At 50.3% G+C, this 62855-nt stretch overlaps 1 protein-coding gene across 1 annotated transcript; it reads left to right on the top strand.

The window, feature by feature from the left end:
• The first annotated feature begins 25542 nt into the window (after positions 1-25542).
• LOC147113249 (glutathione S-transferase omega-1-like) lies at positions 25543-47407 on the top strand. The gene is made up of 6 exons (XM_085994136.1): positions 25543-25765; positions 28456-28564; positions 30444-30666; positions 37274-37375; positions 38773-38879; positions 41970-47407. The coding sequence occupies exons 1-6, from the start codon at positions 25741-25743 to the stop codon at positions 42121-42123; spliced, it is 720 nt and encodes a 239-aa protein (XP_085850262.1). The 5' UTR covers positions 25543-25740; the 3' UTR covers positions 42124-47407.
• The last annotated feature ends 15448 nt before the right edge of the window (positions 47408-62855 follow it).

Raw genomic sequence — 62855 nt, forward strand, 5'->3', positions numbered from 1 at the left:
GCGTAGGCTAGCGAAATACTGCCAGTTCGGAGGGAATCTGACAGAAGCGCTGCGGGACAAGTTCGTATGCGGATTGTCCAAAGAAGGGACGCAGAAGCGACTACTGGAAGAGAATGACCTCACACTGGACAGGGCTGTCCTTATAGCTGCATCGCACGAAGCTGCAGCGAAAGGAACGGCGGAAATGCAACTAAAGGCGGCGGCACTCGGGGTGGACCAAATTACTTCAAGCACAACAAAATGCTACCATTGTGGGAAGACAACGCATGACCAGAATCAATGCTGGTTTAAGAACCAAGAGTGTAGGAAATGTGGCAAACTGGGTCACATCGCGAAGGTATGCCGGTCCGGGAAAAAGATCAATAATCAAAGGAAGCCACCACCAGAAAAGTACAACAAGGTACACAAGGTGGCTGAGAAGAGTTCAGACGAACAGAATTCAGACTCAGACCCAAACAATCAGGAGCTGGGTAGTCTGAGAATCCACAATGTGGGTAAAGAAACGGATCTACAGGCCATCTGGGTCATACTAAAAATAGCTGGAGTCCAAATAAGAATGGAGCTGGACACTGGATCAGCTCTATCAGTCATCAACCGAAGGGACTACCACCGGCTATTCTCTCACATACCTTTAAGAAATACCAAGTTCGTATTACAGACATACACGGGGCATAACGTATACCCCGTGGGGAAAATAAGAGTCAAGGTGAGAGATAGGGGTAAAGAACACCCAAGAATGAGCTTGTACGTATTACCTGAGGGAGGACCACCACTTCTAGGACGGGAGTGGATTAAGAAAATAGACATGGAATGGCATTACCTAAAAGCCATAATGAGGGAGGACTCGGTGCAAGCTATTAGCTCAGATTCTGAAATGGATGATGATAAGACCAAGTCGAAAACGAAGACAGGCAGAAGGACTTATGGTACCAAGAAGAATAAAGCTGCAGAGCAGAACTCCAGGTTGACAGAGAATTCTGAGCCTGTTCAAGCAAAGGATTCATCCATAACGGAAGAACACCGAGCTCGGATGCAAACTTATGTCAAAGTACGACAACAATTAGAACAGTTGAGTGATCGTCTCGTACAGGAGATGAAAAATATGGAAAAGTTCTGGGACACCGAATGGGGAAACCTGGAAAGACTACAGAGACAGCTAGCTCAAGCAGAGAGCGACCATAGAGCCATCATGGTCAAATACCAATCACATTCCCCTGATGCTGTTCAGGAACTAGAATATTTACAGAATGAACCAAAGGAAGAGGAATCTTCAGGGAGCCAGGATTTTATTCCAGTTCTTCTCTACGACTCCTTACAAGCAGAGTGTGAGAAGTTGAAAGAACAGTATGAACAGGCCCAGGCTACAATTCAGAAGGGGGTTAACTCGGCAGCCTCCGAAAATCTAGTTTCAGTAGAAGCATATGAACAACTAAAGGTTGAACATGAGCAAGAAGTCCAAAGGCTGCAGGAAATTCTTGATGAGCTCAAGGCCAAGACAGACTCATCGATAGAAGCTCCATCCATAGATGAGCAATTAGAGGTGAAAATCATGGCAGAGCATGAAAGACAGGATGTCCAAGAACTTATAAAAACATTGAAGGACACCCAAGACAAATATGAGGCGGCAATGACCGAGGTTCAACAACTTGAAGAACAGATTCAACTGGGAACCCTTGCAGTGGAAGAACAGGACACTGTAAGAATGGTCCCTGAACATGAACTAGAGAGCATCAGGGCGCAACTTTTCCGAGCGCTGAAAGCCAAAGTTCAAGAGGAACGTAAGGTGGAAGTATTGGAGAAAGAGGTGGATGAAATGGAGAAGACTCTGATCCACCGTGTTCCCAGGGAAGAGTTATCGGTCGGCCAACTCCTTCATATGCTGAAGGACAAGACTCTACAAGGGGAACAATCTGAACACGAGCTTCAATCTTCAGGGGGAACGAGTTCGGAGCTCTCAAAAGTCACGGAGATAGCTGAGGTGACAACACAAATTTTACAAGGATGCCAAAAGTACGTTGAATCACGTCAAGGTGAACAGGAGAAGGTGGAAACCGTTACTTCAGTAGAAGGGTTAAATAGCCTGATAACGCAATTACCGGTGGAAAGGAAGGTATTGAACTCACAAATGAGGTCCGTCGTGAAGGAATGGCAGATAACCCAGGAAGAGCGGGATGAATATGAATGCATGAAGAAGGCTTTTCAAGAAAGATGTTTAGGGAAGGAACCACCGTCAGCTAACGTCCAGACGGGTGAGGAGGAAGAAGAAGTCTCTCTCGCTGGCCTAACTCAGGACGAACCTGAATATTACCATGACCTGTTGAGTGACACTGAATATTATGAGGATGTGGTCTGCCCAGCTTGTGATGAAAACTCTCAAAGTGCTGAAATCCGGATGAAGCACTTAAGGTCTAAGGAACATAGAGAGTTGGTGGCGCTACAGCTGGCAGCCGAGAAAGGAGCTCCGAGAGTTTCAAAAAGGCAGAAAAGAAAAAGAAGAAGCAGAAGATAATAACTGTCTAAAATATTAGCACTTCTACCATTCCAGGCGGGACATTACGAAAGGAGCTAAATTAGTTGAAAAACTGGTAAATGTCAAGACAGCCAGTTGGTTGTCAAAGTCCGCACTGCTGGTTCAACAGGACGAAAGTTCAAGCTGCTACGTCAAGAAAAAGGCTATGGAGGAGTCACGCTAGCCAGGTGAACCGGCTACCCCAAAGAAATGTTGTTCGGAACGAGTCAAGATCAGAGACTGACTCTATGAGCTGTTTCCGCAGAGACGGAACCTGTGAACTGTTTCCACCGAGATTATATTTGTAAATTGTTTTATATGACATTGACTCCACCGAGATTATAGCTGTAATTTGTTTTATAGGAAGTTGAAGATATGTATGTTTAACGGGGACTCTGTAAGTAATAAGCTAAAAAGGGAGGATTGTAGTGTATGTACCCGTTTACCTTTAAGGGAACTATTGAATGTAACCGTTCACCTTTAAGGGAACTACTTTAGGTGTGGCACTATTTGTTTGGCTTCTGTATACTGTAATACCGATAGTGACCACACCAGTATATAAGTGTTGTAGCAGGATTTCTGGGGCAGATTCGCCCGGACCTTTGAATAGTAAAGACCTGTTTGTTTGTTACTTCTGAAGTCTGTGTATTTATTAACTGCACAACCCACAGACTTTACAAGTGTTTTATAAAGGTTCATCATAACTTCCTTGCTTTTGTACTTTATACTCTATTTATGAAGCCCAGGATCCCGTAAGCCTTTTTAAACTGCTTTCTCAACTTGCTCTGCCAACTTCAATGATTTGTGCACACATACCCCCAGGTCTCTCTGTTCATGCGCCCCCTTTAGGATTGTACCCTTTAGTTTATATTGCCTTCCCTCGTTCTTCCTACCAAAATGTATCACTTCGCAAAATGTACACAAGTGGTTTAGTTCCTAGTAAATCCAGTCCGGTTCACTTGCAATTTCTTTGATAATTGTAAATGGGTAAATCTATATTAATTATTGATTACCCCCCATCCCTGTCGTTTCAAAGAAAGAAAATAATATTACAAATTGGTTGAAGCCAGTGCAATTAAACATACAGGAAACTTTCTGGTATCCGGCACGGACAGGACCAAGCTGATGCCGGTCTATCAACAATGCCGGAGAATCGAGCGCTATAGTTAAAACATACGGAGCTCCTGAGCTCCGTATCTAGCAACAAACCCTGTTGCTTAGCAACCGCTTCAAAACAATCAGCACAGCTTGCAAGCGTCTCTGTAGCTTAGCAACAGCTTCAGTTAGACGCTTGCACAGCCAGAAATTAGTAAAAAAAAGTAACTAAAAGTAAAAAAAGTTATCTGAACCGACTCCTGAATTTTGCCGGTTAACCAACATTTCTGGTTATTTAGTGGCCGGTTAATCGAAAGTTTCCGGTAATTGGAACAATAGCAAAATACTGCGGACACTGGAAATCTGAAATAACAACAGAAAATGCTGGAAGCACTCAGCAGGCCAGGCAGCATCCGTGGAGAGAGAAACAGAATTAACAGTTCATGTTTGAGACCCTTCATCAGAACTGGAAAAGGTTGGAGATGTAACGGATTTTAAACAGGTGCAGAGACAGGGAAGGGGGGGAGGGGAGGAAGGAATTAAAGTAATTGGAGTTGGGTGTAAACAGAGAGAGAGAGAAATAAACAGAGAGAGAGAGAGAGAGAGAGAAATAAACAGAGAGAACATAAGAATTAGGAGCAGGAATCGGCCATTCAGCCCCTCGAGCCTGCTCCGTCATTCAATAAGATCATGGCTGATCATCGACCTCAACTCCACTTTCACCATATCCCTTGATTCCCCTCGAGTCCGACGGGGAGAAATTGGAAGGCTTAGCATTGGCCGCTACTGCCATGAAATGGCGAAGAGATGGCGGACGGTGCTCTTCTGCCAGCTGGCAAGCCATTTTTGAGTTGCCGGTAAACATGAGCTTCAGGGGGATTTAAATGACAGTGATCGTGACGTCAGTGAATGTGTAACACTCACTTGACGCCCAATACCGAACATTGGATTTAGTCACTTACCTCACAGTCAGTGCAGAACGACGACAGGGGGCGCTGCCGTCTCCCAGCAGGAAGCAGGTTGCAGCAGCGATATTTAAAAGCACCCTCCCCAATCAGCTGCACCTGACGAGGTTCAGCCGTTTGAGCGCCTGTTTGCTACTTCCTGCAACTCCAACAGCTTTCTTTAGTTATTTTTTGGTAACAAGGAGTGTTGTTTCAAGTGCTGAAGCCCCTCATTATTTTTTAAAGGCTTCTGCTCACAACACTTGCTCACAGTCATGGGGGCTGTACTGGCAGTCGACCTCGCCCTGCAGGATCTATGCCAGAGGGAGCGGGGGCAGCGAGGAAGACAAGAGGTGTGCACAGAGGAAGGCGGAGAAGGACCAGGAGGGCTTTCAACAGGAGGCCTTGCCCACCTAGCGAGAGACGTAAAAACAAACTGTAAAAGCTTCTATAGGTAGGTAAAAGGGAAAAGATGAGCGAAAGTAAATGTGGGTCCCTTACAGGCTTTTTAAAAAAATTCGTTCATGGGATGTGGGCGTCGCTGGCAAGGCCAGCATTTATTGCCCATCCCTAGTTGCCCTTGAGAAGGTGGTGGTGAGCTGCCTTCTTGAACCGCTGCAGTCCGTGTGGCGAAGGTACTCCCACAGTGCTAGGTATGACTCCAGCCAGTGGAGAGTTTCCCCCTGATTCCCATTGACTTCAGTTTTACTAGGGCTCCTTGATGCCACATTCGGTAAAATGTTGCCTTGATGCCAAGGGCAGTCACTCGCACCTCAACTCTGGAATTCAGTTGTTTTGTCCATGTTTGGACCAAGGCTGTAATGGGGTCGGGAGCCAAGTGGTCCTGGCAGATCCCAAACTGGGCATCGGTGAACAGGCTATTGGTGAGTAAGTACCACTTGATAGCACTGTCGACGACACCTTCCATCACTTTGCTGATGATTGAGAGTAGACTGATGGGGCGGTAATTGGCTGGATTGGATTTGTCCTGCTTTTTGTGGACAGGACATACCTGGGCAGTTTTCCACATTGTCGGGTAGATGCCAGTGTTGTAGCTGTACTGGAACAGCTTGGCTAGAGGCACGGCTAGTTCTGGAGCACAAGTCTTCAGCATGACAGCCGGGATGTTGTCGGGGCCCACAGCCTTTGCTGTATCCAGTGCGCTCAGCCCTTTCTTGATATCATGTGGAGTGAATCAAATTTGCTGAAGACTGGCTTCTGTGGTGGTGGGGACCTCAGGAGGAGGCCGATATGGATCATCCACTCGGCACTTCTAGCTAATGATGGTTCAAACGCTTCAGCCTTGTCTTTTGCACTCACATGCTGGGCTCTACCATCATTGAGGATGGGAATATTCATGGAGCCTCCTCCTCCTCCTCCCGTTAGTGTTTAATGGTGCACCACATTTCATGACTGGATGTGGCAGGTCTGCAGAGCTTTGATCTGATCCATTCATTGTTGAGCACACCATTGGGACTACTGAAGCAACAGTTCCGCTGCCTTGACTGCTCGGGAGGAGCCCTCCAATACACACCGGCACGGTTGTCCCATTTCATGGTGGTCTGCTGCATCCTCTACAACTTGGCCATCATGGGGGCGCAGCCCTTGCCAGCAGGGATTGCACCATCACCTCAGGAGGAGGATGAGGGAGAGGACGAGGAGCAAGAGGATGTGGCGGGAGGGAGGAGGGAGGCACCCATTTGACCTTCCGAACAGGCTGTCTGTGAATGGCTCATCAAACTCCGATTCGAATGAATGAAACCCCAGATCCCCGTTGCACACCACATCCCCATCATACCATCCCTGTGTCATGGAATATCAGATTGCTCTCCTGGGCACAAAGATGTAATGAGACACCCCACAAAATATTCCAAACAAAATTAAAACATTTATCAATAATCACAAGACACATATTTACAATTATACTATTAACTACTCACCCTGCTGCAATCCCTTAGTGCCTGCCTTTCGTGTGGCTTTTCCTATTCTAGTGCTCCTACGAAGTGCTCCCCCAGTGGCTGCAGCAGGGCTGGAGGAAAGCTGCTAACTTTCAGTGAGGAAGACTGGAGATGGCCTTGCAGGACGACCTCGAGCAGCTCTGGGCCTGGAAGGGCCGGCTGTAGACTGTACCACCTCGGCATGGGCGGTAGCAGTCTGGGCTGGCTGGCTAACAGGCAGCGGCAAGGGCAATGGCAGAGTGGCAGCGGTGAGAACAGGAATACAGTCATCCTGAGAGAGGACAGCAGGATCCTGCTCCACTGACCCACTGTCACTCCTCCGGGGCAGAGCCTCAGCACTCCCAGCAGCCTGTTGCAGCACAGATTGTGGCCTGCTGTGACACCCTGCAAGCCCTGGTCGACGGTGGGCAACCAGCCACGATGGCAGCAGTCAGAGCTTGGGTGGCTCTGCGATCTCACGCCACATGGTCCAGGATATGTGTGGCGAGAGCCTCCCGCCTGTTTGTGGGTATAGCACTGCCCGCCTCCTCTCCACCACGGAGACCAATACTTCGAGAGCTTCGTCAGAGAACCTACGGGCTCTCTCCCTCCGTCTATGTTCTGCCATCACTCCCTAGTGCAAAAAGCCTGTGAATTAGACCGCCCCCAATATTGGTCCACCTGTTCAGTATAACGCCAGTGAGCAGCAGCTTTAGCGCTGAGATCATGACTAAAATCATGTTAATGAAGAGTGAGGACAAATTTTGCATCTTAACTGGACCATTTTCAGTGGCGCAGCTTAACCTCATTTAATCTTAACTGCCACTTTCTTGGTTATATCCATTTTTTAGCCGCAAAAATCTATCGATCTCTGTCTTGAATATACTCAACGACTGAGCCTCCACAGCCCTCTGGGGTAGAGAATTCCAAAGATTCACCACCCTCTGTGTGAAGAAATTTCTCCTCATCTCAGTCCTAAATGGCCGACCCCTTATCCTGAGACTGTGACCCCTGGTTCTAGACTCCCCAGTCAGTGGAAACACCCTCCCTGCATCTACCCTGTCAATCCCATTCCAGAGAGTATCGGCCCAATCTACACAATCTCTCCTCATAAGACAACCCTCTCATCCCAGGAATCAATCTAGTGAACCTTCGCTGCACCGCCTCCAAGGCAAGTGTATCCTTCCTTAGATAAGGAGACCAAAACTGTGCCTAGTACTCCAGGTGTGGTCTCACCAAAGCCCTGTACAATTGTAGCAAGACTTCCTTACTCTTATATTTCAACCCCCTTGCAATAAAGGCCAACATGCCATTTGCCTTCCTTGTTGCTTGCTGTACCTGCACGCTAGCTTTCTGTGTTTCATGTACGAGGACACACAAATCTCTCTCAACACCAATATTTAATAGTTAACAGAGAGAAAGAAATAAGCAGTGGGAGAGAGAGATAAACACAGGGAGAGAGAGAGAATTATAGATATGGATATGGAAATATAGATCGATATAATGAAACAGAGCTGCCTGTGAGTTGAGAATAGTTATATGTAGGGTAGAGATATTATGGGGAGATATATGGAGGGGGGATGAAAGACAGATATAGCAGGGGAAAATAGAGATACCTGTATGGAGGAAAGAGATAGATACATTTGGGGACGAGATGGAGAGATAAATATGAGCGTGATTGATAAATATTATGGGAGAGTGCGATATGTGCGGAGAGACAGATATAGATAGAGAGATCTATGTTGTAGGGAGAGAGAGAGAGAGAGAGAGATGTGGGCCTAGAAATTCAGGTGCTAACTGTTGTGTATGTACCTTTAAGAGAATAACTGGTCTCAGACTGCAGTACCGGCAGTGACCACCCCTGTATAAAAGGCTCTAGTGAGCATCTGTTGTTTTCAGTTTCACTATTGACTTCCATCAGTAAAGACTTGTTTTGTTCAACTCCTGCTGTCCGTGTCTCAATCATTCACGGACGTAATACTGGCGACGAGCAGATACGAACCTACCTACGGTCTGCACCACCTCCTGGGATCCATTCCTACAGCGAAGTGAGCAGAGGTCGAGGCCAGAAAGAAAAGAAAATAAGAGGCAGTAGAAACGGGCGTCGACCGTGGGCATCCGCCCTGTGTTTGCGGAGTTGAAGATTGCTGGAGAAGCTGTCGGAAGCGGGGCCTGGTTCCTGTCGACGGTGCTTCAGCTAATCGGGCTGGTGGCAGGTAGAGCACTGATCCTTCCTGGGCTGCGGCGGTCGCGAACTCGAGCGGGTGGTTTGCAACGGGGCCGAGCAGCGTTGTCGGGAAGAAGAGAGAGAGGGTGGAGCACACAGGGCGCGGCCGGTGCTACGAAGCCGGGCTGCGTATAGACCCGCGAAGAGGGAGGCAAGAGTCCCACAGGGTTGTTCCACGACGGGAAAATAATTAAAAAAAAAAAATTAAACGCGCAAGAAACCGCGAGGAGCTGCAGGTTGCAACGGGAATTGCGGAAAGCAGCGCTAACAACAGCGGGGAAGAAGGCAAAGCGCGGGAGGCGCCATCTTAATCAGCGGGGAAGAAGGCAAAGCGCGGGAGGCGCCATTTTGTTAAATCGGGGAAGAAGGCAAAGCGCGGGAGGCGCCATTTTAGATTTGCAAGATGCCGAAGACTGGCTGTATCACTGCTTTTGATAATACAATAGAGGACTGGACCACGTATGTGGAAAGAGTCGAGGTATATTTCGAGGCAAACGAAATAGCGGAGGAGAAAAAGGCATCGATATTGCTAAACTTAATGGGCGCTAGAACGTATGGCCTATTGCGGGACCTGATTACTCCAGCCAAACCGAAGGCGAAGAGTTTTAACGAAATTGTTGCTGTCCTACAGGAACACCTAAACCCTGCACCGCTGTTGATAGCAGAAAGATTTAAATTTCACAGGAGAACTCAGCATAAAGATGAGAGCAATGCTGAGTACCTTACGGAACTACGCAAGCTATCAAAGCACTGCCAGTTCAGAGCAGGACTGGCAGATACCCTACGGGACAAATTTGTCTGTGGACTCCTGAGTGAAGGAACACAGAAGAAGTTACTCTCAGAGAAAGAGCTGACGCTAGATAAGGCTTTCAGCATGGCAGTATCGTATGAAGCAGCAGCCAGGGGAGCTGCAGAAATTCAACAAAAACCACAGGAATACGGCACCCACGAAATGACACGGGGATTTGCAAAATGTTATCGCTGCGGCAGAACTAACCATGACCAGAAGGACTGCTGGTCCAAAGACAAAATATGCAGGCAATGCGGGAAGATGGGACACATTGCACGAGTTTGCAGGTCTGGGAAGAAGACCAGCGACAACAAAAAGGCTACTAAGGAACCGTACAAGAAAGTACAAAAGATGACGGACAGTAGTTCCGAAGACCAGATGAGCGATAGTGAATCCGGGAACAGGAGACTAAGCTGTCTCAAACTTCACAATGTAATCGCAAAAGAGGATCACCGAACCATTTGGGTCACCATCACGATAGCAGGGTCCCAAGTTAAAATGGAATTGGATACAGGATCAGCGCTAACCGTCATGAATCGACGAGACTACGAGCGGCTATTTTCACACATACCCTTGAGAGAGACATCCATCGTCTTGACGACGTATACGGGGCAAAAAGTATACCCCAGAGGAAAAATAAGGGTGCCTGTCGAATACAACGGCAAGAAAATACGGAAATTGTATCTCTACATACTGCCAAATGGTGGACCACCGTTATTGGGATGGGAATGGATCAGGAAGATAAACTTAGATTGGCACTCCATTCATGCAATGACGGTGGACGGTAAAAAAGATGAAGACGTCACTCCTGGACGATTGTCAACAATCTTAGCTAACGCCAAAGAGGTATTTCAACAAGAACTGGGCACGCTTAAAGGCGTAACCGCCTCGATAAAAATAGAAGAGAATGCAGTTCCCAAGTTTTTCAAAGCAAGACCGGTACCATATGCAATTCGCCCAGCCGTCGAGGCAGAGCTGGAGAATCTGGAGAAGGCAGGCGTGTTGTCTAAGGTCGACTGGAGCGAGTGGGCGACACCCATCGTTCCTGTCATGAAGAAAACGTTAAGCAATAAGTCCGGGGAGCCAAGGAAGATTCGCATCTGTGGGGATTTCAAGGTGACGGTGAACCCAGTCCTTCACACAGTACAATATCCTCTTCCAAGGATAGAAGACATCTTCGTCTCACTGTCTGGAGGGAAGCGTTTTACAAAAATTGACCTAGCACAAGCATATTTGCAGATGGAGGTTGAAGAGTCCTCTAGGAAGTATCTCACGATAAACACTCACAAAGGTCTTTACCAGTATCATCGATTGGTATTCGGAGTAGCATCGGCTCCAGCGATATGGCAAAGAGCGATGGAACAAGTCCTGCAAGGGATTCCGGGGACTCAGTGTTACTTGGACGACATCCTTGTGACAGGTGAAGATGACAGTGAACACCTTAACAACCTAGAACAGGTGCTCACTAGACTACGGGAACATGGGCTGCGAGCCAACCGCCCCAAGTGCGAATTTTTTAAGAAACAGATATCGTATTGTGGCCACGTGATTGATGAAGAGGGGTTACATAAGTCCCCTGACAAAATTGAAGCAGTTGTTAAGGCCCCAGCGCCTGAAAATGTGTCGCAACTGAGGTCATTCCTCGGATTGGTGAATTACTACCATAAGTTTTTGCCGAATTTGTCGACAATTCTGCACCCACTGAACGCCCTGCTACGAACGGGGGTAGCATGGAAATGGAGCGATGATTGTAAGCGGGCCTTTCAGAAGAGTAAGGACTTAATCACTTCAAGGGAAGTATTGGCTCACTACAACCCAGCACTGCCGATCAGACTGGCGTGTGATGAGTCTCCCTACGGCATTGGGGCGGTACTGTCACATAAATTCCTTGATGGTTTAGAGAGGCCGATAGCTTTTGCGTCACGCTCATTAACTTCTGCCGAGCGTAACTACGCCCAGATTGACAGAGAGGCCCTCAGCCTAGTGTGGGGGGTGAAGAAGTTCAATCACTACCTGCACGGTCAAAAATTTACTCTACTAACCGATCATCAACCTCTTGTCTCCATTTTCAACCCTCAGAAGGGTGTACCAATAATGACAGCACAACGGCTGCAGAGGTGGTCCCTTTTCCTAGGGGCACACCAATATGACATCGAGTACAAAGGAACTAAACAGCATGGAAATGCTGATGGATTGTCACGCCTACCGTTGCCGACGGTGGAAGAAGAAGACCTTGCAGTGGATCCAATGGAGTTATTCCACTCGGCCATAGTCGAATGTCTCCCTGTGACGAATGCAAACATAGAAAAGGAAACACGGAATGACCCGGCACTCTCCAGGGTCTATGGTTTAACAGTGAAGGGATGGCCAGCACATGGCGAACCACTGCTGCCAGCATTCTCGCCGAGAAGCGAACAGCTGTCAGTGTGCAGAGGAACCTTGATGTGTGGATCCAGAGTAGTAATTCCACCTAAATTGACGGATAGAGTGCTCAATGAGCTTCATGAGGGTCATCTGGGTGGGGTAAAAATGAAGAACTTAGCCAGAGCGTTTGTGTGGTGGCTGGGAATCGATAGAGAAATCGAAAAGATGACCAAGAGCTGTGCAGGATGCCAGAAGGTCCAAAACGCCCCACCACAAGCTCCTCTGCATCCATGGGAGTGGCCCTCATCTCCATGGCAAAGGGTGCACATTGATTTTGCTGGTCCCTTCATGGACTCGATGTTTTTAATTGCGGTGGATGCACATTCAAAGTGGCCAGAGGTAATAAAAATGTCCTCAACCACCACGGAAAAAACTATCACAGTTTTACGAACCATATTCGCCAGGAATGGGCTGCCTGAACAGATTTGCTCTGACAATGGACCACAGTTTGTGTCTGAAGAGTTCCGGAGGTTCTTAAAGAACAATGGTGTTAAGCATTACACATCTGCCCCATATCATCCAGCCACTAATGGATTGGCCGAGAGGTTTGTCCAAACATTCAAGAAGGCTATCAAGGCAATGTGTAATGAAGATATACCCCTACAACACAAGGTGGACAACTTCTTGTTTGCCTACCGGAATGCGACACATGCGGTTACCAACCAAACTCCAGCCATGATGTTCTTCAATCGAAGACTATGATGCCGCTTGGATTTGGTTAAGCCAAACGTCCGAAGAGATGTGGAGAACAGGCAGTTTCAGAATATGAATGAAAGGCCGACCAGGAGTTTTAAGATAGGTCAACCAGTTTTGGCCCGGGACTACCGCACTGAGAAATGGCAGCCAGGAACGATTTGTACACGACAAGGACCTCTCATGTATACCGTGGACGTTGGGGAGAGCATTGTAAGATGCCATGCTGACCAGATTCTAGAGTCACTGGAAAACGTCAACTCCACACCACGATCTGATACACCTGGTAATGAAATCGACGTTCCAATTGCAGCTACCGCAGAACCAGTAATATTGGAAGCAGATGAACCAAACAACGACATTGATCCCGACTCAACATTGCCAGAAGAACCTGATACCCAAAAGAGGCGTTATCTAGACAGAATCAGGAAGCCTCCTCAAAGACTGAACTTATAATTGCTTAAACTTAACCAATGTATCTAGCAACCGTAATTGTGATTGTAATTAGTTATCATTTAGTTGTTAAATGAATGTTATGTACTGTTTATCTAAAAGGGGAGGAATTGTTGTGTATGTACCTTTAAGAGAATAACTGGTCTCAGACTGCAGTACCGGCAGTGACCACCCCTGTATAAAAGGCGCTAGTGAGCCTCTGTTGTTTTCAGTTTCACTATTGACTTCCAGCAGTAAAGACTTGTTTTGTTCAACTCCTGCTGTCCGTGTCTCAATCATTCACGGACGTAATACTAACCAGCCGACTTGGCTCCCAATATTACGGGCAGGAAGTGCGCGCACATTTCCTGCCGGATCTACGATGGCCGCGATATTGGCGAAGGTGGATATGCTGGCGGCAGGAGCGCACGCCAAGATTATTTCAATCAGAATCATTTATTTAAGTTAGGATCCTGCGCTTCATGCGGGATTCATTCTCGATTCTCGAATGGTAGGCGCTAAACTTGCCCGCCACTAAACTTGCCCGGCAACACGTGGCGCTAACCACAGGAAGGAGCCTTCGCCAGCGCCGTGTAACGGGGCCGTGCCGTACTCACAGCTTAATTGCTGGTTTATCATTTCAGGCTGCTGGTTAATCTTTGGACTCTTTTTGGACTGTTTTTGTCACTCCTGCAAGTAGGCTTTGTCTGCACAGAGCGAGATTGATCTGGTTTTGCACTTGTGTTGGCCGCTGTCGTGTATTGATTGCGAGTTTGACATCAATCAATACGGTAATGTAATGTGCATTGCATTATGGGAATTACCCGGGAAAACGGCAGTCGGACATTTTACGCAATAAAGTGAACATCGCAGTTATAAGCCTGTCTGCCTGACCCTGATTTAATTCGACGTATCTACATGCTTGATTGAATGCATTAAAGCATAGATACAACATTGGCGACGAGGATAACGAACGGAATCATTTTAGATAGGTAGTTGCCCAAGTTTAGTTAGCTAGGATGGAGAAGACTGGCATTCAAAATTTTGCATGCTTCACCGAGCCAGCCACGTTGGGTTCAAGGTGGACGAGGTGGTTAACATCTTTTGAGCTTTATGCCGACGGCAAAGGACTCATTATCGACGATACCTCTACAGCTGCCACAAAGCAGAGGAAAAGAGCTCTACTTCTACACCTAGCAGGACCAGATGTCCAGGATATCTTTTCGACTCTACCGGACACAGGAGAGCCAGCAGACTACACGGCGGCGGTTAGTGCTTTGAATCACTACTTCGTGCCCCAGGTCAACGCAGCATTTGCTAGACAGACTTTTCATAAGTTGTCCCAGAAGACAGGTGAGACTGTGCAACAATTTGCTACTCGCTTGCGGCAGGCTGCTAAAGACTGTGCTTTTGGGGGGGATGCGGATAATCAAATAAGAGACGCTATCCTGAGTAGGTGCACATCAGCCTATATGCGGAGGAAATTGCTAGAGGAAGGGCAAGGTCCAACGCTCGCCCGCACGTTAACAATTGGCCTCACAATGTGAAAACGTCGAGGAGCAGATGCCAGCCATGTCATGTACAGAGAAGGCGGAGACAGATACTGTTTGTTGTGTTACACAGAAAAGAGGGTATTATGCGAAAAGCTCGACAGAGAAACCAAAGGGAAATGGCAATAGGAACGAAAGGAAATGTTACAGATGTGGACGCACAGACCACATGGGCAGAGATCCGAAATGCCCAGCATGTGGACAAACGTGCCATGAGTGCAAGGGAATGGATCATTTCTCCAAAGTATGCCGCACAAAGGGTACAAAGAAACACAGTGTGAACAATGTAGAGGAACAAAATAACTTTGCATTTGCTGTTACTGGAAATAACGTGACAGAGAGACTTACCTTTTGTGTGGGGGGAGTAAACCTGAGAATGTTAATTGATTCGGGTGCAACTAGTAATGTGATAGATGAGAATACATGGGAAGGATTAAAGTCAGAACACATTAAGTGTCAGTCACATGTCCCTAAGACAGAGAGAAAGTTATTCTCTTATGCTTCTAGCCGACCACTGTCAGTTAAAGGTATATTCACATGTGGGATTACAATAGGTAAGAGAACTGAGCAGGCGGAGTTCATTGTGGTTAAAGGCCATGGAGAGGCATTGCTAGGAAGGGAGACAGCCATGAAACTGGGAGTTTTAAAAATAGGCGCAGATGTCTCAGCTGTGGTAGATGTAAGACAGCTACTAGAACAGCAGTATCCAAAGGTGTTCCAGGGAGTAGGAAGGCTGAACACAAAACAGATCAGTTTGTATATTGACCCACAAGTGAAGCCTGTGGCCCAGCCACTCAGGCGTATACCATTCAACTTAAGGGGGGCAGTAGAGGCCAAAATAAAACAATTGAGGGACATGGACATTATCGAACCTGTAACTGGTCCCACCCCATGGGTAAATCCTGTGGTTATTGTACCAAAAGCGGATAAGGATGTAAGGTTATGCCTAGACATGAGACGAGCAAACCAGGCAATAGTGAGGGAACGATATCCAATCCCCACTGTTGATGAGATACTCCAAGGTATGAACGGCTCGATGGTGTTTAGTAAGCTAGACCTGAAATGGGGTTATCACCAGCTAGAACTGACCCCTGAGTCACGAGAAATCACAATGTTTGCAGTACATAACAGCATATACAGGTACAAGAGACTGATATTTGGTGTATCTTCAGCTGGTGAGCAATATCAGCATGAGATAGCTAATGCCTTAGCTGGAATAGAGGGTGTTGAAAACATCTCAGACGACATTATCGTGCATGCACACGACCAGGAAACACACGACAGACGCCTGCACGCTATGATGACCAGACTAATGGAAAGTGGACTGACACTAAACTCAGAGAAGTGCCAATTCAACATGGACCGATTGATTTTCATGGGAATCCTGTTGTCTGAAAAGGGCATCGGACCAACAGCAGAGAGAGTGCGAGCGGTGGCAGAAGCTCGGGAACCAGAGAATGCTACAGAGGTGAGGAGTTTCTTGGGACTCGTTGGGTACAGTAGCAGATTCATCCTGCAGTTTGCAATGCTATCAGAGCCACTGCGACGCCTGACAAGAAAAGACACACCATTTAAATTTGGATCACAACAGAGACAGTCATTCAGTGCACTCAAGGAAGAGTTGGCCAGAGCCGGCACTTTAGCATATTTTGATAAGGATGCACCAACCAAGGTGATAGCAGATGCCAGTCCTGTAGGTTTAGGCGCAGTACTAGTTCAGGACCAACAGGGACAAGAGGTGCCAATATGCTATGTAAGTCGTAGTTTAACAGACTGTGAGAGGAAATACTCAAACAGAGAGAGAGGCCTTAGCTCTTGTATGGGCTTGTGAGAGGCTGCATCCATATGTGTATGGCCGAAAATTTAACTTGGTAACTGACCATAAGCCATTACAAGTGATATACGGCCCACAATCTAAACCCTGTGCCCGTATAGAGAGATGGGTACTTAGATTGCAGCCGTACGATTTTAAGGTGATACACATTCCAGGCAAGCAAAACATTGCAGACCCACTGTCACGATTGCTGGGGGAGACAGCAAAACAGGAGAGACATTCTCATGGCTCAGATGAATACGTGAGATTTGTAGCTGTGAGTGCGACACCAAAAGCACTCACAACTAGAGAGGTGGAGGAAGCCTCTGCTACCAACCCAGAGCCGATTGAGGTACGGAAGGCAATCACAAATGGACATTTTGAGAACTCTAAAGCTTATGCAGCAATTGCAAACGAGCTGTGTGTAGTGGGGTACCTAGTTCTTCGGGGAACACGCATCGTGCTACCCACAGTGTTACATGCACGAGCCCTGGTGTTAGCACATGAAGGACACTTGGGAATAGTTGGAACAAAGCAACATCTCAGAACCAAGGCTTGGTGGCCTGGCATGGACAAGGCAGCTGAAAAACACTGTAAAGCGTGCCACGGCTGTCAGATAGCAGCCAGACCCAACCCACCTGAACCGTTGAGACCAACACCATTACCAAAGGGTCCCTGGCAGGATGTAGCTATAGACTTACTGGGACCCTTGCCATCCAACCACTCCATTCTTCTGGTAGTTGATTATTATAGTCGCAACTATGAATACAACATCATGACCTCCACAACAACAGAGAAGGTTATTGATAGTTTAGAGTCAATCTTCAGCCGTCATGGTTTGCCAATCACCTACAAATCTGATAATGGTCCCCAATTCAGATCTGAATTATTCAAAGAATACTGTGAAAACAACGGGATCAAACACCTGAAAACGACAGCAAAATGGGCTCAGGCTAACGGAGAAGTCGAGCGCCAGAATGCATCGCTGATGAAGAGAATCAGAATTGCTCAGTCAGAAGGACTAGATTGGAAATGTGAACTTAGAAAATATGTGACTGTGTACAGGAGCATTGACCATGCCACGACGGGAAAGAGCCCGGCAGAGCTGCTCTATAAACGGAAAATGAGAGGAAAGCTGCCAGACATCACAGAGTCGCGCGCAGATATGGAAGTACGTGACTGGGACGCAGAACAAAAAGGCAAGTCCAAACTGTACGCAGATGAACAGCGAAGAACACAATAGTCAGAGGTGGAAGTTGGCGACACGGTGCTGGTACGGCAGGACAAAGTGGACAAGTTCACCACTCCTTTTTATGCCACACCCCACAAAGTTATGAGTAAGACAGGGAGTCAAGTAGTAGTAGAATCTCCAGACGGAGCACGCTACTCGAGAAACACTACGTTTGTGAAGAAATACAGAACCAATGGACCAAAGGAGACACTCCATGAGCAGGAGGAAACACAAGGGACTGAGGACAGTATAGTAGACCCTGACACACATACCACTGTGACACAGGCAATACCCACTGACACCAACATGTCAGACATACCCAATACAGCCAGACCTCAAAGGGTTAAAAGAAAACCCCAAAGACTGTCTGATTATGTCACAACATAAACTGTGCGAGAACTGCATGGGTGATGTTAAATGTTTAAACCTGGGAATTATTTAGTTGTGTGGTAAGACACAAGCTTGTAAAAAGTTTATAAACCAAGTAAGTTATGCAGTGTTATTGTAAGCAACTGTTTGTAAACTGCAAGTTTGTTTCCAAGGAAAAGGGGGATGTCGTGTATTGATTGCGAGTTTGACACCAGTCAATACGGTAATGTAATGTGCATTGCATTATGGGAATTACCCGGGAAAACGGCAGTCGGCCATTTTACGCAATAAAGTGAACATCGCAGTTATAAGCCTGCCTGCCTGACTCTGATTTAATTTGACGTATCTACATGCTTGATTGAACGCATTAAAGCATAGATACAACAGCCGCCTCACAGACAGTTTGGATACTGTCCCGGGTGGCCTGGCAGGACGGCCTTCAGAGCTGGAGGGAGACCTAGAAGAATTAGTAGGCCGCTTACATGGGCGCAACACGGTCCATTTTCTAGGCCTATATTTCTTGCTATAAAACCCCGTGTTACAATAGCTTTATTACGGCCTTAGCCACTCGAGGGGCTCCTTTTAATGTCTTCAGCCAGAAGTGCCGAGTGGATGATCCTGCTCAGCCTTCTCCTGAGGTCCCCACCATCACAGAAGCCAGTCTTCAGCCAATTCGATTCACTCCACGTGATATCAAGAAATGGCTGAGCGCACTGGATACAGCAAAGGCTATGGGCCCCGACAACATTCCAGCTATCGTGCTGAAGACCTGTGCTCCAGAACTAGCCACGCCTCTAGCCAAGCTGTTCCAGTACAGCTACAACACTGGCATCTATCCGACAATGTGGAAAACTGCCCAGGTATGTCCTGTCCAGAAAAAGCAGGACAAATCCAATTCGGCCAATTACCTCCCCATCAGTCGACTCTCAATCATCAGCAAAGTGATGGAAGGTGTCGTCAACAGTGCTATCAAGCAGCACTTACTCACCAATAACCTGCTCACTGATGCCCAGTTTGGGTTCCGCCAAGAACACTCGGCTCCAGACCTTATTACAGCCTTGGTCCAAACATGGACAAAGGAGCTGAATTCCAGAGATGAGGTGAGAGTGACTGCCCTTAACATCAAGGCAGCATTTGACCGAGTGTGGCATCAAGGAGCCCTAGTAAAACTGAAGTCAATAGGAATTGGGGTGAAAACGCTCCACTGCCTCGAGTCATACTGAGCACAAAGGAAAATGGTTGTGGTGTCAATCATCACAGCTCCAGGACATCGCTGCAGGTGTTCCTCAGGGCAGTGTCCTAGGCCCAACCATCTTCAGCTGCTTCTTCAATGACCTTCACTCCAACAGGCAGCACGGTGGCATAGTGGTTAGCACTGTTGCCTCACAGCGCCAGGGACCCGGGTTCGAATCTGGCCTCGGGTGACTGTCTGTGTGGAGTTTGCACATTCTCCCCGTGTTTGCGTGGGTTTCCTCCGGGTGCTCCGGTTTCCTCCCACAGTCCAAAGATGTGCGGGTTAGGTTGATTGGCTATGATAAATTGACCCTTAGTGTTAGGGGGATTAAATACGTGGGGTTACGGGGATCGGGTGGGATATGTGTCGGTGCAGGCTCGATGGGCCGAAGTGGCCTCTATCTGCACTGTGGGGTTCCTGTGATAAGGTCAGAAATGGGGATGTTCATTGATGACTGCACAGTGTTCAGGGCCATTCGCAACTCCTCAGATAATGAAGCAGTCCATGCCCGCATGCAGCAAGACCTGGACAACATTCAGGCTGATGCTGATAAGTGGCAGGTAACATTCGCGCCACACAAGTGCAAGGCAATGACTATCGCCAACAAGCGAGAGTCTAACCACTGTCCCTTGACATTCAACGGCATTACTATCGCTGAATCCCCCACCATCAACATCCTGGGGATCACCATTGACCAGAAACTTAACTGGACCATCTACATAAATACTATGGCTACAAGAGCAGGTCAGAGGCTGGGGATTCTGCGGCGAGTGTCTCACCTCCTGACTCCCCAAAGCCTTTCAACCATCTACAAGGCACAAGTAAGGAGTGTGATGGAATACTCTCCACTTGCCTGGATGAGTGCAGCTCCAACAACACACAAGAAGCTCGACACCATCCAGGACAAAGCAGCCCGCTTGATTGGCACCCCATCCACCACCTTAAACATTCACTCCCTCCACCACCGGCGTACCGTGGCTGCAGTGTGTACCATCTACAAGATGCAACTCGCCAAGGCTTCTTCGGCAGCACCTCCCAAACCTGTAGTGTATGTACCCATCTACCTTTAAGAGAACTATTGTATGTAACCGTCCACCTTTAAGAGAACTACTTTAGGTGTTGCACTACTTGTTGGCTTCTGTATACCGTAATGCTGTGTCAGGAATTATTGGGCAGATTCGCCCTGACCTTCGAATAGTAAAGTCCTGTTTTAAGTTACTCTGGTAGTCTGTGTATGAATTAACTAAACAACTCACAGACTTTACAGTGGCGACGAGTCCGATCGTACCCTGCGGCAACAATACTTCCGAAGCAGTTAACGAGCGTCGAGAAGAGGCAACCGCCCTCGTCATTCTGCTGGGAGAAAACTCGAGTCTGCAGAGCTGGAAAGAGAGGAAGATGCCTAAGCGTGGTAACATCAACGATTTTAATTCCGAGGTAGAAGACTGGGCCACGTATGTGGAACGCATTGAGATCTATGGTGAGGCCAATAAAATAGAAGAAGGTGACAAAGCTATAACCTTGCTAAACTCGATGGGCGCGAAGACATACGGGCTCTTGAAGCATCTACTAGCACCAGCTAAACCGGCGGATCAGACTTTCGATGATATTGCTGCTGTCCTGAAGGATCATTTTAACCCCGCACCACTGATGTTAGTGGAACGATCCAAATTTTACGCGAGAACGCAAAGGAAAGACGAAAGCAACGCAGAATACTTGGTCGAACTGCGTAGACTAGCGAAACACTGCCAGTTTGGAGGGAATCTGACAGAGGCATTGCGAGACAAGTTCGTGTGCGGGTTGTCAAAGGAAGGAACGCAAAAGCGACTACTCGAAGAGAACGACCTTACACTTGACAGGGCTGTCCTTATTGCAGCATCGCACGAAGCCGCAGCAAAGGGAACTGCGGAAATGCAGCGAAAGGCAGTGGCACTCAGTGTGCAGCGAATTACTTCGGGTACAACGAAATGCTATCGCTGTGGGAAGACAACACACGACCAGAACCAATGCTGGTTTAAAAACCAGGAATGTAGGAAATGTGGCAAGCTCGGTCACATAGCTAAGGTATGCCGGTCAGGAAAGAAGACCAACAATAATGAGTCACCACAAAAGAGGTACAGAAAGGTACATGAGGTGACTAGGAAGAGTCCGGAAGAACAGAATTCGGACTCACACTTCAACTGCAAGGAACTGGATAGTCTGAGAATTCACAATGTGAGTAATGAAGCTGACCGACAAGCTATCTGGATCACACTACAGATTGCAAAAGTCCAAGTGAAAATGGAAGTGGACACCGGATCGGCGTTGACGGTCATGAATAAGCATGATTATAAAAAGTTATTCAAGCATATTCCCCTACGGGATACGGAACTAGTATTGAAGACATACACGGGGCACAAAGTATACCCCATCGGAAAGATAGAAGTCAAGGTGAGATACAAGGACAAAGATCACCAAAGGATGGACCTGTATGTGTTGCCTGAGGGAGGTCCACCACTTCTGGGACGGGAGTGGATCAGGAAAATAAAGATAGACTGGCATTCACTAAACACCATGACGGTAGATTCCGGAAAGGAAGATGTCAAACCTGAACGGTTGTCCAGAATATTGGACGAAGCTAAAGAGGTATTCCAGCAAGGACTGGGAACACTGCGAGGAATTAAAGCAAAGGTTAAGATTGCAGAACATGCAAGCCCAAAATTTTTCAAAGCCAGATCGGTACCTTACGCGATACGACCTGCTGTGGAGGCAGAACTGGAAGAACTTGAACGATCAGGGGTACTGTCAAAAGTGGACTGGAGTGAGTGGGCCACGCCCATTGTTCCCGTCATGAAGTCTTCACCAAGTGACAAGCCAGGGGGACCGGGGAAGGTCCGCATCTGCGGAGACTTCAAGATCACAGTGAATCCGGTGCTTCACACGGTACAATACCCGCTTCCGCGGATTGAAGACATCTTTGCTTCGTTGGCTGGAGGGAAACACTTCACCAAGATAGACCTGGCACAGGCATACTTACAAATGGAAGTCGAGGAAGAGTCGCGTCAGTACCTCACCATCAACACACACAGAGGCTTGTATCGTTATAATAGACTGTTTTTTGGGGTAGCTTCGGCTCCAGCAATTTGGCAGAGGGCCATGGAGCAGGTATTACAAGGAATTCCAAGCACGCAGTGTTACTTAGACGATATCCTGATTACGGGAGAAGACGAGGAAGAACACCTCACAAATTTGAAACTGGTGCTCACTAGGTTGAAGGAATATGGCCTTCGAGTTAATCGCAAGAAATGTGAGTTCTTCCAAAAACGGATCTCGTACTGCGGTCATGTCATTGACCGAGAGGGGCTGCACAAGTCACCTGACAAGATAGAAGCTGTCGTGAAGGCCCCCGCTCTGGAAAACGTATCACAGTTAAGATCATTCTTGGGGTTGATTAATTATTATCACAAGTTTCTGCCGAATCTATCCACGGTGCTGCATCTGCTGAATGCTCTGTTGCGGAAAGAAGTACCATGGAAGTGGAGTGAGGAATGTAAAAAGGCCTTTCGCAGAAGCAAGGCGTTGATTACCTCTGAAGAAGTGTTGGCTCATTTCAACCCAACGTTACCTCTTCGTCTAGCTTGTGATGCTTCCCCCTATGGAATTGGAGCAGTACTTTCACACAAGTTACCAAATGGCTCGGAAAGGCCAGTGGCATTCGCGTCCCGATCATTGACCTCCGCGGAGCGAAATTATGCTCAAATAGATAGGGAGGCCCTCAGCCTTGTGTGGGGCGTAAAGAAATTCAATCATTACCTGCAGGGCAAGAAGTTCACATTACTGACAGACCACCAGCCGTTGGTGTCCATATTCAACCCTAACAAGGCCGTTTCCACCATGACAGCGCAAAGGTTACAGAGGTGGTCCGTGTTACTTGGGGCACACCAATATGACATCGAATACAAAAGGTCCAAACAGCATGGAAATGCTGATGGGTTATCGCGCTTGCCATTGCCGATAGTAGAAGAAGCGACTACAGTGGACCCGGTAGAGATGTTCCACTCATCCATAGTGGAATGTCTACCAGTAACAAATTCGATGATTGAAAACGAAACAAGAAATGACCCGACTCTCTCACGAGTCTATGATTTAACGGTGGAGGGATGGCCAGCACAGGGCGAACCAACGCTGCCAGCATTTTCGCAGAGAAAAGAACAGCTGTCAGTGTGTCGAGGAACCCTGATGTGTGGATCTAGAGTGGTGATTCCACCCAAACTTCAACAGAAGGTGTTAAAGGAGCTGCACGAGGGACATCTGGGTGGAGTGAAAATGAAGAACCTAGCAAGAGCGTTTGTGTGGTGGCCAGGCATTGACAGGGACATCGAAGAAATCACTAAGAGCTGTCTAGGATGCCAGAAGGTCCAAAACGCGCCACCACAGGCTCCTCTGCATCCATGGGAGTGGCCCTCATCTCCTTGGCAAAGGGTACACATCGACTTTGCTGGTCCATTTATGGTCTCAATGTTTCTAATAGCGGTGGATGCACACTCCAAATGGCCGGAGGTAATAAAGATGTCCACCACCACCACGGAAAAAACCATCACAGTGTTAAGGACCATGTTTGCTAGGAATGGGCTGCCGGAACAGATCTGTTCTGATAATGGACCGCAATTTGTGTCCGAAGAATTCAAGAAATTCTTAAAGAGCAATGGGGTTAAGCACTACACGTCAGCCCCATACCATCCCGCCTCCAATGGATTGGCTGAAAGGTTTGTCCAGACCTTCAAGAAGGCCATAAAGGCCATGGGTAATGAAGCCATTAACTTACAACATAAGGTGGATAGCTTCTTGTGGGCGTACAGGAATGCAACACATGCGGTCACAAATCAAACTCCCGCCATGATGTTTTTTAATAGACGACTAAGATGCCGGCTGGATTTGCTTAAGCCAAACGTCAGAAGGGACGTAGAGAACCGGCAATTCCAGGGCATGAATGAAAGGCCAACTAGATCTTTTCAGATAGGTCAACAAGTTTTGGCCCGGGACTACCGTACCGAGAAATGGCAGCCTGGAACTATTGGAAAAAGGCTAGGGCCGTTGATGTATACGGTGGACATTGGGGACAGTATAATAAGGCGCCATGTTGACCAGATCATAGGGTCAGCCACAAATGGCCAACCTACTCCACCACCTTACACGGTTAATGTTGAGACAGAGATACCCAGAACACCTACCTCCGATCTGGTAATACTGGAATCAGATGAACCTGACACTGTCCTTCAAGCTGAATTGACCTTGCCAGAAGCACCTACTACCCCGCCGGGAGTTACGACACCACCGAGGCGTTATCCGGACAGAGTCCGGAAACCTCCAGAGAGACTGAATCTGTGAACTGTCTTGCATAAAGTTGTATATATGTTATAATGTATGTTTAATGGGGAATCAGTATGTTGTAAGCTAAAAAGGGAGGATTGTAGTGTATGTACCCGTCTACCTTTAAGAGAACTATTGTATGTAACCGTCCACCTTTAAGAGAACTACTTTAGGTGTTGCACTACTTGTTGGCTTCTGTATACTGTAATACCGACGGTGACCACACCGGTATATAAGTGCTGTGTCAGGAATTATTGGGCAGATTCGCCCTGACCTTCGAATAGTAAAGTCCTGTTTTAAGTTACTCTGGTAGTCTGTGTATGAATTAACTAAACAACTCACAGACTTTACAAAACCCATTACCCCTTCCACCTAGAAGGACAAGGGCAGCAGGCGCATGGAAACACCACCACCTCCAAGTTCCCCTCCAAGTCACACACCATCCTGACTTGGAAGTATATCGTCGATCCTTCATCGTCGCTGGGTCAAAATCCTGGAACTCCCTCCCTAACAGCATTGTGGGAGTACCTTCACCACACGGACTGCAGCGGTTCCAGAAGGCGGCTCACCACCACCTTCTCAAGGGCAACTAGGGATGGGCAATAAATGCTGGCCTTGCCAGCGATGCCCACATTCCAGGAATGAATAAAAGAAAGAACCTGAACCCACAAATCCCTCTGCTCTTCCACAGCACCCAGCTGTTACAATGATTAGTTCCGGTTCATTGAAACCTCTCATCATTTCCCCTATGTACAGACGGGACTAAAATCTGTCAGTCTGTCACGGCATTTATTATTAAGTATATTCAAACTATAATTAATACTTTTAACTAAACTGTACCACCTGACATTTACTGACATTCTCAATATTCCCCTTGCAGCTTCTTCCCGTCGCCCCAATGATATCCTGTGCCTCCTAGTTTAGTTTGGGCCACAGTTTCAGGAGATTTTCTGTTACCAATATTGTGACAGCGAGTCAGACTGGAGATTAATCTTGATTACCACACTGATGTGGGCTGGACTGCTCTGACTGGTATTTCCGGGTCGGCTTACGGCTCTTGGAGGTGGGAGTGGCTCAGTCTGCAGTCGACTTCTCTCCGTTACTCGTCTCTGAAGTTGTCGAAACTGATCACAGTCCAGGGCCATGTCTGCAAGAGCACTGGCGAAAGGTAAAGGAGTCAACAACTGGCTGAGTGTGAGTGAGGGAGAGACCCTCTCTGCCTCTCAGTCAATATCTTATGTGTCTCTCTCTCGGTCTGTCTGTCTGTGTGTGTGTCTCTCTCTCGGTCTGTCTCTGACTCATTCTCTCCATTTGTCCCCGTCCCTCTGCACGTCGATTCAACTGTGTGTGAGAGTATTTGAGAGGGAGTGAGTGCGTGTGAGAGAGAGAGAGTGTGTGTGAGAGTTTGAGTGTGTGTGTGTGAGTGAGTTTGTGTGAGTGTGAGTGAGTGTGATTGAGAGAGTTTGAGTGTGTGTGTGTGAGAGAGAGACTGTGTGAGTGAGTGCGTGAGAGAGTTTGAGTGTGAGTGAGTTTGTGTGAGTGTGAGAGTGAGTATTTGAGAGAGTGAGTGTGTGTGTGAGAGAGGGAGAGTGCGTGTGAGAGAGTTTGAGTGTGAGAGAGCGTGAGAGCGAGTGTGTGACCTTCATTTAACCTTTCCAGTCTATCTGTCTCCCTCTCCCTGTCCCCCTGTGTGTATCACCCTCTGTCAGTCTGTGCAGATGACTGTCTCTCTGTGTGCGTGAGACCCACTTGATCTGCCGTGTCTGTCCCTGTTTCTCTCTCTCGGTCTGTCTGTGTATGTGTGTCTGTCTCTGACTCATTCTCCCCATTTGTCCCCATCCCGCTGCACGTCTATTCAACTGTGTGTGAGAGTGTGTGTGTGTGTTCATCTGCCCAGTCTGTCTCTCTTCCTGCCCTGTCGCCCTGTCTGTTTGTGTGTGCCCTCACCCTTGTGTTTGTGTGATGTATCTTGCAGTTGGTGATAGTTCCAGTGTTTTTTGCCCAGCACTCTGATCTCGCTCTGAGTAATCCACACTCCATTTTGAAGAATCTTACAGCACAGAAGGAGGCCATTCGGCCCATCGTGCCCGTGCCAGCTCTTTGGTAGAGCTCTCCAATCAGTCCCACTTCTCTGCTCTTTCCCCCTAGCCTCAAGTATTTATTCAATTCTCTTTTGAAAGTTACTGTTGAACCTGTTACCACCGCCCTTTCAGGCAGCACGATCCAGATCACAACATCTCCCCTCTGGTTCTTTTGCCAATTCCCTTCACTCTGTGTCCTCTGGTCACCGACCCTCCTGCCACTGGAAACAGTTTCTCCTTATTTACTCGATCAAAACCCTTCATGATTTTGAACACCTCTATGGAGTTGAGATAGAAGATCAGCCATGATCTTATTGAATGGCAGAGCAGGCTCGAAGGGCCGAATGGCTTCCTCCTGCTCCTATTTCTTATGTTCTTATATTAACCTTCCCTGTTCTAAGGAGAACAATCCCAGTTTCTCCAGTCCCTCCACATAACTGAAGTCCCCCATCCCTGGAACCATTCTAGTCAATCTCCTCTGCACCCTCTCCAAGGCCTTGACATCCTTCTTAAAGTGTGGTGCCCAGAATTGGACACAATCCTCCAGCTGAGGCCTAACCAGTGATTTATAAAGTGTAACTTCCTTGATTTTGTACTCCATGCCCCTGTTTATAAAGCAAAGGGTCGTGTTGTGGCGTACCGATCACAGAAAGGACACGATCCGCTTTCTGGTCCGTAGACTATAAATCAGGCGTCATGCCTTTAAGAAGGATCACACCTTTAAGAAACTCGATCTGCAACATAGTTAAGCCCAGAGCGGGGGGAGGAGCAGTCGAAGCTGTGCACTGATGAAAGGCAGTCGTACTTTGTGTAGTCTCTGACTCCATTTTGTGTTCAGCATGCAGCCTCAACAATTAAACCTTTTCTGTTGAACCTCTCCGAGTTCAGTATTTTTTGCTAGGAGTACGTAGACTCCTACAGTGTATTTTTTTAACAGCCACACCAACTTGTCCTGCTACCTTCAGCGATTTGTGTACATCCACCCCCAGGTCTCTCCGTTCCTGCACCCCCTTTAGGATTGTACCCTTCAGTTTATATTGCCTCTCCTCGTTCTTCCTACCAAAAAGTATCATTTCACACTTCCCTGCGTTAAATTACATCTCTCATGTGTCTGCCCATTCCACCAGTCTGTCTCTGTCCCCCTGCAGTCTGTTACCATCAGGCTCATTTCCGAGTTTCGTGTCATCTGCAAACTTTGAAATGATGGCCTGTGTACCTAAGTATAAGTCATTAATATATATCAAAAAGAGCAGTGGTCCCTAGCCTGACCCTGGGGAACACCACTGTACACTTCCCTCCAGTCTGAAAAACAGCCCTTCACCGCTACTGCCTAGTTTCTGTCTCTTAGCTGATTTTGTATCCATGCAGCCACTGCTCCTTTAACCCCATGAGCTTTAATTTTGCTCACTAGTCTATTATGTGGTACTTTATCAAACGCCTTTTGAAAGTCCATATGCACAACATCAACCACACTACCCTCATCAACCCCCTCCATTACTTCATCAAATAGCTCAAATCATGTCAGTCAAACCCGACTGTCCTTTAACAAATCCGTGCTGCGTATCACGGCACAGCTCACTTGCTGCTGATCCTGGTTCCATTACCGGTCTCCACCCTGCTCGGTAACCCATGGCCGCCCAGACTCTGGGTTCACAGGTGTTGCCCAGTGCCCCAGTGCTATGCCAGTTTCCTCACTATTTGTTGCACTATCCCTGGATGTTTCAAGTTTAATGTCCATTTTCTCCTGACAAATAATTGTTTGCCCCTCCTTTCACAGGAAGCCCTGCCCCAGGCCCTGTGCCTGAGGGAATGATACGTCTGTATGGCATGAAATTCTGTCCTTTTGTCCACCGCACTCGCCTGGTCCTTGAAGCCAAGGGAATCAAGTAAGATGAACGTTTCTCAAAGCTCTGTCTGAGGTAATGCGGGGGTACTTGCCACAGTCTTGCAGACTCACTGATCCCAGTCCTGAGCCCAGCTAGTCTGCAGCTCTCCAGACCACCTTGGATTGTCCCACCAACCTGGCCCATTAATGGGACCCAGATGGGTGGACCTGTTACTGGGGGCTGGGATTCTTTCTATTGGGCTCCAGGTAACACTGCAAACAGACACCCTTATCAATGTGGGAGGTCATACTTAGACAGCAATCAGTGTCCCGAACTAATCCAGTACCATGACCACACTACCTTTGCCCAAATATGGCTCGGCTACTCTCTGAATCCTCAAGGGAGCCTGGATAGAGGGAAATTAATCTGGAATCTTTCCTCGTTAGTATATTATGACCTTCCCAACTTGCAGAGCCTGGAACCTAGTGAATTCATGCAATTACCTGGCCCTTAAGCAGTGTCCTTAGTCTAAACATCTTCAGTTTCTCCATCATAGGGTCAAGAGTGGGGTTGCTCACTGATGATTCCACGTTGTTCGGCTCCATCCATAACTCCTCCGATAATGTAACAGCCCGTGCCAGCTAGGAGCAGGACCTGGACAAGCTCCAAGCTTAGGCTGAGGTGGCGCATTGCTTGGCACAGGAGCTTCACAGGAACGTTATCAAACAATGTGTGACACCGAGCCACATAAGAAGATATTAGAACAGGTGAGGTCCCAGAGATAGGTTTTAAGGAGCGACTTAAGGGAGGAGAGACAGGTAGAGAGGTCTAAGGGGGGAATTCCAGAGCTTAGGGCCGAGGCAGCTGAAGGCACGACCGCCAATGGTGGAGCGAAGAAAATTGGGGATGAGCAAGAGACCCGAATTGGAGGAGTGCAGAGACCTCGGAGGGTCGTAGGGCTAGAGGAGGTTACAGAGATAGGGAAGGGCGAGGCCCATGGAGCGATTTGAAAACAAGGATGAGAAGTTTAAAATTGAGGCGTTGTACCATGCCGAGTCCTCCACAATTAACATCCTGAGGGTCACCGGTGACTGGAAGCCTAATGGACCAGCCATATCAATACCATGGCTACACGAGCAGGTGGAGGCTGGGGTCTCTGTGATGAGTTGCTTGCCCGACCCCTCAAAATCATTTGCACCATCTGCAAGGCTCAAGTCAGGAGTATGCTGGAATATTCACCACTCACCTGGAGGGGAGCAGCCGCAACAACACTCGAGAAGCTTGCCACCATCCAGGGCAGAGCCGTTCCCTTGATTGATGGCCCTGCCCCTGGACTCGGTATCCACCCCTCCCCCACCGCAGTCCGTGGCTGCAGTATGCACTGTCTACGGGATGCACTGCGCAACTCGCCAAGTTTACTTCAACAGCACCTCCCTCCCCGAGACCTCAGGTCAACTAGGGATGGGCAAAAAATGCCGGCCTTGCCAGCGACGCCCACAATCCCAAGAATGAATAGACTAAAAAATGAGAAAGAGTTAGGTTAGATGCCAGAAAGGAGCGCAGAGATCTCGTAGGCTTGTAGGGCTGGAGGAATTTACAGAGATAGCGAGGGGCGAGGCCATGGAGGAATTTGAAAACAAGGATGAAAATTTTAAATACACAATCAGCTTTATTAACAGCTTAAAGACCATAGCTTGTGGTCATGCTCTGATGGCCAGGAAGCCTTGCTCTGGCCCAGTTAATAAGCACCAGTTTCTCACTGTAAATATCTGGACCCATAAAGTGTGTCCAGTGATGTTTATTCCTGGTTTTGCCTGATTGAAGCGGTCGTGCTTACACTGAATGCTTGCATGATGCATTCTTTCCCCAGTTTGGCAATCCAGTTGTGTGCATCTTTTGATGGTTTTGGGCCTTCAACTCCAAATCCATTCTCTTTAAGGTATGAAACAGTCAACATCAATCTGTTGAACAAGCCTGATTGGTTCTTTGAGAAGAATCCCCTTGGTTTGGTGCCAGTATTAGAGACCCGCCAGAGTCAGCTGATCTACGAGTCTGCAATCACGTGCGAGTTTCTGGATGAGAGCTACCCTGCGAGACGGCTCCTGCCCACAGAGCCCTACGAGAAGGCCAAACAGAAGATGCTGTTGGAACATTTCAATAAGGTACCACAGGGAGCGGATGCATTTATTAGACTGTGTGTGGCAGGCCATTCAGCCATGGGTGGAATCGGGGTGTGGGGGGGGGGTTGGGGGAGGGTAAAGGGGCCAATACCCTTCAGTCAGATCATAGAATCAAGCAGCACAGAAGGAGGTCATTCAGCCCATCATGCCTGTGCCGGCTCTTTGAAAGATTTACTTAATTAATCCCATTCCTTTCTCTTTCCCCATAGCCCAGAAAATGTTTCTGTTGTAGACTCATTGGGCTGGATTTTCCAAGCCTCGAGGAGGCAGGCATGGAGGCGGGACAGCTGGTAAATTAGGAGAAAGTGGGGGCGGATAGCAAACCCGCCCCATCCCGCCTCCGTGCCCTTTTGCCAGGAGGCGGGAAGATGTGCTGCTTCGGGTCCCGTTTCCTGGAGGTGGGAAAGGCATTTAATCCTTTTAACTGCCTGTTAACAGGTAGTTCACAGGCAGAAAAAAGGATTAGTGCCAATTTACCTTCACAGGTGAAGGCTTCCCGACCTCGGAGAACCCCGCCAGGTTGGAGGAGACGTGGAGGAGGTCTGCAGCGGTCGGAGGCACCTGGAAGTAAGGTGTAGAGGTGAGTGATGGGTGCAAGTGTGGAGTGGTAAGTATGTAAGGTGAGTGATAAGTTTTAAAAAATGTTCACTTACCTTGTTTTCTTCCTACAGCCTTCAGCTGCGACGGATCGGGAGAGCCGACATCCTCCTTGTCAATTTCACAGACTGGTTGTTGGATCCTCTGACCCAACAGCCATGTGAAATTTACAAAGTTGAAAGGTTTGATGAGTCCAGAACACAAGGACTCATCAAACTAAAGAGAATGTCAGTGTTTGACAGCTTCGCAGAGCTGCCAAATGCTGACATTTCTTCTTTCAAGAAGTCTTGACAGATAGCACGTCTGATGTTGATGTGCTCTGTCAGTGACTTCCTCCCTAATTGGCCTGCTGAGCCAGCAGGGCGGGCTTAACAATCTCAATCAGGGGACAATCCCTCTGGTTGGTCAGGCGAGGGTGGAGGCGGGACATTGACACGACAAGCAGCTGTCCCGCCTCCAACTCGCCTCCATTCACAATATCCAGCCCATTGATTGAGATTGATTGCTGTGATCAGTCAACAGCTCCATTCTTGTTGTATCATGTGACCACCAGGATGGTAGAAGGTGAACTCGATAGACCGTGCACTTCTTTCATCCAGCGATTCCGGTGTCTTCTGGTGCTGGGATCGTTCTCACTTGGTGCTTCAAAATTGGTCTAAACTCATTGCTAGTCCACTGTGTGCTGGAGTCAGTATCCTCGCTCTTAACCCTTTCTCACCCATGCCTCCTTACAAGAACCTTGGTCGGAACTGAGAGAGGAAGGTAGGCGATGCCTCTTTAAGATTAGAAACATAGAAACATAGAAGATAGGAGCAGGAGTAGGCCATTCGGCCCCTCGAGCCTGCTCCGCCATTCAATGAGATCATGGCTGATCATCCAAATTCAGTACCCTGTCCCTGCTTTCTCCCCATATCCCTTGATCCCTTTAGCTTTAAGAAATATATCCAACTCCTTCTTGAATATATTTAATGAATTGGCCTCTACTCTCTTCTGTGGTAGAGAATTCCACAGGTTCACCACTCTCTGGGTGAAGAAATTCCTCCTCGTCTCTGTCCTAAATGGCTTACCCCTTATCTTTAGACTGTGACCCCTGGTTCTGGACTCCCCGACCATCGGGAACACCCTTCCTGCATCTAGTCTGTTTAGTCCTGTTAGAATTTTATAAATTTCAATTGATCAGAACACAGAAGGGAGGAGAGAACGACGGCCAGTGCTGGCCAGTTGAAATGTTGGGTATTGATACAAAGAGCAGGCGATGAGTTTAACAACTGGGGATGGAATTTTTAAAATAGTGCTGGGTGATTTACAAAGAGCATCGCAATAAGGCAGTGGAAAGCCCAATGGGGGAGATAACAGGTCCAAAGGAGAGAGGCAAAATGTAATGTGAACGGATGAAGCTGGCAGGAAGTGAGGGAGATGGCCAATGTCTCCAGCAGGTGGACAGCTCCACTCCTGCACCTTTCTCACTGGTGAAAGATGCTCAGTCCATGCTGGGTAAGGGTTTCCCCCCACTGCCCGCCCTCTGCTACCTCACGTGTGGCCATTCTTCACCTCGCAGTCTGGCCCCTGAATGTTGGCAGAGTATTTGACCATGGGAGACTTTGCCTGGTCCTGTCCTGAGCTGATGGCCACACACCTGCGACCTCCAGCAAGAAACATTTCTTCTAACCCTTCCCTAGCCCAGACACACTGAGACCAGTTACACGGAACAGAGGAACAGGAGGAGGCCATTCAGCCCCTTGAGCCTGTCCCACTATTCAATGAGATCATGGCCGATCTGTATCCTAACTCCATCCACCCGTCTCGGCTCCCTATCCCTTGACTAACAAATATCAATCGACCTCAGAGTTACAATTATTCATTGAGCTGGCACCTACTGCTTTTTGTGGGGGAGAGTTCCACACTTCTACCACTGGCTGAGGTCACAGTGCAACCTTTATCCAGCTCGGGTCCTTCCTGTAGCTGGGCCCTCGTCTCTCTATTGGTGGATTGTCACGCTACATCATCCTGAGATAGATCCCATAACTTTCATCTCCAGCACAACATCCCTGGTCAGTTTAGGAACATAAGAACATAAGAAATAGGAGCAGGAGTCGGCCATTCAGTCGCTCGAGCCTGCTCCGCCATTCCATAAGATCATGGCTGACCATGGCTGATCAAGCCTCCTTGCATCCTCCTCACAACTTACGTTCCCACCCATCTTTGTATCATCTGCAAACTTGGTTATATTACATTTGGTTCCCTCATCCAAATCATTGATGTAGATTGTGAATAGCTGGAGCCCAAGCACTGATCCTTGCGGTACCCCACGAGTTCCAGCCTGACAACCTGAAAATGATTCCTACTCTGTTTTTTAAAATTTGTTTATGGGATGTGGGCGTCGCTGGCAAGGCCAGCATTTATTGCCCATCCCTAGTTGCTCTTGAGAAGGTGGTGGTGAGCCGCCTTCTTGAACCGCTGCAGTCCGTGTGGTGAAGGTACTCCCACAGTGCTGTTAGGGAGGGAGTTCCAGGATTTTGACCATTTTCTGTCCGTTAACCAATCCTCAATCCATGCTAGTATATTACCCCCAATCCCAGGAGCCCTAATTTTGTTTAATAACCTCTTGTGTGGCACCTTATCGAATGCCTTCTGAAAATCCAAATACACCACATCCACTGGTTGCCCCTTAAGTATTCTACTGGTTATAACCTCAAAAAACTCTAACAGATTCGTCAAACACAATTTCCCTTTCATAAATTCGGGTTTCTCCACTCACTGGAATTTGCAACCATCTTCAGCCAGAAGTGCCAAGTGGATGGTCCATGTTGATCTCCTCCTGAGGTCCCCACCATCACAGAAGCCAGTCTTCAACCAATTCGATTCACTCCACATGCTATCAAGAAATGGCTGAGCGCACTGGATACAGCAAAGGCTATGGGCCCCGACAACATCTCGCTGTCGTGCTGAAGACTTGTGCTCCAGAACTAGCCGCGCCTCTAGCCAAGCTGTTCCAGCTACAACACTGGCATCTACCTGCGTTGTGGAAAACTGCCCAGGTATGTCCTGTCCACAAAAGGCGGGACAAATCCAATCCGGCCAATTACCACCCCGTCAGGCTACTCTCAATCATCAGCAAAGTGATGGAAGGTGTCATCGACAGTGTTAGTGCACTTTGCTGATGATTGAGAGTAGCCTGACGGGGTGGTAATTGCACTAAGTCCCGTTCACCCATCTCCCTTGTGCTTGCTAACTTGCATCGGCTCCCGCTTAAGCAGCGCCTTGATTTCAAAATTCACATCCTTGTTTTCAAATCCCTCCATGGCCTCGCCCCTTCCTATCTCTGTAATCTCCTTCAGCCGCACAACCCCCCGAGATATGTGCGCTCCTCTAATTCTGCCCTCTTGAGCATCCCTGATTATAATCGCTCAACCTTTGGTGGCCGTGCCTTCTGTTGCCTGGGCCCTAAGCTCTGGAATTCCCTCCCTAAACCTCTCCACCTCGCTACCTCTCTTTCCTCCTTTAAGACGCTCCTTAAAACCTACCTCTTTGACCAAGCTTTTGGTCATCAGCCCTAATTTATCCTTATGTGGCTCTGTGTCAATTTTTTGTCTTATAATACTCCTGTGAAGCCCCTTGGGATGTTTTGCTACGTTAAAGGTGCTGTATAAATACAAGTTGTTGTTGTTGGAGGCCAATCATCTCAGCCCCAGGACATCGCTGCACAAGTAAATCAAGTCAGTGTCCTAGGCCCAACCATCTTCAGTTGCTTCATCAATGACCTTTCCTCCATCATAAGGTCATGGGGATGTTCACTGATGATTGCACAGTGTTCAGCGCCATTCACAACTCCTCAGATAATGAAGCAGTCCATGCCCACATGCAACAAGACCTGGATGACATTCAGGCTTGGGCTGGTAAGTGGCAGGTAACATTCGCATCACAGAAGTGCCAGGCAATGACTATCTCCAGCAAGCGAGAGTCTAACCACCGCCCCTTGACATTCAACGGCATTACCATCGCCGAATCCCCCACCATCAACATCCTGGGGATCACCATTAACCAGAAACTGAACTGGACCGGCCACATAAATACTGTTGTAACAAGAGCAGGTCAGAGGCTAGGTATTCTGTGGTGAGTGTCTCACCTCCTGACTCCCCAAAACCTTTCCACCATCTACAAGGCACAACTCAGGAGTGTGATGGAATACTCTCCACTTGCCTGGATGAGTTGCAACTCCAACAACACTCAAAAAGCTCGACACCATCCAGGACAAAGCAGCCCATTTGATTGGCACCCCATCCACCACCTTAAACATTCACTCCCTCCACCACCAGCGCACCGTGGCTGCATTGTGTACCATCTACAAGATGCACTGCAGCAACTCGCCAAGGCTTCTTTGACAGCACCTCCCAAACCCACGACCTCTTCCACCTAGATGCACAAGGGCAGCAGGTGCATGGGAACACCACCACCTCCAAGTTCCCCTCCAAGTCACACACCATCCTGACTTCAAATCAAATCAAATCAACTTTTATTGTCATTGTTAGTGCACAAGTGCAGTACAACGAAATGTAGGCTTGCGGCTCCCGAGAGTGTACATTTGGATTAAGACATTTAAACATTCAACATACATTTGGCTTGTAATACATTAACATAAACATAACCATAATAAAGTGCATTGGCAGATGTGCAGGCTTTAGAGTTTATTTGTGTATATATATCGCCAATCCTTCATCGTCCCTGTCCTCCTGCAACATCCACACACACACTTCCAGTACGAGTCACTGGATAATGGTTAGAAGCAGGGCCCCAGGGTGAATCCCATCGCCCACCCCCACCAGCCCAGGACCACCCCCAGTTCGCTCGGCATAGAGCGTCGGTGAAGTCTCAGCCCCTCCTGATTGTATGATGGAGCCATCCACTGGATTAATGCACTCAGTGTGGGAGGAGGGCGAAGGGGGAGTCCTTCAATCGTCGCTGGGTCAAATTCCTGGAACTCCCTCCCTAACAGCACTGTGGGAGCACCTTCACCACACGGACTGCAGCGGTTCAAGAAGGCGGCTCACCACCACCTTCTCAAGGGCAATTAGGGATGGGCAAGAAATGCTGGCATTGTCAGCGACGCTCACATCCCAGGAACAAATTAAAACAAAAAAAGTCAGGACATCCCTGTGGTAAACCACTGTTATACCTGTCTGTGTCTGTATGTGTATTCCAATAGGTACAGGTCTGGACATGCCTCGGCTGACTCCTCCCACTATTCCAGGTATATAAGTGACTACCTCCCAGTCCCTTGGTATTCTGGACGGGTCGACCACTCGAGACTAGACCTTCATTCTTTAGTTAATAAAAGCCTGGTTGTTACTCGCTTAACCTCAGTCTTTGGAGTAATTGATGGCGCATCAATCCCAAAGTGCTTCCCAGCTAAAAAAAGACTTTTAGTCACTTGTGTTTTGTAGGCAAACGCAGCAGCCAATTTGTGAACAGCAAGATCCCACAAGCAGCCACGAGCTGACTCTGTTTTATTGATGTTGGTTGAGGCATAAATATTGGTCAGGACACTGGGGGAAAATTCCGCTGCCCTTCTTTGAAATAGTGCCATGGGATCTTCTGCCTGAGAGGCAGACTCAGTTTAACGTCTCATCTGATGGACGGCACCTCCGACAGCGCAGCACTCCCTCAGTAGTCAGTCAGCCTGGATTGTGTGCTCAAGTCTCTGGCGTGCGAGTTGAACCCACGACCTTCTTGATTCCGAGGCGAGAGTGCTACCCACTGAGTCATCTTGAACTTTGCAGTTGATGATTGTAAAAGCTGCTTGTACAGACAGCACGCAGCCTGCTCCACGCATTCATTGAAACTCTGGTTTTAAACAGTGCTGGTGAGCAGGTATGTGTGGACAGTATGCTGAGCCGTGATACTAAATGTTACTTCAGCACTGAGCGACCTCCTGCAGCGAGGTGTACAGTGCTCCAGCACCCGTCGTTAATGTCTCCACCTGTTCTGTCACCAGCTACAAGGTTACGTGTACAAGATTCCGATGGGAAAGAGAAAATCCGAGGATACGTCTAAAATGGAGGAGGAATTCCAGGCTCAGCTCAACAACTTCGAACAGGTAAAGGGGGAATCTGGGAAACACGGTAATAACACACTGGGCGTGGGGCTGGGGAGCAGGAACTGGGCAAACAGTGCATTGTGGTAGTGTGGGGATTGGGGGCAGAGACTGGCTCTGCGAGTATTGCCGTGGGATCTTTAATGTTCCCCTGAACTAGTGGAACAGGCAAACGGGATCTCCCTTTAATGTCACTTCTGACAAACACCTGAGCTCGGAGACAACTTCGCACCCACTGAGCCAAGCTGCCACACTGACGGGACGATATGTAGAATTTAAATATCAATGAGAAGAAAGACTTGTATTTTTATAGCGCCTTTCACCACCTCGGGACGTCCCAAAGTGCTTCACAGCCAATGAAGTACCTTTGAAGTGTAGTCACTGTTGTAATGTAGGAAACACGGCAGCCAATTTATGCACAGCAAGCTCCCACAAACAGTAATGTGATAATGACCCGATAATCTGATTTAGTGATGTGGGTTGAGTGATAAATATTGACCCCAAAACACCGGGGAGAACTCCCCTGCTCTTCTTTGAATAGTGGCCATGGGATCTTCGACATCCACCCGAGAGGTCAGACGGGCCTCGGTTTAACGTCTCATCCGAAAGACAGCACCTCTGACAGTGCAGCACTCCCTCAGCATTGGCACTGGGAGTGTCAGCCTGGATTTTGTGTTCCAGTCTGGAGTAGTACAATCCAATTTCATCACTGAGGAAATGGCCGAGAGAGGAGGCAGTACAGTGTGGTACAGAGAATGTAGGCAGCAGAGAGAGGAGGCAGTACAGTGTGGTACAGAGAATGTAGGCAGCAGAGAGAGGAGGCAGTACAGTGTGGTACAGAGAATGTAGGCAGCAGAGAGAGGAGGGAGAAAAATGCCTTATTCTAAGAATTCGACGCATTATTACAGAAATAAATCCTGACTGTGGGAAGCAGCGGGCAGCAGCCCAAGGTTGGACAATGGAGATGTGAGGATTGATGAATATTTGGGTGTTTTTCTTGACTATCTCTGGGAAACAGGAACCTTTGCTCAGGAGAGTGAATGGGTGGATAGAATCTGCGATGGGCTGCTTTGGACAGAGTCTGTGGTAGCAGCTGGATTGACAGCCTTTCCTCATGACATATTTCCTTGTTTCCTCGGGAAGGTGAGTGGCCAGGGGCTCAGCACTGGGGATTGGAATGGTTGCCTCATGCCCTGGAGACTTGCTCCATTATTGGGTCGATGATTTACCTGCCCTGACTCACCGTCTACGGGGTTGAAATATGAGAGGTTCTGGCGGTGGAGGCTGTGCATAGTCACATGGAAAGACTCACTGGTCTTGTCCCATTCCAATTCTCCTTGTGTGTGTAGTCCTGGAGTAGCACTCTTGCCTGCGCTGTCCTGACCTCTGGTTTGTTGCAGCATTTAGCCAGGCCAAAGACTCCATTTTTCGGTGGTGACTCAGTGATGATGATCGACTACATGCTGTGGCCGTGGTTCGAGCGCCTGGAGTCCCTCTCGTTGAGCAAGTGAGTGAGGAAAATTAAAATGACATTAATGAGAGAGTGGGTGGTGGCATTGGTCAGACACTAGCCTTTCACTACTGCAACATGGGTCAAATCCACCCCAGAGTGTTTGATGGGAGCTTTACTCAACCCGTGCTGTACCTGCCCTGGGAGTGTTTGATGGGACAGTGTAGAGGGAGCTTTACTCTGTATCTAACCCGTGCTGTACCTGCCCTGGGAGTGTTTGATGGGACATTGCAGAGGGAGCTTTCCTCTGTATCTAACCCATGCTGTACCTGCCCTGGGAGTGTTTGGTGGGGCAGTGTAGAGCGAGCTTTACTCTGTATCTAACCCGTGCTGTACCTGCCCTGGGAGTGTTTGGTGGGGCAGTGTAGAGGGAGCTTTACTCTGTATCTAACCCGTGCTGTACCTGCCCTGGGAGTGTTTGGTGGGGCAGTGTAGAGCGAGCTTTACTCTGTATCTAACCCGTGCTGTACCTGCCCTGGGAGTGTTTGACGGGACAGTGTAGAGGGAGCTTTACTCTGTATCTAACCCATGTTGTACCTGCCCTGGGAGTGTTTGATGGGACAGTGTAGAGGGAGCTTTACTCTGTATCTAACCTGTGCTGTACCTGCCCTGGGAGTGTTTGATCGGACAGTGCAGAGGGAGCTTTACTCTGTATCTAACCCGTGCTGTGCCTGGGTGGGGTGGGGGGAGGAGAGGGTCAGTGTTGGGGGGTTTAGGGAGGGCTCTCCCAGTGCAGTGGGATCAGGGAGGAGGTCACCCAGCTACACAACAGGACAAAACTTAGATGCAGGAAGGGCATAAATAACACTTTTGTAAAAGGAGGAAGCCTCACCCTTAACGATCGAGACAAGAATGACTTTAAAGCAATGCTCACGTGCCTGTCCTGGCCAGTGGTACTGGGGAGCCTCCAGACACTCGGAACCATTCAATCCCTGTCTCAGTAATTCCCAGATCTCTCAAGTTGCAGATTCTCACAGAGCTCAGTGTTCTGATTTCTGATTTATTCCTCAATGAGACACCAGCGCTGGGAACAGCCCTTCCCAAAACTCCAGCCCCACATAATCCCAACAGGACAATCCAGCGAGTGAGAAATGACTGTCCGTGACCTTACTGTCCAAGGGGGAAAGATTTGGTTGCTTTGCGCCTCCTGTTAGCGCCCCGTGGGCCGGCGCCGTGAAATTCAGCGGGAGGTTAGCGGTGGCAGTAGCCGGTAGCGCCTCGTGGCATCGCGCCTCCGGCGATGACGTCATCGTCGTGTGCATACGTCCCGCTCACGCCCCGGCTGCAGATTTCACTCGCGCCCCCTGACCTGCCGCTGGACGCTATGTCCGACAGGGTCAGGGGGGCGTTTATGTGGCCTGGGCGGCGATAATTAAAGGGCCATTTTTTTGGGGGCCGCTTGCCAGCACCTGCCCCCTCTGGCCTCCTGCTGCGGGGTGCTGGCCGCGATCGGTCAGTCCGGCACTCCTCTTGAGTGCCGGGCTCTTTTGCTGACACCCCGCTCCCCGGTGGGCCAGCAGGGCCCCGGTGCGTGCTGTGCTAGTCCCCTCCCCTTTAATCAGTGGAGGAAGGCCTGTAATACCACGGCCCTAGGTGTCGGCACACGTGGTGCCGCGATATTCCATGGGAGCGCCCCAAGAGGGAGGGGGAGCGCTTCCAGTAGCGCCCTGGCGAAGTTAGCGCCCCAAAGGGTGCGAGCCAACTATCCCCTCCCCCAAGTGTTTAACGGGGGGCTTGTATCAAACTCCTCCACTTATTCCGCAGCGAGGAGTGTGATCCGGTGAGTTTAATGTTCATAGAGAAACATCGCTGCTTGTAACTTCCACCCTTTGGCTGCTCGTTGTGTGTTTTTGAAGCTGCTTCAATAACAGAGGACTGGGAGAGTCCATCTGGCCAGTCCATAGTTCAGCAAATACCACACATTACTGAGTCTCATACCCAGGCCTGGGTTCTGCCTCTGTCTCCTTCTTTAACCTGTTCTGATGGGCATCAGCCACACAGGGACCCTGGTTACCGGTACCTGCGGCACAGGATCAAAGCAGTCTACAACACCTAGTGACCGGGCACTCATGACTGCTAGAACTAGTGATCAGTTAATAATGACTGCTAGAACTAGTGATCAGTTAATAATGACTGCTAGAACTAGAAGTTGGTCACTAATAACTGCCAAAACATCCTGGACTAAAACACGTGAGAGGTGTGGTTCATTCAAGGGTCACTGGTGCACATCCCACGAGGGGCCTGGGACGAGGACTCAAAGATACTGTGGCGGAGCCACTAAAGGACTCAGATCATTTGTATATAATTCCCTTTAACAACATGTTAGCTACAGCCTGAGTCTGTATCTTTATTTATACTGTTTACTTGTACAGAACGTGATTACTTTAACAGCGCGGGTAAACGCGATGACGTCATGCTGTTCATCACGTGATCCCCCACTGGCGGGAAGAACGTGATGACGTCATGACGTCAACCACGGGACCGCCTGAGCAGTCCTCGTGGAGCCTCCGAACTGAGCAGACCTACACTCGATGTTCTCCTGTAGTTACTTGTTTAAACCTGTTAGTTTCCATTAAACTTCGTATTGTTTGATCGGCTGAGTGGACCTCAGTCTTTGGATAGGAACTAGACATTCCTACAATACAAGATTAAATGTAAGAGATTTAGAACAGAGGGCAGGAGAAACTCCTTCATACACAGAGTTGTGAGGCTGTGGAATTCACTCCCAGGGTTAGTGATTGAGGCAGAAACTGTGTCAACATTGAAGATTAGATTGGAGAGGAGGATAAAGGAAAAGGCGATAAAGGGATATGGGAGCAGGGTGGGTAAGTGTGTTTAGAACTATTTGCTCAGGTGGAGGGTGAAGGCCGACACGGACTGTTTCCGTGCTGTACATTCTATATATGGATGTTTCTCAATGATCGGTTACAGAGCAGCTGAGGCCTGAGCTTGAGCCTTGCTAGTGGCTGGGGAACGGTGGAGGGGTGGGTGTGTATAAAACCCAGAGCTAGGATCTGTTCAGGACCCGTGCTGGTTAATGATTCACTTCTCTCGCTTTTCACTGACTCTCTCTTCCTGTTTGTGCAGGTTCCTGGACCCCGTCCCAGCCCTCAGGCACTGGATCCAGGCCATGCAGCAAGATCCCGCCGTCAAGGCAACTGCCAGTGACAGCAAAGCCTACAAAGGCTTCTACGAGCTGTATGCCCAGCGTAACCCTGAGTCCTGTGACTACACCCCCTAAACACAGCTCCGTGGCTACTCGCTGGGACAGTAACAAGCAGAACAGGCCCGTGCCTGCTCTTCCCATCACACCACATTCTCCAATCAGACACTGTGCTGTACTATCACCCGTCGTCACAGTGCGCTCACTGACGTCAAGGCTCTGACATAAAACTGTCCCAGGATTCACATCGACTGTTCCCTCGCCCCCTGATTTAATCAAACTTTAGATTAACCCTGGAGATAAAGAGAAAAGAAACCCGCAAAGTCTGGAAGCCTGAAATAGAAACAGGAAAACTGAAATAGAACAGCGCAGGTTAATGGGCCTTCACTGGTCTTTGACCTGCCTCGTTCCCTCCCGATGTTGATGGGCCTGCTCCGTGCTTCCAGCATTCCCTGTTTTTTATTTGCGGAGCAGAGACCTGGGTCTGTGCTGTCTGGGTCTGTGCTGTCTGGGTCTGTGCTGTCTGGGTCTGTGCTGTCTGGGTCTGTGCTGATTGGGTCTGTGCTGATTGGGTCTGTGCTGATTGGGTCTGTGCTGTCTGGGTCTGTGCTGTCTGGGTCTGTGCTGTCTGGGTCTGTGCTGTCTGGGTCTGTGCTGTCTGGGTCTGTGCTGATTGGGTCTGTGCTGTCTGGGTCTGTGCTGATTGGGTCTGTGCTGTCTGGGTCTGTGCTGATTGGGTCTGTGCTGTCTGGGTCTGTGCTGATTGGGTCTGTGCTGTCTGGGTCTGTGCTGATTGGGTCTGTGCTGTCTGGGTCTCTGCTGTCTGGGTCTGTGCTGTCTGGGTCTGTGCTGTCTGGGTCTGTGCTGTCTGGGTCTGTGCTGATTGGGTCTGTGCTGATTGGGTCTGTGCTGTCTGGGTCTGTGCTGTCTGGGTCTGTGCTGATTGGGTCTGTGCTGTCTGGGTCTGTGCTGATTGGGTCTGTGCTGATTGGGTCTGTGCTGTCTGGGTCTGTGCTGTCTGGGTCTGTGCTGTCTGGGTCTGTGCTGTCTGGGTCTGTGCTGTCTGGGTCTGTGCTGTCTGGGTCTGTGCTGATTGGGTCTGTGCTGATTGGGTCTGTGCTGTCTGGCCGGGAGAGACGACTTGTGTTCTGAGAGACCTCAGAAAAGGGGGAAATTCAATCGCAGATCAGTGAGTTTATAAAGAGTCCATTCTGTCCGACTGGATGCTGAATTAGCAAACTCAAGATTTCAGAAAGATTTATTTTGGCTGTGTGCCTGCTGTTTGTGAGCAGGATCTGATAGATTTACAGCCCAGAATTACTCAGCAAATCCCTTTGTGTGTTTTTATCTAAATACTTTACTGCCTGTGTTTGAAGATAGCAACATTCCTCTGGCTGTTTGGCCGCTGTGACCGGACTGGGGCAGGTAGACACTAGTCTCTGTCACCAGAATATCTTTCTACGTAATCACTTCCTCCCCTGATGGATTTTAACCCTTTGGCAGTCACCACACTGAGAGCACAAATACCCGGCCTTCCTTTGTACCCTGTGCTATTCTGGAAACATAGAAGATCGGAGCAGGAGTTGGCCATTCGGCCCCTCTAGCCTGCTCCGCCATTCAATGTGATCATGGCTGATCATCCAAATTCAGTACCCTGTCCCTGCTTTCTCCCCATATCTCTTGATCCCTTTAGCCTTAAGAAATATATCCAACTCCTTCTTGAATATATTTAATGAATTGGCCTCTACTGCCTTCTGTGGCAGAGAATTCCACAGGTTCACCACTCTCTGGGTGAAGAAATTCCTCCTCATTTCTGTCCTAAAAGGCCTACCCCTTATCTTTAGACTGTGACCCCTGGTTCTGTATTCCCCGACCATCGGGAACATCCTCCCTGCATCTAGTCTGTCCAGTCCTGCCAGAATTTTATAAGTTTCAATGCGATCCCCTCTCATTCTTCTAAACTCCAGCGAGTACAAGCCCAATCGACCCAATCTCTCCTCATACGTCATTCCTGCCATCCCAGGTATCCTGGTGAATCTTCGCTGAACTCTTTCCATGGCAAGAATATCCTTCCTCCGATAAGGCGACCAAAACTGCACACAATACTCAAGGTGTGGTCTCACCAAGTCCCTGTACAACTGCAGCAAGACATCCTTGTTCCTGTACTCAAACCCTCTCGCTACGAAGGCCAACATACCATTTGCCTTCTTAACCGCCTGCTGCACCTGCATGCTTACCTTCAGCGACTGGTGCACAAGGACACCCAGGTCTCGTTGCACTTCCCCTTCTCCCAATCTATTGCCATTCAGATAATAATCTGCCTTCCTGCTTTTGCCACCAAAGTGGATAACCTCACATTTATCCACATTATATTGCATCTGCCATGCTTCTGCCCAATCACCCAAACTGTCCAAATCATCAAGATTTTGACCCAGCAACGATGAAGGATCAGTGATATACTTCTAAGTCAGGATGGTGTGTGACTTGGAGGGGAACTTGGAGGTGGCGGTGTTCCCATGCGACTGCTGCCCTTGTCCTTCTAGGTGGAAGAGGTCGCGGGTTTGGGAGGTGCTGCCGAAGAAGCCTTGACGAGTTGCCTTGGCATTGCCATCACTGAATCTCCCATCAATATCCTGGGGGTCACCATTGACCAGAAACTTAACTGGACCAGCCACATAAATACTGTGGCAACAAGAGCAGGTCAGAGGCTGGGTATATTGTGGCGAGTGTCTCACCTCCTGACTCCCCAAAGCCTTTCCACCATCTACAAGACACAAGTCAGGAGTGTGATAGAATACTCTCCACTTGCCTGGATGAGTGCAGCTCCAACAACACTCAAGAAGCTCGACACCATCCAAGACATAGAAACATAGAAGATAGGAGCAGGAGTAGGCCATTCGGCCCCTCGAGCCTGCTCTGCCATTTAATGAGATCATGGCTGACCCTCAGCAGGTCAGGCAGCATCTGTGGAGAGAGAAACAGAGTTAACGTTTCAGCTCGATGACCTTTTGTCAGAATTCTGACAGGTTGTGTCTGTAACTATGCTCCCAAAATTGAAAGTCTTTGGAATGATTAAGCATTGCAGTGTTTTATTCTAGAATTGGGGTCCTGGTCATAGACTCATAGAATGTTACAGCACAGAAGGAGGCCATTCGGCCCATCGAGCCTGTGCTGGATCTTTGGTAGAGCTCTCCAATTAGTCCCACTGCCCCCTGCTCTTTCCCCAGAGTTCTGCAAATTTAAACCCCTGCAAGTATTTCTCCAATTCCCTTTTGAAAGTTATTATTGAATCTGCTTCCACCGCCCTTTCAGGCAGCGCATTCCAGATCACAACAACTCGCTGCGTAGAATAGTGTCTCCTCATCTCATCTCCTCTGGTTCTTTTGCCAATTACCTTCACTCTGTGTCCTCTGGTTACCGACCTTCCACACCACTGGAAACAGTTTCTCCTTATTTACTCCATCAAAACCCCTCATGATTTTGAACACCTCTATCAAATCTCCTCTTAACCTTCTCCGCTCTAAGGAGAACAACCCCAGCTTCTCCAGTCTCTCCACATAACTGAAGTCCCCCATCCCTGGTACCATTCTAGTCAACCTCCTCTGCACCCTCTCCAAGGTCTTGACATCCTTCCTAAAGTGCGGTGCCCAGAATTGGACACAATACTCCAGCTGAAGCCTTACCAGTGATTTGTAAAGGTTTAGCAATAACCTTTTCTTGTGTTTGTTCCCACTGGTGGCTCTTCCCATGCCCAGCAACGCAGACTGCTGCAGCTCAGCTCACTTCACTATCAATCTCAATGAAACATACAGGATTCTGAGGGGGATTGACAGGGTAGATGCTGATCAGTTGTTTCCCCTGGCTGGAGAGTCTAGAACTAGGGGGCATAGTCTCAGGATAAGGGGTCGGCCATTTAAGACTGAGATGAGGAGGAATTTCTTCACTCAGAGGATTGTGAATCTTTGGAATTCTCTGCCCCAGAGGGCTGTGGATGCCGAGTCCTTGAGTATATTCAAGGCTGAGATCGATAGATTTTTGGACTCTAGGGGAATCAAGGGATATGGGGATGGGGCGGGAAAGTGGAGTTGAGGTCGATGATCAGCCATGATCTTATTGAATGGTGGAGCAGGTTCGAGGGGCCCAATGGCCGACTCCTGTTCCTAATTCTTGTGTTCTTCTCAATGTGATCCCTGCCCAGTACAGCTATTCTCCTGCACCGGGGCCACTCTAGCCAGAACTATGGCATGTGCTACTTCAGAGAGCTGTGGAAGCTGCGACATTAAATACATTTAAAATGGAGATAGACAGTTTCCTAGCTGATAAGGGAATTAAGGGTTATGGGGAGCGGGCAGGGATGTGGGCGTGAGTCTAGGTTCGGATCAGCCATGATCCTATTGAATGGCGGAGCAGGCCCGAGGGGCCGTATGGCCTACTCCTCCTACTTCTTATGTTATGTAACCATGCTGGGGCTTCACTGCGATTGTCAGTAGGCAGTGCTGAAGTTTCTTTTCCATTTGAACACGATCACTGTTCTCTCAGCCAGCGTTCCACTTTTGACGAGCCATTGCACATTCCTCTGATCGCTCCACACACCCTCCCTCACCTGCTGAATGTCTTCCAGTCATTTCGGTTCCTCTTTCGGATTTTCAGCTTCCTGTTCAATGTCTGTCTGTTCGCTTCTGCCCTCGCGCTCCGTGCCCTGATGCCGCTGTGCTGTGCCTGTGCTCTCACCTTTACCTATCTCAGCACTGACCAAGCTCACAAGCCCCGTTGATAATTCCTGGTGAGCCTGAGCTCCGAGGTTGAGCCTGAGCTCCGAGATTGAGCCTAACGGGAAGGTTGGTGAAGTTGGTAAATGTTCAGCACTTGCTGTCCTGAGGTTGCTGCTGTCGGGGGCAGTATTGCCGACCCCGCTGTCTCACAAATCAAGAGACAAACGCTTAAAAATCAAGGGATTTGGTATAAAAATCCTGAGTTGCTATTTTTTCAAACATAAACCAATATAGATTAACAGTCGGTTTACAAAGCTCATTAGTGGCACATTTAACCTCTAACAGGTCACAGCTCTTTACAAAAAACTTTTAAAAAATCCTACCTGTGTGGCTCTGCGTTAGGTTTAGGGTCAGGTTACAATGACTGATTGGAATGACATCTCTACATTGCTTTATTATTGTAGTGTGGCCCTTATAGTCGGTGGCATGTATGTTTTGTTCCGTTGATATCTCGGGGGCAACCAGTGTTTTTCGTTTTCAGTAAAATAGTAGTTACGCTTACGCTCTTACACGCTTCAACCTTTATTTGATTTAATTGAAAATGTATCTGAAACACAGAAACTTTAAAATAAAACACAAATTGTACACAAGTGGTTTTGTTCCTAGTGAGTCCAATCCGGGTCACTTGCGATTTCTTTGAGAATTGTAAATGGGTAAATCTATATTAATTAGTTATTGATTACCCCCCATCACTGTCGTTTCAAAGAAAGAAAATAAAATTACAAATTGTATGAAGCCAGTGTAATTAAAGGTGATTTGCAGTCGGTGGAGCTGCAGAGCGGCTGCTGGTCGCACTCACTCAGGTAGTTTGCAGGGTTGTTGTGGCGGCTGTGATTGACACTCGGGCAGATGCGATGAGCCTGTGTGTGGGATCTTTATGTGGAGCCGGGAACCGTGCATCATTTAACCACATGTGCTGCATTCGTGCCTCTTTCGAGAAATCGCAGCAATTCAACCGTCTCGGTGCCCTGGCTCCCTTGAGGAGAGCGAGAGGGAAAAGACACAGACACAAGTTGGGTGTGAGCAGCGGATGGCAGAGCCTGGGTCTCACCGCTACCCACCGCCGTGAACAGGCTGCTTCCCCGACCTTGGCTCGCGGGTAGGAAGCACACTGGCCCGTCACACTGGTCCCTCACATTGGCCCGTTACACTGGTCCCGTTACATTGTCCCGTCACACTGTCCCGTCACACTGTTCAGTGACACTGGCCCGTCACACTGTCCCGTCACACTGGCCCGTCACACTGGTCCCTCACATTGGTCCGTCACACTGGCCCGTCACACTGGCCCCTCACATTGGCCCGTTACATTGGTCCGTCACATTGGCCCGGCACATTGACCCGTCACACTGTCCCGTCACACTGTTCAGTGACACTGGCCCGTCACACTGTCCCGTCACACTGTTCCGTCACACTGTTCAGTGACACTGGCCCGTCACACTGGCCCGTCACACTGTTCCGTCACACTGTTCAGTGACACTGGCCCGTCACACTGGCCCGTCGCACTGGTCCGTCACATTGTTACATATAGAAACATAGAAACATAGAAGATAGGAGCAGGAGTAGGCCATTCGGCCCCTCGAGCCTGCTCCGCCATTCAATGAGATCATGGCTGATCATCCAAATTCAGTACCCTGTCCCTGCCTTCTCCCCATATCCCTTGATCCCTTTAGCCTTAAGAAATATATCCAACTCCTTCTTGAATATATTTAATGAACTGGCCTCCACCGCCCTCTGTGGTAGAGAATTCCACAGGTTCACCACTCTCTGGGTGAAGAAATTCCTCCTCATTTCTGTCCTAAATGGCTTACCCCTTATCCTTAGACTGTGACCCCTGGTTCTGGACTCCCCGACCATCAGAAACATCCTTCCTGCATCTAGTCTGTCCAGGCCTGACAGAATTTTATAGGTTTCAATGAGATCCCCTCTCAATCTTCTAAACTCCAGCGAGTATAAGCCCAATCGACACAATCTCTCCTCATACGTCATTCCTGCCATCCCAGGTATCAGCCTGGTGAATCTTTGCTGCACTCCCTCCATGGCAAGAACATCCTTCCTCAGGTAAGGCAACCAAAACTGCACACAATACTCAAGGTGTAGTCTCACCAAGGCCCTGTACAATTGTAGCAAGACATCCTTGTTCCTGTACTCGAACCCTCTTGCTACGAAGGCCAACATACCATTTGCCTTCTTAACCGCCTGCTGCACCTGCATGCTTACCTTCAGCGACTGGTGCACAAGAACACCCAGGTCTCTTTGCACTTCCCCTTCTCCCAATCTATTGCCGTTCAAATAATAATCTGCCTTCCTGTTTTTGCCACCAAAGTGGATAACCTCACATTTATCCACATTATAGTGCATTTGCCATGTTTCTGCCCAATCACCGAACCTGTCCAAATCGTACTGGAGGTTCACGACATCCTCTTCACAGCATACCCTCCCACCCAGCTTTGTGTCATCTGCAAATTTGGAGATATTACATCCAATTCCCTCGTCCAGATCATGAATATATATTGTGAACAGCTGGGGTCCTAGGACCGATCCTTGCGGTACCCCACTAGTCACTGCCTGCCACTCGGAAAACGACCCGTTTATTCCAACTCTTTGCTTTCTGTCCGCCAACCAGTTCTCTATCCAAGTCAATACCTTGCCCCCAATCCCATGTGCCTTAATTTTGCACGCTAATCTCTTATGCGGGACCTTATCGAAAGCCTTCTGAAAGTCCAAATATACCACATCCACTGGTTCTCCCTTATCTATTTTACCAGTTGCATCCTCAAAAAATTTCAGTAGATTAGTCAAGCATGATTTACCTATTGTAAATCCATGTTGACTTTGTACGATCCTGTCACTGCTTTCCAAGTGTTCTGCTATTACATCTTTTATAATGGACTCTAGCATTTTCCCCACTACCGATGTCAGGCTTACCGGTCTATAATTCCCCGCTTTTTCTCTACCACCTTTTTTGAATAGTGGGGTAACATTAGCTACCCTCCAATCCATGGGTACTGTTCCAGAGTCTATCGAGTTCTGGAAGATGACCAGCAATGCATCTACTATTTCTAGGGCCACTTCCTTAAGTACCCTGGGATGTAGATTATCAGGCCCTGGGGATTTATCGGCCTTCAGTTCCATCAATTTTCCGAACACCATTTCCCTACAAATACTGATTTCTTTCAGTTCCACCCTTTCATCAGACCCTATGTTCCCCAGCATCTCTGGGAGGTTATTTGTGTCCTCCTTTGTGAAGACAGAACCAAAATATGTATTTAGTTGGTCTGCCATTTCTTTGTTCCCCATTATAAATTCCCCTGATTCTGACTGCAAGGGACCTACGCTTGACTTCACCAATCTTTTTCTCTTCACATATCTATAAAAGCTTTTACAGTCAGTTTTTATGTTCCCTGAAAGCTTACTCTCATATTCTATTTTCCCTTTCTTAATTAATCCCTTTGTCCTCCTTTGTTCAATCCTAAACTGCTCCCAATCCTCAGGATTATTGCTTTTTCTGGCCATTTTATATGTCCTCTCCTCGGATCTTATGCTATCCCTAATTTCCCTTGTTCGCCATGGTTGAGTCACCTTTTTTGTTTTATTTTTATGCCAAACTGGGATGAACAAATTCTGTAGCTCATCCATGCGGTCTTTGAATGTTTGCCATTGCCTATCCACCGTCAACCCTTTGAGTGCCATTCCCCAATCAATCCTACCCAACTCGCTCCTCAGACCATCGTAGTTTCCTTTATTTAAATTGAGGACCCTAGTCTCTGAGTCAACTACTTCATTCTCCATCTTAATGAAGAATTCGATCATATTATGATCGCTCCGACCCAAGGGGCCTCGTACAACAAGATTGCTAATTAATCCTTTCTCGTTACATAATACCCAGTCTAAGATGGCCTGATCTCTGGTTGGTTCCTCGACATATTGGTCCAGGAAACAATCCCGTAAACACTCCAGGAATTCCTCCTCCACAGTATTGTTACTAATTTGGTTGGCCCAATCTATATGTAGATTAAAGTCACCCATGATGACTGCTGTGCCCTTATTGCACGCTTCTTTAATTTCCCTTTTAATGCCATCCCCAACCTCTGCCTTACTGTTTGGAGGTCTATATACCACTCCCACTAACGTTTTTTCCCCTTAGTATTCCTCAATTCTACCCATACAGATTCCAGATCATCAGAGCTAATATCCTTCATTACAATTGTGTTAATCCCTTCTTTAACCAGTAATGCTACCCCACCTCCCTTTCCTTTTTGTCTATCTTTCCTGAATATCGAATACCCCTGAATGTTGAGTTCCCAGTCTTGGCCATCCTTGAGCCACGTTTCCGTAATCCCAACCAAATCATATTCGTTTACCTCTATTTGCGCAGCCAATTCATCCACCTTATTACAAATGCTCCTCACATTAAGACACAAAGCCTTCAGGCTTGTTTTTTTAACGCTCAGACCTATTAGAATTATTATTTTCTGTGGCCACGTTTGATTTATACCGTTGATTTCTCTGACTGCCACTTTTGTTTTTCTCCTTCCTATCTTTTGCTTTTATCCTTGTTTCCCTTTCCTCTGTCTCCCTGCTCAGGTTCCCAACCCCCTGCCATTTTAGTTTAAACCCTCCCCCAGAGCACTAGCAAACACTCCCCCTCGGACATCGGTTCCAGCCCTGCCCAGGTGCAAACCGTCCGGTTTGAACTGGTCCCACCTCCCCCAGAACCGGTTCCAATGTCACAGGAACTTGAATCCCTCCCCCTGGCACCATTCCTCTAGCCACGTATTCATCTGAAGTATCCTTCTATTTCTACTCTGACTAGCACGTGGCACTGGTAGCAATCCTGAGATTACTACCTTTGAGGTCCTGTTTTTTAATTTATCTTCTAACTCCCTATATTCCGCTTTTAGGACCTCATCCCGCTTTTTACCTACATCGTTGGTGCCTATATGCACCATGACAACTGGCTGTTCACCCTCCCCTTCCAAGATGCTCTGCAGCCGCTCGGAGACATCCTTGATCCTTGCACCAGGGAGGCAACACACCATCCTGGAGTCTTGTTTGCGGCTGCAGAAATGCCTATCTATTCCCCTTACAATAGAATCCCCTATTACTATAGCTCTACCCCTCTTTCCTTCCATTCTGTGCAGCAGAACCACCCCTGGTGCCAGGAAGTTGGCTGCTGCTGCCTTCCTCTGATAAGCCATCCCCCCCCCCAACAGTACTCAAACTGGTGAAATAACAACAGAAAATGCTGGAAAAACTCAGCAGGTCAGGCAACATCCGTGGAGAGAAATTTGAGTTGACGTTTCGGGTTGGACCCTTCTTCAAAACTGGAAAGAAAAGAAACTGGATCGAAGGCAGGGCTGCGATTGGACAAAAGAATAAAAGAAACAAAAGAAGTAAAAGAGATTAGAAGCTAGACGAGATGGTAATAGGCTGAGATTAGGTGTAAAGTGTACTGGCAGGGCAAGAGATAGCTGCCAGGTGTGAGAGAGAAACAAAAGGAAAGGGGGGGGGAAAAGGAGTGGAACAATTACAAGAGAAAATGAAATGGGGGCCGAGCTTATGATCTGAAATTGTTGAACTCAATATTGAGTCCGGAAGGCTGCAGACTGCCTAATCGGAAGATGAGGTGCTGTTCCTCGAGTTTACGTTGAGCTTCGTTGGAACAGTGTAAGAGGCCAAGGACGGTGAGGTCAGAGTGGGAGTGGAGCGGAGAATTAAAGTGACAGGCGACCGGAAGCTCGGGGTCACCCTTACGGACTGAACGGAGGTGTTCCGCAAAGCGGTCACCCAATCTGCGTTTGGTCTCCCCAATGTAGAGGAGACCACATCGTGAGCAGCGAATACAGTATACTAGATTGCGAGAAGTACAAGTAAATCGCTGTTTCACCTGGAAGGGGTGTTTGGGGCCCTGGACAGTGGGAAGGGGGGAGGTATAGGGGCAGGTGTTACATCTCCTCCGCTTGCACGGGAAGGTGCCAGGCGAAGAGGAAGGGCTGTTTGGGGTGATAGAGGAGTGGACTAGGGTGTCTCGGAGGGAGCGGTCCCTGCGGAATGCTGAAAGGGGAGGGGAGGGGAAGATACGTTTGGTGGTGGGATCACTTTGGAGGTAGCGGAAATGCCGGAGGATGATCCGTTGAATGTGGAGGCTGGTGGGGTGAAAGGTGAGGACAAGGGGAACCCTATCGTGGTTCCGGGAGGGAGGGGCAGGGGTGAGGGCAGAAGTGCGGGAGATAGAACTGACACGGTCGAGGGCAGTGTCAACCACAGTAGAGGGGAATCCTCGGTTGCGGAAAAAGGAAGACATGTCTGAAGCACTGCTCAAAGTGGTGTATCTGTTGGAGAGGGGGATGGCCACAGGGGACCCCTGCACTACCTGCCTGTGCCTAGTACTCTGCCTGTTGATCACCCGTTCCCTTTCTTCCTGTCCAACCTCTACCTGCGGTGTGTCCAACTCCGTAAACGTGCTATTCACGACGTTCCGAGCATCGTGAATGCTCCAGTATGCATCCAATCGCAGCTCCAGTGCCGCAATGCGGTCTGTCAGTAGCTGCAGCTGGGTGCACTTCCTGCACATGTAGTTGTCGGGGACACAGGAAGTGTCCCTGAGTTCCCACATATCGCAGGAGGAGCATATCACGTGGCCAGGCTGTCCTGCCATGACTTACCCTTTAATTAATTGAATTTAAATTAAATCAATCAATCCCACTAATTACACTTCAGTTAACTGGTTTACCAACAGTGCCCGCTACACCAGAGAGACCTTAGAAACTATAAACCACAGAGTTAAAGTTTAAAAAGAGAGAGAAAAATACTCACCAACCAATCACTTACCTGTTTCCTGGTGACGCCACACTTTGATTACTTTTTACCTCTCTCCCCGCTGTTGAATTGGTATGCCTCACCTCACTGCTCACACCCAGGTCTGGTGCTCTGGTCGGGCCTTGCTGCTCGCTACCGGTTTCATGCTCCGCCTCACCTCACTGCTCACACCCAGGTCCGATGCTCTGGTCGGGCCTCGCTGCCGGTTTTAAGCCTCGCTGCTCGCCTCACTGCTCACACCCAGGTCCGATGCTCTGGTCGGGCCTCGCTGCCAGTTTTAAGCCTCGCTGCTCGCCTCACTGCTCACACCCAGGTCCGATGCTCTGGTCGGGCCTCGCTGCCGGTTTTAAGCCTCGCTGCTTGCCTCACTGCTCACACCCAGGTCCGATGCTCTGGTCGGGCCTCGCTGCCGGTTTTAAGCCTCGCTGCTCGCCTCACTGCTCACACCCAGGTCCGATGCTCTGGTTGGGCCTTACTGCCGGTTTTAAGCCTCACATTGTCCCGTCACATTGGCCGTCACATTGTTCCATCACATTGTTCCGTCACATTGTCCCGTCAGATTGTTCCATCACATTGGCCGTCACATTGTTCCGTCACATTGTGCCGTCACATTGTTCCGTCACATTGTTCCGTCACATTGTTCCGTCACATTGGCCGTCACATTGTTCCGTCACATTGTTCCGTCACATTGTTCCGTCACATTGGCCCGTCACATTGGCCCGTCACATTGTGCCGTCACATTGTGCCGTCACATTGGCCGTCACATTGTTCCGTCACATTGTTCCATCACATTGTGCCGTCACATTGTTCCGTCACATTGTTCCGTCACATTGGCCGTCACATTGTTCCGTCACATTGTTCCGTCACATTGTGCCATCACATTGGCCCGTCACATTGTTCCGTCACATTGGCCCGTCACATTGGTCCGTCACATTGGCCCGTCACATTGGCCTGTCACATTGTGCCGTCACATTGGTCCGTCACATTGTTCCGTCACATTGGCCCGTCACATTGGTCCGTCACATTGTTCCGTCACATTGTTCCGTCACATTGGCCCGTCACATTGGCCCATCACATTGTTCCATCACTAACCGATTACTGACATCACACGGTGAGCACGGGGAGAAAAGAAATCGTGAGATTTGACAGTTGTATCGCGAGGTCGTGAGTGAGGCTTTACTTCAAAATCGTGTCTCTTGCGATAAATTCGCATGAGTTGGCATGTCTGCGATGGGTTAATAGGAAATCAGGACAGGTTAAAGGAGAAGGTTGTAAAGAGGCGTCTTTGTCCAACCTTTCCCGGCTCTGTGATGTGGGCAAAGGCAGCAGCCGGCCCAAGGCCAGGGAGAGGGACTATCGCCCGGGGAGAGGGAGAGGGACTGTCGCCTGGGGAGAGGGAGAGGGACTGTCGCCCGGGGAGAGGGAGAGGGACTATCGCACGGGGCCAGGGAGAGGGGCTGTCGCCCGGGGCCAGGGAGAGGGACTGTCGCCCGGGGAGAGGGACTGTCGCCCGGGGAGAGGGAGAGGGACTATCGCCCGGGGAGAGGGAGAGGGACTGTCGCCCGGGGAGAGGGAGAGGGACTGTCGCCCAGGGAGAGGGACTGTCGCCCGGGGAGAGGGGAGGGACTGTCGCCTGGGGAGAGGAGAGGGACTGTCGCCCGGGGCCAGGGAGAGGGACTGTCGCCCGGGGAGAGGAGAGGGACTATCGCCCGGGGAGAGGAGAGGGACTATCGCCCGGGGAGAGGAGAGGGACTATCGCCCGGGGAGAGGGACTGTCGCCCGGGGAGAGGAGAGGGACTATCGCCCGGGGAGAGGAGATGGACTATCGCCTGGGGAGAGGAGAGGGACTATCGCCCGGGGAGAGGGAGAGGGAGAGGGACTGTCGCCGGGGAGAGGAGAGGGACTGTCGCCAGGGAGAGGGACTGTCGCCCGGGGAGAGGGAGAGGGACTATCGCCCGGGGAGAGGGAGAGGGACTGTCGCCCAGGGAGAGAGGGAGGGACTGTCGCCTGGGGAGAGGAGAGGGACTGTCGCCCGGGGCCAGGGAGAGGGACTATCGCCCAGGGAGAGGAGAGGGACTATCGCCCGGGGAGAGGAGAGGGACTATCGCCCGGGGAGAGGGAGAGGGACTGTCGCCCGGGGAGAGAGGGAGGGACTGTCGCCCGGGGAGAGGAGAGGGACTATCGCCCGGGGAGAGGGAGAGGGACTATCGCCCGGGGAGAGGGAGAGGGACTGTCGCCCGGGGAGAGGAGAGGGACTATCGCCCGGGGAGAGGGACTGTCGCCCGGGGAGAGGAGAGGGACTATCGCCCGGGGAGAGGAGATGGACTATCGCCTGGGGAGAGGAGAGGGACTATCGCCCGGGGAGAGGGAGAGGGACTGTCGCCCGGGGAGAGGAGAGGGACTGTCGCCAGGGAGAGGGACTGTCGCCTGGGGAGAGGGAGAGGGACTATCGCCCGGGGAGAGGGAGAGGGACTGTCGCCCAGGGAGAGAGGGAGGGACTGTCGCCTGGGGAGAGGAGAGGGACTGTCGCCCGGGGCCAGGGAGAGGGACTATCGCCCAGGGAGAGGAGAGGGACTATCGCCCGGGGAGAGGGAGAGGGACTGTTGCCCGGGGAGAGAGGGAGGGACTGTCGCCCGGGGAGAGGAGAGGGACTGTCGCCTGGGGAGAGGGAGAGGGACTATCGCCCGGGGAGAGGGAGAGGGACTGTCGCCCAGGGAGAGAGGGAGGGACTGTCGCCTGGGGAGAGGAGAGGGACTGTCGCCCGGGGCCAGGGAGAGGGACTATCGCCCAGGGAGAGGAGAGGGACTATCGCCCGGGGAGAGGGAGAGGGACTGTCGCCCGGGGAGAGAGGGAGGGACTGTCGCCCGGGGAGAGGAGAGGGACTGTCGCCTGGGGAGAGGGAGAGGGACTATCGCCCGGGGCCAGGGAGAGGGACTATCGCCCGGGGAGAGGAGAGGGACTGTCGCCCGGGGCCAGGGAGAGGGACTATCACCCAGGGAGAGGAGAGGGACTATCGCCCGGGGAGAGGGAGAGGGACTGTCGCCCGGGGAGAGGGAGAGGGACTGTCGCCTGGGGAGAGGGAGAGGGACTGTCGCCCGGGGAGAGGGAGAGGGACTATCGCCCGGGGAGAGGGACTGTCGCCCGGGGAGAGGGACTGTCGCCCGGGGAGAGGGACTGTCGCCCGGGGAGAGGGAGAGGGACTGTCGCCCAGGGAGAGGGACTATCGCCCGGGGAGAGGGAGAGGGACTGTCGCCCGGGGCCAGGGAGAGGGACTATCGCCCAGGGAGAGGGACTATCGCCCAGGGAGAGGAGAGGGACTATCGCCCGGGGAGAGGAGAGGGACTATCGCCCGGGGAGAGGGAGAGAGACTATCGCCCGGGGAGAGGGAGAGGGACTATCGCCCGGGGAGAGGGAGAGGGACTATCGCCCGGGGAGAGGAGAGGGACTATCGCCCGGGGAGAGGGAGAGGGACTGTCGCCCAGGGCCAGGGCGAGGGACTGTCGCCCGGGGAGAGGGACTATCGCCCGGGGAGAGGGAGAGGGACTGTTGCCCGGGGAGAGAGGGAGGGACTGTCGCCCGGGGAGAGGAGAGGGACTGTCACCTGGGGAGAGGGAGAGGGACTATCGCCCGGGGCCAGGGAGAGGGACTGTCGCCCGGGGAGAGGGACTGTCGCCCGGGGAGAGGGACTATCGCCCGGGGAGAGGGAGAGGGACTGTCGCCCGGGGCCAGGGAGAGGGACTATCGCCCAGGGAGAGGAGAGGGACTATCGCCCGGGGAGAGGAGAGGGACTCTCGCCCGGGGAGAGGAGAGGGACTATCGCCCGGGGCTAGGGAGAGGGACTGTTGCCCGGGGAGAGGGAGAGGGACTATCGCCCGGGGCCAGGGAGAGGGACTGTCGCCCGGGGAGAGGGAGAGGGACTATCGCCCGGGGAGAGGGAGAGGGACTATCGCCCGGGGAGAGGGAGAGGGACTGTCACCCGGGGAGAGGAGAGGGACTGTCGCCCGGGGCCAGGGAGAGGGACTGTCGCCTGGGGAGAGGGAGAGGGACAATCGCCCGGGGAGAGGAGAGGGACTATCGCCTGGGGAGAGGAGAGGGACTGTCGCCCAGGGCCAGGGAGAGGAACTATCGCCCGAGGCTCCTGCTATCCAGCGACCCCGACTGCAAACTGCCGCCTGTGTGCTCCAGGTCATTCTGGGCTGGGATGCTCACCATGTTCAAACAATTCCTTGCACACGGGTTGGGGTGGCGGGGGGAGGGAGGGGTGCGAATTTACTGGGTCGCTCCAGGTGCTGACTTACACTGGGAGTTCCCAGCCGGCCTTGTAGGGGACGGAGCCTCGGAGGCCGGTGACCCACAGGGGCTGAGAGTTCTCTCTAGCCCAGTCTCTGTGCGTGGGCGGCTGGTACACTCAGTGAGAAGAGGCACCAATGGGGGGTCCAGGCCAGGGATTCCCCACTCCCCCACCCCCGGGGGTTACCAGGCAGCAGAGATTCCTGTGGGGCGAACAGGCGGGGGTGTGGCCTGACTATTTTCGGGTCCTCGCTCTCTAGACTCACAGCTGAAACTTGCTTCTGAGGTGAAGTTTTGTTGGAGTCTGTCACCCCCGGAACCAGCGGCGCTCCCTCAGTACTGCCCCTCCGACAGTGCACGCTCCCTCAGTACTGCCCCTCCGGCAGTGCAGCACTCCCTCAGTACTGCCCCTCCGACAGTGCAGCGCTCCCTCAGTACTGCCCCTCCGACAGTGCGGCACTCCCTCAGTACTGACCCTCCGACAGTGCAGCGCTCCCTCAGTACTGCCCCTCCGACCGTGCGGCACTCCCTCAGTACTGACCCTCCGACAGTGCAGCGCTCCCTTAGTACTGCCCCTCCGACAGTGCGACACTCCCTCAGTACTGCCCCTCCGACAGTGCAGCGCTCCCTCAGTACTGCCCCTCCGACAGTGCAGCGCTCCCTCAGTACTGACCCTCCGACAGTGCAGCGCTCCCTCAGTACTGACCCTCCAACAGTGCAGTGCTCCCTCAGTACTGCCCCTCCAACAGTGCAGCGCTTCCTCGGTACTGCCCCTCCAACAGTGCAGCGCTCTCTCGGTACTGCCCCTGACAGTGCGGCGCTCCCTCAGTACTGCCCCTGCGACAGTGCGGCGCTCCCTCAGTACTGCCCCTCCGACCGTGCGGCACTCCCTCAGTACTGCCCCTGCGACAGTGCAGCACTCCCTCAGTACTGCCCCTCCGACCGTGCGGCACTCCCTCAGTACTGCCCCTCCGACAGTGCAGCGCTCCCTCAGTACTGACCCTCCGACAGTGCAGCGCTCCCTCGGTACTGACCCTCCCAACAGTGCAGTGCTCCCTCAGTACTTCCCTTCCGACAGTGCAGCGCTCCCTCAGTACTTCCCTTCCGACAGTGCGGCGCTCCCTCAGTACTTCCCTTCCGACAGTGCGGCGCTCCCTCAGTACTTCCCTTCCGACAGTGCGGCGCTCCCTCAGTACTTCCCTTCCGACAGTGCGGCGCTCCCTCAGTACTGCACTGGAGTGCCAGTCTGGATTTTTGTGCTCGAGTCCCTGGAGTGGGAGTATGAATCCACAACCTTCTGACTCCGAGGCGAGTGCTGCCCACTGAGCCACAGCTGACAGTGACATCGTGAACTGGATCACTGACGGGATCTGTGTTGCCGAGGCTGCTCTCCCAGTGATCCACTCACTCTCGGGTTGAACTTGCGACTTGTTTTATAAATTGAAGCTGCTCAGCAGTAACTTTTATTTTTATTCAGTAACAAATACACATTTAATACAAAATAGATTCTGTTTAAACAACTCGAACACCTGCTGCAGACAAGAAGCTGTGGCTGTCACTCGCTCCTCCGGCAGGATCTGGGCTCCAGGAGTCTGCTACTCTCAGACGCTGTGAGACTTGGCGCTCCACCATCGGTGATGTGGTGTCACCAGCGGCTCTCTCCAGACCAGTGTCCTGGTGATGGGGAGGGGGCGTGTGGAGAACAGGCGACAGTGGGGGTTGGATCACCTCACTACACCACCCAGAGAAAGGACACCGTGACTGACTAAAGCTGTGAGACGTTGAGCCGTGCAGGCTAGGTCGGCCCCGGTTCACCCCCCCCACCGCCAGTTCATCTCCCGATTCACCCCCCAGTTCACCCCCACTCCCCGGTTCACCCCCCGATTCACCCCCCGGTTCGCGCTGTGTGGGCTGATCCCAGCGGGGCCCACAGTCCGTTACAATTACTGCCCGCCCACCCCTGGGGTAGGCACGGCAACAGTCAGCCAGGAGTGCCGTTCCTGCGCGGTATCCGGGGTCCGTGGGGCGAGGGGCGAGGGGCAAGGGGCGATGTGGCGAGGGGCGAGGGGTGGGCCGACACTCACTGGTTACACTCACAAATGAAGAGCAGCCGCTTGACTGAGCTTCGGGAGGGCAGTGTGTGACACCGGTATCAGTGCTGTAAATATCAGCACCTTCTCCGAGCCAAGTAACAGGCCACCCAAAAGTGGCTGCAATTTATTTTCCTCCTCATCAACTTTTGTGAGAATTTTGCCGCCAACATAAAATACAAACATACAAATCGAAGCAAGACTGTCGCCAGTCTCTCCGAGCGTCACTAGTCTCTCCTCCTGTCCCAGTGTAACAGGCTCGAGGGGCGGAATGGCCTCCTCCTGTCCCAGTGTAACAGGCTCGAGGGGCTGAATGGCCTCCTCCTGTTACTGTGCTCCTATGAAACCAGATCCGGCCAGAACGAAAAACGCAGATACTCTGCAACAGGTGCAGTTTAACAAGATAAATAGAAAAATATATTTCAACAAACAGAGGTTAACCCTTTGAGCGCCCAAAGTCCGATACAACACTTCAAAAAGCTTTTGCTGCACCCCTGGGTAATTCAGTGCCTGTGACATGGAACCAGGAGCCGAGGGGAATGGGAGACAGGGAGCCGGGGAGTGGGAGACAGGGAGCCTGAGAGAGGGGAGTGGGAGACAGGGAGCGGGGGGAGGGGAGTGGGAGACAGGGGAGAGGGGAGTGGGAGACAGGGGAGAGGGGAGTGGGAGACAGGGAGCGGGGGAGAGGGGAGTGGGAGACAGGGAGCCGGGGAGAGGGGAGTGGGAGACAGGGAACCGGGGAGAGGGGAGTGGGAGACAGGGAACCGGGGAGAGGGGAGTGGGAGACAGGGAACCGGGGAGAGGGGAGTGGGAGACAGGGAGCCGGGGAGTGGGAGACAGGGAGCCGGGGAGAGGGGAGTGGGAGACAGGGAGCCGGGGAGAGGGGAGTGGGAGACAGGGAGCCGGGGAGAGGGGAATGGGAGACAGGGAGCCGGGGAGAGGGGAGTGGGAGACAGGGAGCCTGAGAGAGGGGAGTGGGAGACAGGGAGCCGGGGAGAGGGGAGTGGGAGACAGGGAGCCGGGGAGAGGGGAGTGGGAGACAGGGAGCCGGGGAGAGGGGAGTGGGAGACAGGGAGCCGGGGAGAGGGGAGTGGGAGACAGGGAGCCGGAGGGAGGGAGACAGGGAGCCGGGGAGAGGAGTGGGAGACAGGGAGCCGGGGAGAGGGGAGTGGGAGACAGGGAGCCGGGGAGAGGGGAGTGGGAGACAGGGAGCCGGGGAGACAGGAGTGGGAGACAGGGAGCTGGAGAGACAGGAGTGGGAGATTGGAGGTGAGAGTGCTGCTGGAGGCTCAGGAATGGTGAGGAGAGCAGCTCTGGGTCAGGAGCAGTTGAGTGCTCTCCTAGAGTGAGCTACGGCACGATCACTGGAACTGCTCCTGTATAAGATGCCACCCCTCCGAGGGTCCCTGAAGCCCCCGAGTGCGAGCAGACCAATGTCTGGTTATTTGTTCAATTAGTTACGGTGCTGCAAAGGCAGCTGTTGATTGGCTGATCTCCGCTAAGGGGCTCCTCTGTTGTCAGTGGCCTGTCAGAGAGACGGACCCTTCCCCCAAATAAACTGCCCACCACACAAGACACAGGCCGGAAATGTCGCTGCTCAGCTTCCTGAGTGAGAAATGAGCTGCTGGGCAAAAACTTAATTTCCAACTGGTCAACTTGTAATGTGAATTTTATGCTGCAAACTGGAACACTTTTTATCTCAGGCACCCAGTGTTAAACACTCCCAGAATAGCGTTAGAATTAAGCTCCCTCTAGACTCCCAGATCCTCCCCTCACCACACCAGGTACAGCACGGGTTAGATACAGAGTAAATCTCCCTCTACACTGTCCCCATCAAACACTCCCAGGGCAGGTACAGCATGGGTTAGATACAGAGTAAAGCTCCCTCTACACTGTCCCATCAAACACTCCCAGGGCAGGTACAGCACGGGTTAGATACAGAGTAAAGCTCCCTCTACACTGTCCCATCAAACACTCCCAGGGCAGGTACAGCACGGGTTAGATACAGAGTAAAGCTCCCTCTACACTGTCCCATCAAACACTCCCAGGGCAGGTACAGCACGAGTTAGATACAGAGTAAAGCTCCCTCTACATTGTCCCATCAAACACTCCCAGGGCAGGTACAGCACGGGTTAGATACAGAGTAAAGCTCCCTCTACACTGTCCCATCAAACACTCCCAGGACAGGTACAGCACGGGTTAGATACAGAGTAAAGCTCCCTCTACACTGCCCCATCAAATACTCCCAGGGCAGGTACAGCATGGGTTAGATACAGAGTAACGCTCCCTCTACACTGTCCCATGAAACACTCCCAGGGCAGGTACAGCACAGGGTTAGATACAGAGTAAAGCTCCCTCTACACTGTCCCATCAAACACTCCCAGGGCAGGTACAGCACAGGGTTAGATACAGAGTAACGCTCCCTCTACACTGTCCAATCAAACACTCCCAGGGCAGGTACAGCACGGGTTAGATACAGAGTAAAGCTCCCTCTACACTGTCCCATCAAACACTCCCAGGGCAGGTGCGGCACGGGTTAGATACAGAGTAAAGCTCCCTCTACACTGTCCCATCAAACACTCCCAGGGCAGGTACAGCACGGGTTAGATACAGAGTAAAGCTCCCTCTACACTGTCCCATCAAACACTCCCAGGGCAGGTACAGCACGGGTTAGATACAGAGTAAAGCTCCCTCTAAACTGCCCCATCAAACACTCCCAGGGCAGGTACAGCACGGGTTAGATACAGAGTAAAGCTCCCTCTACACTGTCCCATCAAACACTCCCAGGGCAGGTACGGCACGGGTTAGATACAGAGTAAAGCTCCCTCTACACTGTCCC

This window comes from Somniosus microcephalus, chromosome 8 (assembly GCF_052327205.1).
Source record: "Somniosus microcephalus isolate GS21.2 chromosome 8, FLI_Smic_1.0, whole genome shotgun sequence".
In the NCBI taxonomy this organism is placed as follows: domain Eukaryota; kingdom Metazoa; phylum Chordata; class Chondrichthyes; order Squaliformes; family Somniosidae; genus Somniosus; species Somniosus microcephalus.

Coding starts and splice junctions, on each gene's coding strand:
- LOC147113249 (XM_085994136.1), top strand. CDS start 25,741: ATGTCTGCAAGAGCACTGGCGAAAG. Junction 37,376..38,772: donor AGCTCAACAACTTCGAACAG/GTAAAGGGGGAA, acceptor GGTTTGTTGCAG/CATTTAGCCAGGCCAAAGAC. Junction 38,880..41,969: donor GAGTCCCTCTCGTTGAGCAA/GTGAGTGAGGAA, acceptor CTGTTTGTGCAG/GTTCCTGGACCCCGTCCCAG.